This window comes from Tiliqua scincoides, chromosome 1 (assembly GCF_035046505.1).
Source record: "Tiliqua scincoides isolate rTilSci1 chromosome 1, rTilSci1.hap2, whole genome shotgun sequence".
Classification (NCBI taxonomy): domain Eukaryota; kingdom Metazoa; phylum Chordata; class Lepidosauria; order Squamata; family Scincidae; genus Tiliqua; species Tiliqua scincoides.
Window position 1 is genome coordinate 279,535,483 of NC_089821.1, and position 71,366 is coordinate 279,606,848.

Here is a 71,366-nt window from a genome sequence, read left to right on the forward strand (position 1 = left end):
AAATCAGGAGCCGGAGTCCCTGAGGCAGTTCATGGCTGTACACAGTCACGTTCTGGCAACTCCTGCGACGCCGCTGGAACCAACTGTATTGGCTTCTGCCTTTCCATTGGACCATTCCAGCGACCTGGAGAGGGGTGATTTGCTGCATGGGTAACAGCCTATCCTCCATACCTTCTTTACCCAGGCTTCGCGCACTGGAGAGGACACTCCAACTTCGCCATATGGCGTCGGCACAACATGGGAAGCAGCAGTTTACCGGTTATAAGTCTTTGCTCGATTGGCGTAGAGCATGCAAAGAGGCAAAGAAGGAAGGCCCATAGCCAGGGAGACAGACCAGAGACAGACTGCACTTGCTCCCAGTGTGGAAGGGATTGTCACTCCCGAATCGGCCTTTTCAGCCACACTAGACGCTGTTCCAGAACCACCATTCAGAGCGCGATACCATAGTCTTTTGAGACTGAAGGTTGCCAACATGAAAAGCAGCCATATTGGGGGTGGGGTAATGAATGAGGGCCAAATTCTATCCAGCTTTCCAGCCCTGGTGTAATTTTGCCAATGGGGTGTGCGCTGCATCTTGTGGTGGAGAGTAGTTATGGAGGCCTCCACAAGGTAAGGGAACAGTTGTTCCCTTGCGTCTGGGCTGCATTGCAGCTGCACCGGTGCTGGAAAGTTGGATAGCATTGAACCCCGAAGCAGCAGTGGGTAAGGGTGCAACCTTTTCTCCTCTCCCAATTCTTTGGCAGTACTGCTGAAGCTCCTGTTAACCAGGGAAGGGAGACTTCACTGTGGCTAATATGATTTAGGGGAGGGAGATTTGGAGTTGGGCCACAACATGGGGAAAAGACTTGTGTGTCCTCTCACCCTGTGCAATGGTCCCAGTCCAAATTGTCTCCCCACAGTTGCTTTTACAACAAGAAAATTATGCTGGGAGATCCAGTCACCCAAAGCTTGCCTTGAACATGCAGTTTGGCACATGGCTCTGTAATTTTAACTCAGTAATGTTAATATTTGATGAATAATCCCAAATTCCTCTTCCTCTTTTTGTTGCACAACTGTGTGAGAATAATGGTTTTTAAAAAAAGAAATTCTCAGTGACCTGCTGATTTGCAGAACCTATGTACCTGAAATTACTACAGAGCTTCCATGTGCTAGTCAAATCAAGATTGTTTATATTTGAGGTCAGGCTCATTTCCATCGTCCACAGATTTTGCCTATCATGAATTTATACTACTGTTCACCACAAAATTTGTTTAATCCATTTTTTAAAAAAAGGATAATTTAGATTGGTCATGGAAAGTATCAAATACACATTCAGATTATTTATCAGATTTTTATATTGCCCTTCCTTCAAGGAGCTAGTGACAGGTCCTAGGTCACTCAGGAAGCTTCATGGCTGAGCTTCCTGAACCTGGCTCTTCCAGATCTAAGTCCAATTCCAGAACAACTACACAAGTAGTTCCCAAACTTTTTTAGCATTGGGACCCACCTTAAAAAAAGTCCGTTTACCAACCACTCAGGCCTCTGTGACTATAATGGTGATTGGGCAGCAGTTTTCCCCCCAAGTAGCAAGTTGTTTAACAATTGTTGAACATAGCCTAATCTGCCTTGTCAGTTCCACAACCCACCAAAAATTGGGTTGTGACCCAGTATTGGGGCACAGACCCACTGTTTGGGAACCGCTATGCATAGAGGATGCTATAGTTTGGCAAACTTGTTTGTGACTTTAATCTTAAAACAGTTCATGTTGAACTCTCCATCATTCAATTCTAGGTAAATCTTACTGAAAGCAAGGTAACTGCAAAGAACTCTCTGTGTAGTAATATAGTACAGTAATGTGAATTATTGTTACTAAGATCTATAACTAGTATATGTTGTGTCTTGGGCAGACCCCAAGTTTAGTGATCAAAAAATGATTGTGTGTTTAAACAGCAGGCAATGCAAGTTGCATTTTCTGTCTCTGCAGCTGATCTTTGGGTGAATTGATGTGTTGCCCGCTCTAGGACTAGGAAAGAGCTTTCCATGTCTGGAGAGCTGCTTTCAATCAGATGGTCTTGATGACAGTGAGCTAGATAGACCAATGATCTCACTTGGTTTACAGCAGCTTCAGGTGGGCTCTGCCTGACTTTTTGAGGACCTGTTTCTGGTTAATGTTGATGCTGCTCAGTTGGGTAGATCAATGCTCTGAGTCAGTGAAGTAGTGTTGTCACTGCTTTTGGTTAAAAGCAGAAAGAGGGGAAAGATGTACATGACAGTTGTCACATCTAGCATGTACAAGAGTTCATGAAATAGTCACTTCCAGCACAAAATCTAGGAATGAAGAAAACAATCCCTTACAACAAAGGGGGAGTAATTAGGGAGGGGGGAAAGAAGCAAACCAGTGACATTTTTGTGGGAGTACCTTGCAATTACTTCAAAAGAGTAGCATGCAGATGTGCCCTAAGTCTGGGAACTCTTGTATAAAATAGATAAAACTAAGGTGCATATGAAGATGTTTGAATCTGTAATTAAGGCATTATTAAGTTATATAATATGGTGGTAATAAAATCTGCCCTGGATGGATATGTGCTGTTTTTCTTTTTTTTTCTTTTCCTTTTTTACTGCAGTTGTTTAAATTGTGGCTCATGTGTGTATGCATGCCTTAATTTTGTGAGAATCTGGTAGACTGCGAATTTCTCTTTTAAAATCTCTGTTGAAATGAACGAGGAGCACTTCTCTCCTTTCTTCACTCTAAATGGCAGTGGTCTGTGTACGCTGATGATGACCCAGGAATTAGTTGGTCATATTTGCAATAATAATAACAACAACAACAGTATTTATATTATCTCCAGATAATCTGGAGTATTATCTCCAGAGCTTTGGGTCATATATTGCAGTGAGCATCTCACCTCAAACGTGTTTTGAAGTCCCATGACTGGTATCACCAGGAAGACAATAGCTTTGACTAAAACCCTCCTGGATCCTGCTTGGTTAACTAACACTTGGTCATTGGTGCAATCAATCAGTGACATGACTTGGTGGTGAAAAATTAAAGGTCAGTTAATTTCAAACTGACTTGTCAGAGCTTGGGAGCAATAGTTTGCCTAAAATGGGTAAAGAGTGCTGAGTGGTGGAGTTGGTTGGTAAGGTGCCAGCCAATTGAGGAGGAGTACTGGTGCTGGTCCAGTTAGGGTTGCTCAGCTGTTGTTTTCCCTCTGGTCAAGGAGACAAGGATGCTCTAGGATGCTGGTTGTGACTGGATTGCTTTCCATCAAGTTGTTTGACTATAGGCCAGAGCAAGTGTCTGCTGGTTTGACACTCATCTGTAAAACTTTGTGTTTTTTTGGCATGACTTTCTCAGCCATTTCTACACATGCTCTTCTTCCCCAGAGCTCAAGGAAAAGCAGCGACCTATTTTGGGGACTTGTAAAGATACACCATGTATTATACCAGTAGTGGCCAAACTACGGGTTGAAACCCACATCAATGCAGGTACAAGATTGCTGGGGACCCTTGAGCAAAGCCCTATACTGGGCCCCCCATTCCCCCCTCCCATTCCCTGATGGTGCAATAGGTGCTACCACTGGTATGGAAGGTTCAGGGATTCGCTTGGTCTTGTGGACCCTCTCGTGAGTATGTACCCAACCTGGACCACACCTAATGCTTTCTTAACAGTTTGTCTGGAGGCTGCTCAGCCAAGCCTGATGAGATTTGGTCCAACTGATCACAGTTGGCTGATACTATTAATGAGGTATATATGAAGACTCTCCAGGGCAGGCTGGTGACTTGTGATAGTTTTTTTTGGGCAGTTGACAGTGGTTTGAATGAAGTGTTGCTGCTTATGGTTGCTAATTTACCCTGGTTTTGCAGGGTTTTGTATTGTTTTGTATTGTTTCAGGACCTGCAAAGTCTGACCAAAAGTGGGAAACAGAAATATGTAAGTACACCATGGGAAGAGATGCGTCTCTTAAACAATGTAGAAATGTAATAAAATCTTTTGTTGTGTCTGGCTAAGATAGGGTTAGTTCTTTACCTCTGCAGAGCAGAAGTTGGACAAACAGACTCTAAATTCTTGGTTCTAAACTGAAAGTTCAGCAGCAGTCCAACAAGGGAGCTGAGTTGGGAGAAGACAAGCCAGGGATAGGGAGATAGTGCTGAACAGGTCAGGAAGTCCTATTAGGGGGGCTTGCAAGAAGCCAAATCCCCACTCAGACTCCCATATCAGCACATCTAACAAATGTATTAGTTGGATGGCTCTATGTATGTTTTTTTACTCTGAGAATTAGTAATTTTCTCCTATTTATTCTCTTCATAGTACATACCTTCATTTCCCAATAAAGGTGTGAACGAAATAAGAAAGCTCCGAAGGCAATGTTACATCACCAATTACTACTGCTCTTGTGAATTACTGCTGGCCATGGTGCTTGTCTTGTATACACACAGACTACTTCTTGTGACCATTTCACCCCACTGTGTTCAATGTTTGTTTTTTTTCCTCTCTTCCCACGCATACCTGCCATCTGGGATAACAATGGCAGCAGCTGATGAAGTGGGCTTCACTCCACAAAAGCTTCTGCTACAATAAATGTGTGAACCTTTAGGGTTTCACAACTTGACTGCTTGTCATTTTTCCATAGTATCTCTAACCCTCACATCAGGAGTCCTGCTCCAGCTAAAATGAAAAAAAAAAATTGCCTTGAGTAGACATTTTCCCTTGGCATGTTTGAGTATTTAATGTGCTTCTTGTATATATGGTAATCACATTATTCTTCTTCCAGTACTCTTGTCAGATCAGTGTGATTATCCTCATGTGGCAGATTGGGAGAGAGGGTTGAGGCATGAAGAGCCCATTGCCTAAGAGCCCAATCCTATGTGCCAATGGGGTATGCACTGCTTCCTGTGTTGGGAAGGCAGTCACAGAGGCCTCCTCAAGGCACGGGAACATTTGTTCCCTTACCTCGGGGCTGCATTATAGCTGCACCAGTGCTGGAAAGTTGGATAGGATTGGGCCCTAAGACCTCTCAGGCCAGTTCATGGCAAGAGGTGAGATTCAAACTGGAGTGTTGCTTATTTACTGCTCTTAGATACTATGCTCCACCTGCTATGTAAAAAGCAGAGAACTTTAGAGCCTTGTTTTTACTTGTTTGCTTTTCTTTCATTCTCCAACTAAATGTGCTCAACAAGCGACTGACAAGGAATGACACAAAACATTGTACATTGATTGCTGGTGTGTTAATTGACATGAATTAACAGTTCTGTTCAGCAGCCTCAGGTGGATAACTGGCTGTTAGATAGTTAAGAAGGCTCTGACTCACCTGGAAGATATCCTTCAGATATATTTGGATGAAACATGAAGTGGAAAGGTTTCAGGCAGTAGTTGTGAGTTTTGAAACCAACAAAGGAAGTTAGTCAAAGGTAGCAACTAAATTAAGTTCCATTATTTTTAATGAGAGTCAAAATTAACTTTGAGGAATCGGGACTGCCTACTATAAAAGCTCCATCTACTTAAGGATTTCAGCATGATTGTTTTTAATTGTCCTGTTTTGTATCTTCTCTTTATCTTGTACAGTACATCCTTTTTGAGGGTGATTGGAACTGTGACTCTAAATGTGGGTTCCCAGCTGTTGTATGCAATAGAACACTGAAGCTTGCTTGCCTTGACCCTTTTCCTGACCATTCCTGTCTTTGTAACATCCCTGTTGAGCATTCCTGACAATATAGCTTTGTTCATTAATTTTCAGTGGCCAGATTCAAACATCCAGTCAAACTGGAATGGGCCATTGACTGTTGTGAGGGCCATCATCCTTCCCATACTCTTGCTGCCATGCCTTGTTATGATACTGCATTATGTTATGACACCTGTACATTGTGAACAGCAGATGCTTAGGTACCAGCACCTGTCACATGCAGAAGGTGTGGGGGCAGTAGCTATGATTGGGGAGAGAGAGGGGGGCTTAGTAGGCCTGGAAAAGCCCTGAAGGCTGCCTGGAGAAGCAGAATTTTAAGAATTAAGTCTGAATTTACATTTGCTACATTATGCACTTTAATTCTGGCAGTGGAATTCCCTCCCCTTAGTCGCTGTCATCCCTTAACTACTGCCCCTTTGCTGTTTCGAGTTTCCACAATTCAAAAGTAACTAGTCTTAAATGACCCTTCAGTGCTTGCAGGAGTTGACACTCCCCCACCTGCCTACCTCAGACGCCAGCCCATAATGCCCAGCAGCTAGAGGTAATCCTTTGAAACAGTGTACAATGAATGGGCGGATTTCTGCTTCCTTTTCTGCCCTTTGAGAATGGGAACCCGAACCCTCCCATAGTTCTTGTGTACATCCTCTTAGTAGATCTGTTGAGTTCTCACTTTTATTTTGTCATAATATTTGATTTGTATTTAGGACATGCAGCTTTTCTGCTTCCAGGACACACAGACTTCACAACATGTGAAATTTTGTCAGATTTTATTGATTTTAAAACATGTATCCTCTTCCTGTAAATTGCAGGGATTCACACTGGATAAATTCTGGCATTGTGTTCCTAATTTTAGCTGGGTAAGTGTCTTGATCCCTAAAGATAGGGCAGCCTAGAAAATTGAAATAAATACAGCTCATTCAAATGTGAAGCAGGGCTTGTGACATAAGAACATAAGAACAGCCCCACTGGATCAGGCCATAGGCCCATCTAGTCTAGCTTCCTGTATCTCACAGCGGCCCACCAAATGCCCCAGGGAGCACACCAGATAACAAGAGACCTCATCCTGGTGCCCTCCCCTACATCTGGCATTCTGACTTAACCCATTTCTAAAATCAGGAGGTTGCGCATACACATCATGGCTTGTACCCCGTAATGGATTTTTCCTCCAGAAACTTGTCCAATCCCCTTTTAAAGGTGTCTAGGCTAGACGCCAGCACCACATCCTGTGGCAAGGAGTTCCACAGACCGACCACACGCTGAGTAAAGAAATATTTTCTTTTGTCTGTCCTAACTCGCCCAACACCCAATTTTAGTGGATGTCCCCTGGTTCTGGTATTATGTGAGAGTGTAAAGAGCATCTCCCTATCCACTCTGTCCATTCCCTGCATAATTTTGTATGTCTCAATCATGTCCCCCCTCAAGCGTCTCTTTTCTAGGCTGAAGACGCCCAAATGCCGTAGCCTTTCCTCATAAGGAAGGTGCCCCAGCCCTGTAATCATCTTAGTTGCTCTCTTTTGCACCTTTTCCATTTCCACTATGTCTTTTTTGAGATGCGGCGACCAGAACTGGACACAATACTCCAGGTGTGGCCTTACCATCGATTTGTACAACGGCATTATAATACTAGCCGTTATGTTCTCAATACCCTTCCTAATGATCCCAAGCATAGAATTGGCCTTCTTCACTGCCGCCGCACATTGGGTCGACACTTTCATCGACCTGTCCACCACCACCCCAAGATCTCTCTCCTGATCTGTCACAGACAGCTCAGAACCCATCAGCCTATATCTAAAGTTTTGATTTTTTGCCCCAATGTGCATGACTTTACACTTACTGACATTGAAGCGCATCTGCCATTTTGCTGCCCATTCTGCCAGTCTGGAGAGGTCCTTCTGGAGCTCCTCACAATCACTTCTGGTCTTTACCACACGGAAAAGTTTGGTGTTGTCTGCAAACTTAGCCACTTCACTGCTCAACCCTGTCTCCAGGTCATTTATGAAGAGGTTGAAAAGCACCGATCCCAGGACAGATCCTTGGGGCACACCACTTTTCACCTCTCTCCATTGTGAAAATTGCCCATTGACACCCACTCTCTGCTTCCTGGCCTCCAACCAGTTCTCAATCCACGAGAGGACCTGTCCTCTAATTCCCTGATTGTGGAGTTTTTTCAGTAGCCTTTGGTGAGGGACCGTGTCAAACGCCTTCTGAAAGTCCAGATATATAATGTCCACGGGTTCTCCCGCATCCACATGCCTGTTGACCTTTTCAAAGAATTCTATAAGGTTTGTGAGGCAAGACTTGCCCTTACAGAAGCCATGCTGACTCTCCCTCAGCAAGGCATGTTCGTCTATGTGTTTTGAGATCCTATCTTTGATGAGGCATTCCACCATCTTACCCGGTATGGATGTTAGGCTGACCGGCCTGTAGTTTCCCGGGTCCCCCCTCTTTCCCTTTTTAAAAATAGGCGTGACATTTGCTATCCTCCAATCTTCTGGCACTGTGGCCGTTTTGAAGGACAAGTTGCATACCTTAGTCAAGAGATCTGCAACTTCATTCTTCAATTCCTTAATAACCCTTGGGTGGATGCCATCAGGGCCTGGTGACTTATTGATCTTTAATTTATCAATGAGGTCTGAAACATCTTCTCTTTTAACCTCTATCTGACTTAACTCCTCGGTTAGGAGGGGCCGTTCGGGCAGCGGTATCTGCCCGAGGTCTTCTGCCGTGAAGACAGATGCAAAGAACTCATTTAATTTCTCTGCCATCTCTAAGTCTCCTTTTATCTCCCCTTTCCCTCCCTCACCATCCAGAGGGCCAACCACTTCTCTGGCGGGTTTCCTGCTTCTAACATATTTGAAGAAGCTTTTATTATTCCCCTTAATGTTGCTGGCCATGCGTTCCTCATAGTCTCTCTTGGCCTCCCATATCAACTTCTTACATTTCTTTTGACAGGCTCCAAACATGAATATGTCCTGCTGCTCCCACCCTACCTGCCTTTCCCTTAAAGCTGAACAGAATCCAGGTACACTTTGAAAGAGTCCTTCTGAGTCAATGCAAGTTAGGAAGCTGTGGGTGCAATCCTAACTCCTTATGTTAGTAGTTTCCAGCACTGGCACAGTGGTGCCAATGGGACGTGTGCTGCATCCTGCAGTTGGGTGTCACTCACGGAGGCCTCCTCAAAGTTAGGGAATGTTTATTCCTTTACTTCAGAGCTGCATTGTCCTCACTGACATAAGGGGTTAGGATTGTGCCCTGTATGGAGGAACATCATGCATGAACAGCTGCCAAATGCCACCGCTTCTTCCTTGCCTTACTCTGTCTTCCTCTGTCCACTGCCCCCCTGGGCAGCCAGAGGCACATGGCTTCATGTACTCTTATGCCGGTAGAGCTGGCTTGGGTGGGCCCCAACCTGACACAGGCTGTCGGATGCAGGAAGGGTGTGTGTATGTGTGTGAATCAAGCTAAGCTGGAGCTCTCAGCCAATCCAGTGGACCATATGCCACCCTCAAGACCTAGCTGCAAAAATAAGAGACAGAAGCCTTGGAAGGATCTCTGCACATGAAGAATGCATCTAGCTCAACTTTCCACATATCCTGACAGCTCCGTTTCTCATTCTGTGCCTGCCTGCCCCAACTGTGAGCACTAGCAACAGACCAGCCTTTGTGCTGTATAGGTCATCAAACTATGCCTTGAATGTATGAAGCTGCTTTCTTCTGAATCAGGCCATTGGTTCATCTGGTCTACTATTTTCTGCGTTGAATGGCAGCCACTTCCCAAGGTTTCAGGCAAGGGTATTTCCTGTCCCTACCTGGAGACTGAAGGAGGAGGAGGCAACCTTCTGTAGGCAAAGTTTGTGCTGCTCCAATATGAGACAAATGCAGGCCTCTCAAATCAGTTTTTTGCCTGATCATGCAAATGTGATGAATTGGATGAATTCATTCTTCAGGGATGAATTGATGGATGGGAAAACCTTGTTACACTCTCCCCCACCTATCACTCTTTCCCATAGATGTTTTCCACCCAGTTGGCCTCTTAAACAGGAAATAAGGTGGGGGAGGGAGTGGAAATGGCGTGGAGAATAGAAGCTGCAAAGGGAAAGCTGCGGGTGGAAGAAAGTGGGTAGGACTGCAGGTGGAACCAATTCTCTCTGAATGCCTGTTGCTGCCTTATTATTATTATTATTATTAACAGTATTTATATACTGCTTTTCAACTAAAAGTTCACAAAGCGGTTTACAGAGAAAAATCAAATAACTAAATGGCTCCCTGTCCCAAAAGGGCTCACAATCTAAAAAGATGCAAATGAATACCAGCAGACAGCCACTAGAACAGACAGTGCTGGGGTGAGGTGGGCCAGTTACTCTCCCCCTGCTAAAAAAAGGAGCACCCACTTGAAAAAGTGCCTCTTACCCAATTAGCAGGGGTTCAAGCAAGGTATCTTAGTATTATCAGATAGACTTCATTCTGTTGTTTCCTCTGAGTTTCATGGGATAAAAGTGGGCAGCACCAATCTGACCTGGTGGGAATTGAACCATCTCAAACATTGCTGCTCAATATTCCTTCAATATACGGAACTCCCTAAGTCCAAACCTGCCCATTGCAATGATGAAGATTTTGTTCATAAATTATAAACAGACATTCTGGAGGGCTGCCTGACTGGGCTCTCCAAATGCCTTCTTCTATGCTCATTCTTTTGTGTAGCAATTAGCACAGTGTTTGGCACTAGATAAATGTGAAGTGATAGCAACATCTGGTGTGTTCCCTATATTGCCAGGACCCCCCCCCCCCACATGTGTGCACTGACATTTTAGTGCCCTGTGCAAAGGCTGGCTGGAGTGATTGAGTGGGAAGAGAAAGCATTGCTGTCTTTACTATTTCCACACACTTAGGCCACAAGCCAGTTTCAGTTAGGCATGCTTAAAACCATTGATACCTGGTGGGTTTATGCATGTTTAAGTAGATGCTGAGTGGAGCTGCTTTAGGGCCCAGTCCTATCCAATTTTCCATCACTGATGCAGCCACAGTGCAGCTCCAAGGTAAAGGAACAAATATTCCCTTACTTTGAGGAGCCCACCCTGACTGCCCCCAAACTGCAGGATGCATCCTATGCCCCATTGTGCATTAGGGTTGGAAAGTTGGATAGGATTTAGTCCTTAGGCTGCAATCCTATACACACTTTCCTAGGAGTAAGCCCTACTGAATTCAATCAGAGTTACTTTTGAGTAGACATGCCTAGGATTGCTCTGTTACAGCATCGCTCTGAGAAAGGCATGCGACTGCAACCAAGACTGGCTGTGGCTGCTGCAGCCAATCTCCACATGGTCACTCCGAGCAACCTGAAAGTGATATCATCACGTCACCACAATCACTGTGCTTCCAGGCTGATGGGGGGGGGGCATGCTGGTCAACTATGCAGTTACCCTGAGGAACAAATATTCTCTTACCTTGAGGAAGCCTCTGCGACTGGCCCCCAATAGGATGCAGTGCATGTTCCTTTTGGCACAGCTACATCTGCATTGGCAATTTAGTTAGGATTGGGCTGTCAGTCTGTTGTAGCCAGGGAGCCTAAACAAACAAAAAACAAACAGAAACCAGCTGAGAGAAGTTTTTCTGTGAATTGGAACTGAACCTGATTCTAAAATCTCTTGGTTGCCTTGAACCATTACCAGAACCAAACCCCTAAACACAAAAAAGTGTTAACTGGTTTAAAATTAAATGACTCCACCATTGGATATTCAACTTTCAATTGCATGATTAATGTTTTTGGTTCCTGGGGTGTGTGTGTTTAGTCCTGTTGTATGTACATTGCATGTTTAAAAAAAACTAAAAAATAATTATTTTTCTCAAGTTAAACACTTACTGCATTTTATAGAATCACACTGCAAACAAAAGAGTTTAATATTATTCTGCATAAAATACATCTGAGCCAGTTCAAAGTGTCTGCACTGACTGCCAAACAGCTTTTTAAATTTAGGATCTGAACTGAAAAGTAAAAACAGATACTGTACTGGTGAATCTTAACAAAGACTGAACTCAAGTGTTTAGTTAGTGGCTTGATTCCCAGGTCATAGCAAACATGTGATACTTCTAAAAGACTGAGGGCTCAAACCTATCTAACTCTTGAGTGCTGATGCAGCGGTGCCTATGGCACATGTGCTGCATCCTGTGGTGCAGGGAAAGTCACTAAGGCATCTCCAAGGTAAGGGAATTTGTTCCCTTACCCTGGGGCTGCATGGCAGCTGCATCAGCACTGGTAAATTCGATAGGATTGGGCCCTCACAGTGCAATCCTATGCTCCAGGTGGTGTACAGGATAGCTTCTGTTCTCACAACAACCCTGTGAGGTAGGTTGGGCTGAGAGATGGTGACTAGCCCAAGGTCTAAGATGATTACTGGGCTGGGGCACTTTCCCTATGAGGAAAGGCTAGAAAAGATTTTGGGCTTCTTCAGCCTAATTTTGGGCCACTTCAGCCTAGAAAAGAGACGCCTGAAGGGGGACATAATTGAGACATACAAAATTATGCATGGGAAGGATACAGTGGATAGAGAGATGCTCTTAACACTCTCACATAACACCAGAACCAGGGGACATCCACTAAAATTGAGTGTTGGGACGGTTATAACAGACAAAATAAAGTATTTCTTTACTCAGCGTGTATTTGGTCTGTGGAACTCCTTGCCACAGAATGTGGTTACGACATCTGGCCTGGACGCCTTTAAAAGGGGATTGGACAAGTTTCTGGAGAAAAAATCCATTACGGGGTACAAGCCATGATGTGTATGCGCAAACCTCCTGATTTTAGAAATGGGTTATGTCACAATGCCAGATGCAAGGGAGGGCACCAGGATGCAGGTCTCTTGTTATCTGGTGTGCTCCCTGGGGCATTTGGTGGGCTGCTGTGAGATACAGGAAGCTGAAGTAGATGGGCTTATGGCCTGATCCAGTGGGGTTGTTCTTATGTCACTCGGAAAGCTTCATAGCTGAGCTGGGATTTGAACATGGATCTTCCAGGTGTAAGTCTAGATCCCAACTTACTATGCCACCCTGGCTCCTGTGTCTTCTCATTTTGCAGAGGGAGACCCTCATGTGCTCAGGCCAGAGGGGGAATTGGAACCTGCCACGTCCCAGCAAGTGGTGTAGCTGGAGCCTCCCCACAGTGTGCAAGCGACCCCTCCCCTGGGAGGCATTGCAGGATGGGCGGCGCAAAACAGAGCTTGCACGCTTGGGCTGAGAAACTTGGAGCCCAATCCTATGCATGTCTGCTCAGAAGTGCCATCATAGTCAATGGGGCTTACACCCAGAAAAGCGTGGCTAGGATTGTAGTCTCAAGTGCAAAGCACCCCTCTAGCCATGCCACTGGTACCAGCTCCCCCTTGTCCCCATCCCAGCGCTCGGGCTCCTGCCTGCCCTAAGTAGTACGCCTGGGCTCTTCAGGCAGCCTTGCGGGCTCTGAGCGCAGGCGGAGAAGGCAGCTTCTGCACAACAACAGTGCTCCTCTTCTTCGCTACCCCTCTTCACTTGGAGGGTGGGCATCCTGCACAGGCTGCAGGGGGGAGATGGGGGTTTGCAGCAGCACTTGCGCTGACTGGCTGTGCAATGGCAACAGTGCCTTGGAAGGGGAAGCCAAGGGGCGGCGGCGGGAGCCGAGCGCGTCTCGTGGGCGGCTGCAGCGCTGGCTCGGGTGTTTATTTTTTGCAGCGCTCCGGCTGGGGGCGTGTATTTAAATGGCGGGGCGCAGCCAATGCGCTCCGAGGGGCCGGGCCATGTGGGCAGCTTGTTTACAACAGACCTTCCCGAGGAGCTTTAACCCGGCCGGCGAGCAAGAGGCGAGACGCAAAGCCCGGTGCCCGGAGCACGTGCAAGCGCCTTGCCCGGGAGCCCGGGCGGGGGAGAAGCAGCGACCCAGTGGAAGGCCTCGTGGAAAAGCCCCCTGCAGAGGCTGCAGCTGGAGAAGGGGAAAAGATTGCGGGGCGAGTTGCAGGGAGAGTTGGTCTTGCATCATCAGGACCCGCGAGGAGCCTGGCTGGGCTGCATCAGTCCAAAGTGCATAAAGGAGGACATGAAGGCAGTAGCCCTCTCCTCCCCCCTACCCCAGCAACTGGCATTCAGAGGCATAGAGCCTTGCCATGGAGAGCCCTGCCTGATCCTTTCCAACATCCACCTGAGAAGGCTGTCCATGGCTTGTGGCAGTCAACCCTGTGGGCTCATCATGTGCTGCTGTGTGGCTCACATACCATAGTAGCATCAAGTCTTATATATTAAAAATAAAATATCAAAACGAATGGGGACCCACCTGAAATTGGCTTGCGACCCACCTAGTGGGTCCCAACCCATAGTTTGAGAAACACTGATCTAGCTGAACCATGGCAATCCTCTGCTTTCCTTGTTCCCGGAAGAGTTTCAATCATATGGCATTTCAACTCTCTCCACACAACTTCATAGCTGCAGCCTTATTTGTGATGTAGGTGTGTCACCACTAGCAAATGTCTGCAAACTCCTAATGCAAACAACAGAGTACTTGTTTCAACTGGGTCACATCTCCATCGTTATCAGGTGTGATAGTGCAGGTGTGCATATATATGAAGCTGCCAACAGTTGTACCATATAGGCATGTCCATCACTTAACAACTACACTCTTCAGGTTCACTGAACATATTGTTTTCCTGTACAGATACAAGACTTTTCCTCATACAGATACAGACATTTCCTCGTACAATGTCTGTGTAGGAAAAACCATGTACTGTATCCTGTCATTTGTGAAGTGCTGCATAAGTGTTTACTGCAAACATGCAAGAAGCATTTCACCAGAGGAAAGTGAACGGCAATGGGGAAATGGTATGGGGTTTAGTATTAGTACTGTATGAAGAAAGACAGACATTTCTGTAGGTAACTGAGAGCCCAATCCTATGCAGGTCTACTCAGAAGTAAGTCCCATTAAAGTCAATGGGGCATACTCCCAGGAAAGGGTGGATAGCATTGGGCTTTCATTTAAGAACATAAGAACAACCCCACTGGATCAGGCCATAGGCCCATCTAATCCAGCTTCCTGTATCTCACAGCGGCCCACCAAATGCCCCAGGGAGCACACCAGATAACAAGAGACCTCATCCTGGTGCCCTCCCTTGCATCTGGCATGCTGACATAGCCCAATTCTAAAATCAGGAGGTTGTACATACACATCATGGCTTGTAACCCATAATGGATTTTTCCTCCAGAAACTTGTCCAATCCCTTTTTAAAGGCATCCAGGCCAGATGCCGTCACCACATCCTGCGGCAAGGAGTTCCACAGACCGACCACACGCTGAGTAAAGAAATATTTTCTTTTGTCTGTCCTAACCCTCCCAGCACTCAATTTTTGTGGATGTCCCCTGGTTCTGGTGTTATGTGAGAGTGTTAAGAGCATCTCATTATCCACTCTGTCTATCCCCTGCATAATTTTGTTTGTCTCAATCATGTCCCCCCTCAGGCGTCTCTTTTCTAGGCTGAAGAGGCCCAAAATTAGGCTGAAGAGGCCCAAAATCTTTTCTAGCCTTTCCTCATAAGGAAAGTGCCCCAGCCCAGTAATCATCTTAGTTGCTCTCGTTTGCACCTTTTCCATTTCAGACCAGGGACACACTACACTTGCTCCCAGTGTGGAAGGGATTGTCACTCCCGAATCGGCCTTTTCAGCCACACTAGACGCTGTGCCAGAACCACCATCCAGAGCGTGATACCATAGTCTTCCGAGACTGAAAGTTGCCAACAACATGTCCTTTTTGAGATGTGGTAACCAGAACTGAACTCAATACTCTAGGTGTGGCCTTACCATCGATTTGTACATCAGCATTATAATATTAGCCGTTTTGTTCCCAATACCTTTTCTAATGATCCCAAGCATAGAATTGGCCTTCTTTACTGCTGCCGCACATTGGGTCGACACTTTCATCGACCTGTCCACCACCACCCCAAGATCTCGCCCCTCATCTGTTACAGACAGCTCAGAACCCATTAGCCTGTATGTGAAGATTTGATTTTTTGCCCCAGTGTGGTTGACTTTACACTTACTTACATTGAAACGCATCTGCAATTTTGCTGCCCATTCTGCCAGTTTGGAGAGATCCTTCTGGAGCTCTGCACAATCATGTCTGGTCTTCACCACTCGGAAAAGTAAGATGTCGTCTGCAAACTTAGCCATCTCACTGCTCACCCCTGTCTCCAGGTCATTTATGAAGAGGTTGAAAAGCACACTGCTTTTCAACCTTTCTCCATTGTGAAAATTGCCCATTGACACCCACTCTCTGTTTCCTAGTCTTCAACCAGTTCTCAATCCAGGAGAGGACCTGCCCTCTAATTCCCTGACTGTGGAGTTTTCTCAGTAGCCTTTGGTGAGGGACCGTGTCGAACGCCTTCTGAAAGTCTAGATATATAAAGTCCACGGTTTCTCCCGCATCCACATTCCTGTTGACCTTTTCAAAGAATTCTGTAAGGTTTGTGAGGCAAGACTTACCCTTACAGAAGCCATGCTGATTCTCCCTCAGCAAGGTTTGTTTGTCTATGTGTTTTGAGATTCTATCTTTGATGAGGCATTCCACCATCTTACCCTGTATAGGTGTTAGGCTGACTGGCCTATAGTTTCCCAGGTCCCCACTCTTTCCCTTTTTAAAGATCAGTATGGCATTTGCTATCCTCCAATCCTCTGGCACGGTGGCCGTTTTAAGGGACAAGTTGCATATTTTAGACAAGAGATCAGCCACTTCATTCTTCAATTCCTTAATAACTATTGGGTGGATTCCATCAGGGCCTGGTGACTTACTGATCTTTAATTTATCAATGAGGTCTGAAACATCTTCTCTTTCAACCTCTATCTGACTTAATTCCTTGGTCAGGAGGGGCCTTTCGGGCAGCGGTCTTCTGCCCGAGGTCTTCTGCTGTGAAGACAGATGCAAAGAACTCATTTAATTTATCTGCCATCTCTAAGTTTCCTTTTACCTCCCCCTCCAAGAAAAATGCCTCCAAATCAATGCATGTGCTCAAAGAACAGTTACTGATGAATTTTTTCCACACCTTCCAAAGAACCCACAACCTTGTGTGGCAGTATCACAATGATTCTGCACCATAGTTGGGTGATGAATTGAGAGCTTCTAGTTATTTCCAATTTTTTCTTAACTTGGCAATTTTCATAAGACCGCTCTGTCAGTGTGTGCACAGACCTTGTGCTACTGGCTCTGCCTATCTGTCTTTGTATATTTTGGCCCCCTCTCTGGTGTCTGTTTGTGTTGGCTCTCACATGTGGTCATCTTGTCATGGTCCCACTTTGTGCATAAAACTATCTGGTCCTTTCCCAATCTATTTGGCTGCATATTTAAGAACCTTGGAACAGTCCTACCAGAGCAGACCAAAGTCTGGCATGGTGTCGCCAACGCTGTTCCATTATAGATGTTGTTGAGAAGCTCTCAAACAGGTTACAGATGAATTTTTTCCCTGTGTTTTGGCCAAAACCCTGTGTTTTGGCCAAGCCTCTTGAATTTGGAAGGACACTGCTCCTCTGTTGAAACAATGTTGAGGTAAATATTTCTTTACCCAGTATGTAATTAGTCTGTGGAACTCCTTGCCACAGGATGCGGTGATGGCATCTGGCCTAGATGCTTTAAAAAGGGGATTGGACAAATTTCTGGAGGAAAAGTTCATCGCAGGTTACAAGCCGTGATGGGTATGTGCAATGTCCTGGTTTTAGAAGCAGGCTACCTCAGAATGCCAAGTGCAAGACAGGGCACCAGGATGCAGGTGTCTTGTGTGCTCCCTGATGCATCTGGTGAGCCAGTGTGAGATACAGGAAGATGGACTAGATGGACCTTTGGCCTGATCCAGCGGGGCTCTTCTTATGTTAGGTACCCTGGCCACCTGTGGCCAAAGCAGGGCTGAAGAGAAGGTCCCTCTTCTCTCCCGCAGCTGGGGCTGAGTGGTAGCCTGTGTCTGGCCAGGGAGACTTCCTCCATGTCAGGGAGGTGGGGTGGGTGGGGAGGCAGCTGAGGCAGAGCCTCCCACCTGGAGTCCTTCGAAAAGCACCATGCGGTGTGAGGTGCACTCTGCTTGGGCACCTCGGTGGCGGTGCTTTTCGAAGAACTCCAGCGGGGAGGCTCTGCCTCACCTGCCTCCCCACCCTGCGCCTCACAGCTGGCAGCCCTTTTCGAAGCACTCTAGTGGGGAGGCTCTGCCTCACCTGCCTCCCCTCCACCCCACGTCCCTGCTCCACGTGCCACCTCAGAGCCACGCGGCCCAGCCCTCCTCCAGCCAGGCGCCTCTGGGCCGCCCTCCTCCTCAGCCCGGCCGCGCTTCCCTTCCGCACCGCACTCCAGGCCGGAGGCTGCCTGCAGCCGCGTACGTGAGGCAGCCTGTGCCGGGGACAGCCGAGGGGAGGGGCTGCCGAGGGGCGGGCGGCCGGGGGGAGGTGGCGAGCCCGCGCGGGGCGGAGGGAGGAGGGAGCTGAAGGGGAATTTCAAAACAAGCTTCGGAGGGAAGGAGGGAGCGAGCGGAGCGCCGCGTTGAGCGGGCGAGCGAGAGGTAAGCCGAGGCGCGCTGCACGAGGGGAAGTCGAGGGGGGCGTGGAGGCGGTGCAGCCCCGGCTCGTGCTGCACCCGGACCCCCCAGCGCCGGTTCTGCACGGCGGGGTCGCCTCCCTCGGACGCAGCTCAGGCCCCCCCCGCCGCGCGGCTTCTCCCCCCTCCGCGCAGACGGAGGCTGCAACCCTGCAGAGACCCTTCTTGGGAGTAAGCCCCATTCAAACAAACGGGGCTTACTTCCGAGTAGACGCGCACACCGGAGCAGGCGCTCGTTCTGTGCCACGAGTCCCCCTCCCAGCGCCTCTCCCCCTGCCGTTGCGGCCGCTCCTGCGAGCGCCGCCGTCACACCCTCTCCTGGCGCCCGTCCCGGGCCCCGCGCCTGCCGGCCGGCCGGCCAACCCACCCTCCTCCTCCCCCTCGCGCTCCGCTCCTGCCACGCCCCTCCCCGGGCCAAGGCCACGCCCCCTCAGTCCCTCACCCCCCCACCCGTTTCAGCTGACAGGCCCGCCTTGCTGACAGAACCGCCGCGCGCGCACCTGGGCACGTTTCGGTTACTCACCTGTGGAAGCCCCTCAGCTGCGCCTAGCGCCCTTTCCTTGCTGACAGGAGGAGTTTGCCCCGCTCAGGCTGCGAGCCTGTGCACCCCTCCCTGGGGTTGAGCAGGAATGTGTGGGGCAGGTGAGGCCCCCGCTTGCTGGGGGCAGGAATGTGTGGGGCAGGTGAGGCAGAGCCTCCCCACTGGAGTCCTTTGAAAAGCGCCCAAGCACCCACAGCATGTGGGTTGTGGAGTGCTTGCACCCAAGCACAGTGCATGGGTTGTCTCACATGGTGGCCGCACTTTTCAAAGGACAACACTGGGGAGGCTCTGGCCCACCTGCCACCCCACCTGGCACCTCACAGGTAGCAGCGCTTGAAGGACTCCAGTGGGGAGGCTCTGCCTCACCTGCCTCCCCACACACCACACATCCCTGCCAGGGATTAAGCCCCATTGACTCCAGTGGGGCTTGCTTCTGAGCTGATGTGCATAGGATTGGGCTCTAAGCCCCATTGATCCCCAATGGGGCTTGCTTCTGAGTTGACATGTATAGGATTGGGCTCTCAGCCATTTCCGAACAGTTGATTACCCATCTTTAGCGCTATCTTCTGTGGGGTTTTTCCAGCAACCAACAACCAACCAGCAAATGGATCTCATTCTTGAGGTTCCTTGATGGTATCTGTTAACAGATCCCTATCAATGAGGCTAGCAGTCATTTGGACAGTTATTGCCACTGCCTGTGCCCAGATCTCCTGGATGTGGGAGGGGGAGTTAAGGCTGGCCCTCCACTTGGGCCTGGTGGGCCCTATAAGCCAGGCAGCACTTGGGGAGCATGGCCCCCCTTCCCCCATGTCTACATCTGCCCCTGCTGCCAGCCACTCCTCCTGCAGCTGCCACTCTAGGAGTGGGGATGGCCGGCTGTGACAGGAGATAGAGGTGGCATTTGCAGCAAATGAACCTCTGCTGGGGAAGGTCAGCAAAGGGTTAGACCTGGTTGGTTCCAGATGTTGGGGGGGGAGGCTGTGTGGGGCACTGAGAAGGCAGCCTTTGGGTTGGATGCTGCAACTCTCCAGGGCAAAGTATCAAGCAAGCATCTTTTCCTCCCCTAGACTTAGCCCAATATGCTGGGGATTGAACCAGGGACCCTCTGTGTGCACAGCAGATGCTATGCAGCAAATGCTTCCAGCTGAACTGTATTGTCAGAGTGGTGTCCTTTTGCAAAACAGATGTGAGGTGGCCCCCAACCATTATACTGAAGTATGAAATGTAGGGGGCAGTTGAAGCTTAGTGGTGGAACACAGGCTGTGCGTGCAGGAGAGCCCCAGCATTGTCTTCCTTTCAAAGAACAGGCCTGGGTTGGCCAGGCGGTGCAGATGATACTGACCTGAAAGGATCAGGAACCCCTCTTGGTCTGAGGCAGGGTCATGGGTTCCCAACACCAGTGTGCAGCTACCTTCCACTGGGAGGTCTTCCCAGAAGGGTCTCTTTTGACTGACTGGCAGCGGATTTCCTCGTTCTCCCTTGGTTAGGTCTCTTTCTCTGCCCTGCTGCCTGAAATTCCTGTAACTGGAGATGCTGGCAGGGATTGAACCTGAAATATTCTGCAGGTGCAGAAAGCAGATGATCTAGTCACTGACCTCTCATCCTTCCCCATGTTACATTTTCATTTTGAAGTCAAGAGTTTTTTTTCCTTGTACACTTCTGAAGTGTGTCATCCTGCAACAATATTTTGTTCCTCTTGGATGCGTGTCCAGGGTGGCCATGTTCCCCTATGTTGCCAGCACCTTTTTTTTTCCACTGCACATTGTAGATTTATTCTGCTGTAAGTCCTGCTGAGCTCAGTGGAACTTACTCTCTCAGGTAAGAGTAGCTAGGATTTCAACCTAAGCCTTGTTGCTTGCTTTCTACTCGGGCTGTATAGGATGCACATGTAAAACTCAATTTATAGCAGCAAAGCAGATGGTTACTTACAAGTCTGGGTTATGGATCCTGAGCTCCAGACTGACTTGAGCCTGGCCACATCTCTCATTTTAGAGGCACTGAAAAGGGTTTCTTGTAGAAATTTTGTTTGAGGGTTAGTGGGCACTGCCTTGGTAAAAGGAGGGCCACATCATCTCTCTGACACTGTGTTGGAGGCCGGGGAAATAAAAGAAGTAATTTACATTTCAAATTTGAATAAATTTACATAAACAAATATATTAGAGATGGAACTTATATGAATTAATGAAGGTCTTGCAATAAAGGCCTATAAAAGGCCTTGCACAAAACAAGGCTGGCCTTCTCTGCCGCTGCTGCATCACAGACATGAAACAACAAGCAGTGGAGAAAGCTCTTGTCCTATGGCTCACGTTGGAGGTTGAACAGTCACCCTCGCACTGAGAGCAGTTGTGTTGGGCCAACAGCAAGTCTCTGGAGGACCAGCGTCTCATTGGAGACTGAGGGCTCCCTGTGGGCCAGATTGGGAGGCCTCGAGGGCTGCAAGTGGCCCCTGAGTCAGGGTTTGGGCACCCCTGATCTAAAGCAAACTTGGCTGATGCCTGTTCAGGCTTTTAATTAGAGGTTGTCCCATGTGTTGGGAGCAGCATGTCCACTCCCCCCACCCTTTTGATGTTGCATCTATTTTTCATGCTCCTTGGTGGTCCAGCTCCACTGCTGTGAATTGCAGTTTCTTTGTGCTTGGCTTCTGGTATATGCGCATTGCTTTGGTTTTTGATGTTATTGCCACATCCCCTCTCATTGACTCTCAGCTCCCTGTCCCATGAACCCTCCTGCACAGTCCTGGATTGGGTTGTCTGTTCATGTGGGAGCTGCATCTCCCTCTCACTGAATTGTCTCCCATGCCTTGCAACACATGATACAACGGCTTGCTTGCTTGCTTGTTGAATAAGCAGGTAATATACTTGGCTACATCCCCTGTGCAATCATCTGTGCTGCTGTTCCTTGCCTGTACAACTTTGCCTGAGCTAGTTCTCCATGGTGTGTTTTGATGACTGTCATTGCCCAGTTTTAGAAGTAGCTTGTGGCAAGTCAGTCACCTTTTAGGAAACTTTTCCAAAGGTGATTCCATTTTTTTTCTTAATCCACAATTGACTGACATAAGCACATCATGAGAGTTAGTTAAAATTTCTTGTGGAGTTTAAATGGTGGTAGAATTGCATTCTGCTTCTCTCTCTGGATTGTACTTGACAGTGCAGAAATCTTGTATTTGGAAGCTCCTTGCTTCAGGAGGAAAAGAAACCCTCCCTGCACATAGTTAGCATGTCATGAAGAAGGCTAGCCTAGACACTTCACCCCTGTGACATGCTAGTTTTTTTTTAAATCTTCTGGAAGATACTTTTTATTCTATAGCAGAGCATTTTGTCACAGAGTGGTACAGTACAGGAAGAAAAGTACAGGAAGTGAATTTGTTACATGCATTTGGTTAGTTTGCATTAATTTGGCAGTGGCTGCTGCCACTGTCAGTGTATTTTCAGTGCTTGTGATTTGATACATCTACCACTTAGTCCAGGGCACCATTTTCCCTATGCTTGCACTGTTTTCTAGGAAAATGAACTAGTGGTGAACTATGACAGTTCACCCGAATGATGGACACTGCTTAAGAAGTGCCTTGCATTTGAACTTTCTTCAGGTAAAAATTCTGCTGGTGCAAATATAATTTGTATCCACAAATTGGTGCATGTAATTTTGAGCATTGGGACTGCTGTGGAAGTGTACCTGCTGCAATTGGTTTGGACGTACAGTGTTCTCTTCAGGTTTGAACTTGGACGAAACCAGTCCAGCCAGTTTGCAGAAGAACCTGGTTGTGTGCAGAACAGATAGGCTTGCCCATGTGACAGCAGAAACCTGTCATTCCCCACCTATTTCCCAGGACAGTGATTGGGCTGGCACTTAATCGATGTTTAAATGGATAAGCAGACCAACGGGGTTTTAAATGGTGGAAAACCCACTTGAACCTTGGGAAGGGGGGCAAATACTGAAATCTAGGGTTTGATTTGGAGGCACACATGCCTATCATTTCATAGTGCAAAGGTGCAAGAAAGCCAGGCTGATTGCAGGGGAGGAAAAGACCTGCACTAACTCTTCATTTTAGGTACTTCTGTACTTGCCCTGTGTATGCTTTGGGCAAAGCACTCAGTTTTGCCCTCAGTTTCTTCAGCTCTAAAATGGACATAGCAGATCTCCCTTGCAGCCCTGTTGCTGGAATGAAAAAGTGAAAGGAAGTGTAAAACATTTTTTAAAGTGTTTTAGAAGTGATAGAGGAGTGACATGTTGGTACTTGCTCCTATGAAGATATGGGCTTACAGGAATGAGGAATGATCCCACCACTGCTGCCTCTGTAGGCCATGCTTTGCAAGCATTTCTCTTTCTCTCATTTTCCCTGTTGCATTCTCCGAGCCCTTCTCTGCCCGCCCTTTGCAGGCTCAGTTCTGCCTTTGGGCAGGATTGCCTCCCCCCTTGTAACAGTCTTCTCCCTGGTTCTTTGCAGGAATATGCTGAGGATATCAGATCTAAGTTTACAAGCTGCAGTCTTTCCTTAGAGAAGGTTTGTAATCCTTGCCTTTTCCTTCCTGGAGACTCCAGTGTTAACCCTTTCATGTTGCTGCTTCTTGCCTTGTTTCTCTAATGCTGGGAATAGGAAGGCCCTGCTCTAACTTTCTTGGGCAGTGATTTTCAACCTTCTTCATCTCATGGCACACTGACAAGGCACTAAAATAATAAAGGCACACCATTAGTTTTTTTACAATTGACAAGGCATACCATGCTGCTGATGGGTAGCTCACATCCCCTTGCTGGTCCTACATATAAACGATCACCCCCACCCAAATTCTCACAGCACCCCTGCGGACCATTTGCGGCACACCACAGCTGGTCTTGAGTGACTTGAGGTGTGATCCATCTCTGTTAAGTCATAGGTTGCTGACTGACTGGCTCTTGGAAGTCAGGATAGCCAAAGTTGTGTCAAGGCATCAAACACAACCACAATGTGTATTGTGTTGTCCATACTCTTTTTGCAAATCTATATATAGGGTAGGGGCTAAGGGTATAGTCCTCTGCACGCTTACCTGGAGGTAAACCCAACTGAACTATATGGGTTTTACTTCTGAGTAAATACTCATAGGATTCCACTGGATGCCTGCAATCCTATGCACACTTACAGGGGAATAAGTTTCATTGCACTTAATGGGGCTTACAAAGTCTGATGACTAGGATATTTCTGTAAGGGTGCAACAGAAGTCCCTGGCTGAAATTTCTCCTCAAGCATGAATTCACTTGGTGACAATCATCACTCAGCCTTGGCAGCAGTGTAGCTAAGGGGAGCAAAATGCTGTCTTTCATGGTGCCCGGTTATATGGACCATGGCCTCCAACCATGTGGAGGCACCGGATCTTGCATGTTTGTGCCTCCTCGAGAGTTGGCTGGGCTGGCACAGGGACGCATGCTGGCCTGCAGTGGCTGAATCCAGCCTCCACTCTGGCTGGGAGGGTTGTGTTGACCAATGCAATGGTCTGGGGTGGGTGGGGATGAGGCGGGAGGGAGGTGTTCCGGGGCGGGGGAGGGCAGGCCGTGAGCGGAAGGTGGGGCTGGGACCCGGCAGTTATGCCCAATCCCAACCCCATTCCCTGAGCAGCACAGAGCATCTTCAAGCCCTCTGCTCTCCTCTGACTTATGCCACCTCCTAAAGTGGCGCAAGTCCAAGCAGACCCATTAGGGCTGCAGTGGCTTACCTGGGGGTAAGGGGAAGAGTTTCCCCTTACCTCCAGCTGACCCACTTTGGGCCCCTATCTTGTGCTGGATATAGCCTCCTGGCCTGCCTACTGGATACATCTGTGCTGTATCTTGTGCTGGATACATCTGTACTGCTGTACATCTGCTATACTGTACTGTACTGCTGATACATCTGTACTGCTGTACATCTGCTGTACTGGATACATCTTGTGCTGTATCTTGTATCTTGTGCTGGATACAGCCTCCTGGCCTGCCTACTTCAGCACAAGGTAGGGTTGTGCAGTTAGTGTTTTGCACCCCCTAGCTATGCCGCTGAGCCTTGGTCTCTCCATCTGCAGTATGGGAGTAATGAGCTGCCTTGCAGGGTTAGTGTAAGGATTTCTGAGATATGTGTACATGTCTTGCTTTCAACACCCAGTCAGTTTTTACTGTTTTTATTATTGTAACAATAATAGTCTAGTTTGGAGAAAAAACAAAACATTGTATATAGACCTTCATCCCTGGACTTGACTCAAGAGAAAGTGGGTAAAACATACCTTGGCATTGAGCAATTGCCTCTCAGTGGCCTTTTAGCAGTTAAAAAAACAACAACGCTAAAGACATTTGAAAAGCAATGGGCAGGAGGTCTGGTCTAGAGGGTTGAGCCTCCGTTTGCCTGAAGATAACATCCGAAGGTTGCCAGTTCCAGGCCACCGACACCGTGAATGGCGAGACCTTGAAGCAGCTGACAAGCCCAGCCGAGTTATTCCACCTGCTCTTGGAGAGATGGGAGGAATCTGGAGTCCAGAAAGCGATAACAGACCATAAAAGACCCATCTGAAAGGTTCTATCTTCAAGAACCACAACATTTCTTCAATTGTGTAAAAATCCCTACGGGGATTTAGAACAGCCTGCCCATGTAAACCGCCTTGAATTAAAGTCTGAGGAGAAATCTGACGACCAAGAAAGGTGGTATATCAATGCCTGTATTATTATTATTATTATTATTATTATTATTATTATTATTATTAAAGTTTGAAATGACAAACCTGAATTTCTGCATGGTGAAGTCCAGAAGGGATTGTGAAGAGCTCCAAAAGGATCTTGCTAAATGGGGGTTTGGGTGGCAAAATGGCAGATGTACTTCTGCGTAAGTAAATGTAAATGGATGAACATTGGGGCAAGAAATCAAAACTTCACATATATGCTGATGGGTTCTGTGCTGCCTGTGACAGATGAGGAGAGAGATCTTGGAGTGCTGGTGGACAGCTCGATGAAAATGTCAACCCAGTGTGTGGTGGCAGTGGAGAAGGCCAATTCCATGCTCAGGACCATTAATTGAAAAAGAGATTGAGAATAAAACAGCCAATATTATTATGACATACAAATCAACTGTGAGGCCACAGTTCTGCATACATGGTGCATAGTGATTGCATACAGTTCTGGCCATCACATGTCAAAAAGGACATAGTAGAACTGGTAAAGGTGTAGAAGAGGGCAACCAAAATGATTAGTGGGCAGGGACACCTCCCTTTCAAGGAACAGTAAGTTCAAATAGAGTGTATGGGGCTGTTTAGGCTACAAAGAAGGTGCCTGGTGCGGGACATAATAGAGACATAAAATTACACAGGCCTACATACATTTTGTTGTCTTGAAAGGTAAACCTATTCTTGGTGCTGAATCAAAAAAATGGCATTGGTTTTGCCTGATTGGTTCAAGGAAGCCATGATGTCAGCTTCCTCACAAGGAAGCGGCTTGAATCGGCATATAAGGTGTCTATACTGTAGCCCAAAACCTGAATGAATTGGGTAAAACTAATGCAATTTTTTGATACATCACCCCAAAAATATCATAAATTTGTTCAAACATCCTTGACAACTTAAAAAAAATACATTTTTTATAAGCCTGTGTTATGCATGGGATTGATATAAGTTCCCCACCCCCTCACACAACACCAGAACCAAGGGACATCCACCAAAATGATGGGAGTGATGGGGGAGTTAGAAAAGACAAAATAAAATATTTTTTGTCCAGCAAGTACTTAATCTGTAGAACTCCTTGCCACAGGATGTGGTGATGGTACCTGATTTAGAAGACTCTAATGGAATTGGACAGATTTATGAAGGAAAAGTCCATCTTAGGTTACAAGCCATGATGGCTGTATGCAGCTTTTGGGTTTTAAAGTTAATTATCTCTGAATACCAAATGCAAGGGAGTGGCAACAGGATGCAGGTATCTTCTTGCCCTGTGTGCTCCCAGAGCTGCCTGGTGGGCCACTGTGTCATACAGGAAGCTGGACTAGATTGACCTGTGGCCTGATTCAGCAGGGATATTACAATCTCTGAAGCTCTGTAGTTTTGCAGTGATAAAGGGTTTTTTCATACTTATTTAGGTTTTAAATACCATGGCATTTTGTCTGAGAGATATATCCTTGAAATGGTTTTTACAGTTGCCTCTGAAGGTTAATTTTCATTTGTAATTCATTGGGCATATCACACTTTTGGGAATGCTTCAATAAATGGCCTTTTTTGCACCTTTTGCAATTCACCTCATTTGGTTTCCTAAGATGTTCCTTACCCAGTGGCTAGTCACTTAAGATGCAATTTAGAGCATAAGCTCCCCAGTGGAAGCTGTCCTCTGGTGGTTTGTGATGCACAGTACTTTGTACTGATCACATTGCACAGCTAAGAACAACCCTGTTGTCTCTCTGTGGAGGCTGGATGCAGAAGCCTGTTGTTCCTGAGATATGGCATGGCAGTCTTTGGCCTTCACCCACTGATGCAACGAGCAACTCAGGACTGTTAGTGGTATCCTGTTGCCAAGGAATTAATTGTGTGGACGGCTCTCTGTTGCTTGGTGCCTGAGGAGAAGTGGAAGCCAAGTGCCTATGGGGAGAATGAGGCACAGAGTAAGAGATTAGGCTGGTTAGCCTCTCTCCTTGCTTTGCAAGGTTGATGCAAGCTGGTTTGACGCACGCGCAAGGAGGTGATAGACAGGACTATCTTCCAAGTGCCAGTTGGGTGTGCCACTTCAGAATACTCTTCTGTATCAAAACAGCAGCAGCAGTGTTCCCTGCAAGTAGGGAAGTGGCAAATTGAAAAGACAGGTTCTGGCCCACCTCGCTCCTTCCTGCCATCTGAAGTGGTTCAGTCTGTTCTGTTGCCTTGTTCTGTCCAGCTTTGGGAATGGCAACCTGTCTGTCTGCCCATAGCCATCCCTGAGCAGCAAGTTGGCTCAACTTGTTGCTTCCTCCCTGTCCCCTCACTTGCTGCACCTTCCTCCGTGCATGGGTCTCCTTGGCCAACTTTGTATGGTGTGGGTGTGTGTTTTATTTGGGTGGGGGGCAGTGAGCAGGACTGCAACCCATAGCAAGTAAAAATTGGGTCCTGGAACCTTCAAGGATAACAAATGGAAGCTTTGTTGGTTGCCTCATGGTGTTGATTTGTTGGTGAGTTGGTGAGTAGCTTGACATTGTGTTGGATGTTTTTCCTGTTTAAAAAGACACTTATCTTACCGCCTTTCTGTTCAGCAGCCTGCACTTATTTTCAAAGATTTTAGCCTTGCTGTGTCTGAATGTGCAAAGCAAGCAAGAACAGTACCTTACTTTGTTCATCAAGGCAATTGCTCCAGGAGGTGGGTCTCTCCTGTGGCCAAGAGAAGAGGACTTGCTCAAAGATACTGAGCTAAGATCTGCACCTGGTTCTATCAATCATGACCCAGTAAAGCGTTCTGCAGGTTGTCCTGGCTCTCACATTGGCTGCTTCCTCTAGCAATCTCAGCTCCTGAGCTTCCTTGTGATTGCTACTTGCCAGGCTGCGTGCATTGAGTTGGGACAGACGCAGAGCTATGCAGAATGAAGATGCATTTGATCTCCCCGAAAAGACAATTGAACAGAATGATTCCCAGGGCAAGTTGGAGGATACAGCTGGGCTGCCAGGGATTCTGTGTGAAGTACTGTGGATGGTGAAGTTCTGTGTTCCTTTAGTCCTGGTGATTGTGGAGTTGCATTTAAAGTTTTTGCAACCAATGGCCCCAGCTTTCTATTGGCTAAAAGTAGCATATGGTTAAGTGTGTGAGCCTACAGTCCCTTGCTGAATACCAGCTCAGCTAAACTAAGTGGATGGCTTAAGGCAAGTATCTTTGCCTCAGTTTTCACACCTGTCATATAGGGATAATAATATATATCTAGTTATTATGTTTAAATCTTTTCCTTTCTCCAAGTTGCTCAGGGTGGCATATACATCCCCCCATTTTTTCCTCACAACATTTTGTGGCATGATTATATGTGTGTGAGCATATGATAGTTCATCTTCTTCCAACGCACCTTCTGGGAGGAGGGCATACTGCACGTGCTCAGAAGTATGGGGGTATTACTCTACACATTTCAGAGTTTACCCCTGATTAGAACATGCTTGCCCAGTGATGATTTGCAGAACTTTTTGCTTTTAACAGGTAGGACTGCATGCTGACTTTTTGAATTAGAAGTGAGACTTCTCTTTACCCAGCAGTGGCTTATCCTGTCTCAGAAAGGCATCTCTCAGCTTTGTGACTAGTTTCCTGCCAGCGCTGCCCCTTGGGGACTGCGTGGGCATCAGTTTTGCTTGTCTTGCCATCCTCTTAGACAACATTAGTTTAAAAAAGACCCATTGGTTAATGCAGAATAAATGACTCTTACTGTACTGTAGAAAATAGCATCCCTTGAGTAATGCAGTCCTTGCTTGAAGCCACCCACATTTGGGTCTTGAGCAGGGGGTCTCCAAACCCTGACCCGGGGGCCAGATGCGGCCTGCAGCAAGCCTCTTTCCGGCCCACGACCAACCTCTTATCCCCTGAAAGCCTCTGGCCCACACAACTGAACATGACCAGAACTGTGCTCTGATTGTGTCTGGAGGGTGTTCTGAGGGCCAGAGAGGTTGAATGAATGAGCCCATTCATTCATTTATTCACTCATCTAAGTTCCATCTCTAATTTATTTAAATTTTATATTTAAATTCTTTCCGGCCCTCCACACCACGCCAGATATTTGATGCGGCCCTCTGGCCAAAAAGTTTGGAGATCCCTGGTCTTGAGAACTGGACTTTCCTTTGACAAAGTGTATTCCTAGACTGACTTCATCCCCAACACTTCTCTTTTTTTCCTAAAACTAGACGCAACTGCCAACATTTATGGGACTGTTTGTCAGGGATGAGGGTTTTCTGGAAAATTTTAATTGGAAAGTTTTCTAATAACTTAAATTCGACACATTGCCTAATACCCCACATTGTCTACATATTTCAATGTTTTTCTAACACCTCAGAGTATTTGAACTGAAATTTGATTACTGGAAAAATATTCAGTAAAATGCACATAGTGTGATTTTAATGTTCTGTTCAAACCTATCCAAAACGTTCCTTTATGTTTTATGGGAATATGTGTAAATAGTTAAGATGCAGCACATTGGAAATTCTGGTATATCCAAAAAGCAATTGCATTTACATTTTTTTAATGGTATGCTTTCTAGGGAGCGCCATCTAAAGCATTAATTGCAACATTGGAATCGTTCTTTTTACCTGGTATAGTATCTGCTCATTAGGTTACCACTCAATTTTAAGAAACATTTTGAGAATTAGAAAATGGTCAATTCCCGCAATGGAAAGTCTTCTGCCCTACATAATGGCTGCTTGTTATGGGTCTTTTGCCTTTTCTAAAATAAATCCCAGAGATTATTCTACCTGAGTCAAGAGGAAGTGGCTGCCCTTGGGTGGCTTTTTGGGGGGGGGGGGGCTCTTTGGATGGTAGTGGTGTGGTGAAACAGAGCTGACAGACGGTGAGGCACAATCACTCAGGAAGTCCTTGTGAACAGTGTTTGAGGCATCTAGGGTGTATCTTCTAAGAGCTAACAGTTAGACCTCATGCTTGGAGACATACCTGAGCAGGGCAGACCTGGAAGAAACTTTACTGGGCGTCTGTGATGGCTGTTGGCCGGTTTGGATGATGCTTGCTCTTTCTGACGGGCCTTGTAGGCTTAATGATCTGTGTGCTCAAAACACACGCACCTCCTGTCGATTCCCCGGTTTTCCTCATAATAAGTCTTCCTAATTATCTGGGTGGAGGTGGTTTATACACCCCCCTCCCATGAGAGTAGGAAGATTTGCAGAAAAAGCAAAGGGAGAGGCCAGGAGGTGCATGTGCTGTGAGTATCACCATCATTAAATATATGGGGCCAGTTAGATGGGGTAGGTATTGTGTGAACAGGCCTTGTGATGTTCAGATTGGTCACCTGACCTGGATAAAGGGGCAAGAGGCTAACTTGTAGCTTTTGCTCTCAGAATAGCTGATAGGTATTTATTACGTTGCCCCTTCTTGAGACTGGATTATTTAAAGGACCATTTCCTCACCTGTGATCCTGCCTGGTCACACTGGGGGAGGTCTTGATTTGTATCCCACCACCAGCATAGTTGCAGTGAGGGAGCCTGGTGGCACCCAGGCTGTAGAACTTCCTACCTTGGGAGAGCCACCTGGCCCCCTCCTTGACGATATGTAGACTCCACGTAAAGGCTGTTTTATTCCTGCATGCTTTGTATTTCAGCAGTTTGGGATTTAAAAAAAATCCTGGCCTTTTAAATCAATTTTATTTTATAAATTTAATATATAATTCTTACCAGGTATTCAAAACAATAAAAATGAGAACAGACAAAAGCAGTCAGATAAAATAGCAGCAATTAAACAGTTGTTTAAAAAACTAATTAAGAATTAAAATCTTGGAACAATTTTTAAAATCCTTGTGCAGAAAAGATGTGCCAAAGACATCTTATGTAAGTGCTGGACAAGTTTCGTTGGGATGAGAATTCCCAGCTGGGACATTACCACAGAGAAGACCCTGTGCTCCCTGGTTGCCACTCACCTGACCTCATGTTGTTGGAACTGCTGGGGAAGGGCCTTTGAAGATGCTCTAAGTACACAGGCGAGAGTCATGTGGGCATCAGGTACCCTGAAGTAGTGCATTATTGGCATTACTTTCTGTGTGTTTTCTTTTTGAAATTGTACTTCAGTGTTGAAAACTTTTTTTGTACACTCTGCCTTAGGCATGGGATAGAAATACATGGAATAGAAATATCTTCATTAACGGTCATTGCCTCTCTTCTCTTTTCTGTCCCTGGCAGGGAGTCTGAGATGGCGAGCGTGCTGTCCAGGAGACTTGGGAAGCGGTCCCTGCTGGGTGCTCGCATTTCTGCACCTCCCTTGCTGGAGGATGGGGTGCTTGTAACAGCCCAGGTCCCTCCCCTGCAGGCTTTGGAGCACAGCAAGGGGCTTTGTCACCTCACATCATACAGCTGCTTCAAGGAGCATCTGGAAGAGGCTGGCAATCGGAGCCAAAACTGGCTGGTGCTGCACCGGGGTCAAAAGGTATTTTTCTCTACAGTTGTTGTGTGGTCTTGAGCTAATGCAGTCCAAGGGATGCAAGCTTCATAATACTCACTGGTTTTTAATGTGTAGAGGAGGGGCTATAGTCCAGTACCTGTGCCCTGCTTTGCATGTAGAAAGTTCCAGGGTTACTTGGCAGCACTTCCAGAGAGGAGGAGAACCCTTGGAGAGCTGCTATCGCTCCCAGTCATGTTGATAATACTGATCTTGAGAGACTGAGAATCTGACTCATAATAAGCTGGCTTCATATTTAGGAGCCTGGCCTCTTCTTGTATCATGTTGTGCTTGTGTCCGTTGCTGTGCAAAATCATCCACATAATGCTGAAAGAAAAGTGGAAGTGAAAAATGGAAAAATATGCTGTTGTGCAGATTATTCTTAGGGGTTTTTTCCAAATGTATATTTTGATTTACAAGAACAACTCTCAAGGAATGTTTCAGGTGTGAAGATATTTGGGACACAATTCAGCTACAGATACTGTATCAGGGAGGGACAGGGTGTTGGGAAAGCTGCAGGAGCTGCCTTGCTGGGCAGTCTGCCTTAGACCTATTTGGTTCTTGAGTCTTTAGCTGGAGCTGGCAACTCACAAAAACAATCCACTCAAAAACTTTCCACCATAAACTCAGAATTACCAATGGTATTTGGATGGTGTACAAAATAGACATAACTCCTGAAAACCTGGCCATATGAAAGTGGTTTCCTCTCTGCCCTCTTTCTAGATCATCATTGGAGACCCTTCTCTGTGTGCCTCCACCTTCAGAGGTGAGGCAGGTGGTTGGCTGGGGAAAGGGCTGTCTTTGTGGTGGAGCCTTGCCTTCAGGCTGGAGACCTGCCTGCTCTTCTCCAGGGAAGCTCTTATGGTGCTTCCTCTGATGCCCTTTCAGTGCCAGATGAAGGCCTTTTTATTTTCACAAGCTGTTTAATCAGTGACTGGGTTTTTGTGTTCTTTCTTTTATGCTTCTGTTGTGGTTTTACATTTTGAATTGCTTGCTAGTTTTCCTGAGATGTGTTAGGAGATTACTTTGATTTTTGTTACAATTAAAAAAAAAGGCGTTGCCATCCCGAAATGAGCAGTACCATCAGTTTATTAAACTGTACATCATCTTACACTTAAGACTAATTGCCTCCTTCTTTTGGAATCTTTAAAAAGCTATCGCCACTGAGATCTTGCATTACAGAAATGTAATGGGTCAACCAGTTGGTTCAGAGCCATCTCATCAATCAACCAAACAAATCATGGTAACAAAACACAGAGCAAGCAATTAACCCATTGTTTCAGTGGCACTTTTTCCATGCGCAGTCTGCTTGGGAATCATTTGCTTATGCGTCACCACAACTACCCTCATAGGGGAGCTGTTACAGCATCCCATATTATAGGCAGGAGAGGGGATAGCTTGGGCCAGTCCACTTAGAGCTTCTGTTCCCATGCAGGGTTTTGAATGTTGGTTTCCCCACTCAAGTCAAACACTCGCCATCCGTGGCCTAAATCTCACTGAGGCAGTGAGGTGTTTGGCCTGTACCACCTCAGACAGTCATTGGGGGCTTGTGTGATAATTAGTTTGTGGAATTTGATGCCACAAGATGTGGTGATGGTCTTAGGGTGAGATGGCTTTAAAATGCAATTGACACATTTATGAGAGGACAGGTTTATCAATAGTCATTGGTCGCAATAGCTAAGTGGAACCTCCAGAGTTGGAGATGGTACACCTCCGAGTTTTCCTGAGCAGATCACATGGAGGGGGTGCTCCTTGGGCCCAGCAGGAAGAAAAGCAAAGTCCTGAACAATTTTAGGCAGTGACCTCAGCTTCTGCTGACTGCTTATGTTCCTTTTGGAAGGTGCCTCTTCTAGGAAGAGGCCAGTAGGAGGACCTTTGTGCAGGTGCTTGTTTTGCCCCATCTGCTGCCAGGTTAAGGGGCAGATATCCCTCACTCTTGCTTTTTCTAATAAGATGTTCAACTGCAAAATTATTAGAATAGAAAAGCTGCCACCTATATAATAGGACTCTGGAATATTTGACCGTGGCATATGACTGTGATTTTTGACCAGGAACCAGTTACTGAGGCAGTTGTTAATCTTTGACTGGTCAGTAGATTGGCATGCTAACCCTAGTCTATGACCATCAGTAAAGGGTGCAGTGCCTCTTATTTTCTACATCCTTCTACACCAGCTGGTCGACATCCCTCATCTTTCCATACAGTAATTAGAGTTCCCCTAAAAATAGCCTTCAGGAATAGCTAACACAAGTGTGCCTGTCTCAGCAGAGATACAGTTACGTTCATAAAAATAGCCTTTGGGAAGTTAGGCAATAGCCATGTCCAATTAGGTCATAATGGAGAGGGAAGACCCAGGTGGAGCTTGCATACTGCCAGTCCATCAAGGAGGAGGCTGACTGTGCTGCAAATGCATCCTTTCCTAGTCAAATGTGCAGTACTGTCTTGCAAGACTCTATAATTGTTTGTACAATACCTAGTCCAAACCAGCCTGAAGAAACAGCTAGAAGTCAGCGGTTTCTTACTTAAATAACCCTTTTTGCTTGGGTACTGTACCAGAGTACAAACCAGATGCATCACCAGTTTTTGAAAGGTGCGTATATGTAGAGACTGCCATCATCCTGTGAATGTGCCCTGTGAATGAGAATCTGATCCTTTCCAAGCTTTGGGAAATATGATGTTTATGAAACCATCCTTTGCAAACAATAAAACTGTTAAATTAAGGTGCTGAGAACTGCCTGGCTGGATGAGGCAAATGAGGCTTCGAGTCTTAACCACCCGTATATCTCTAAACATGAAGGTTCCACTTAACTCTTAGGGCTCCTAGCCATTGGTAGTAGACCTAGCCACCATGAATTTGGCCTCTTCCCTCGCAAAGATAGTCCCTTAGAAAATGACATCTGAGTTGAATTCTGACCTGGCAGCTGTGTATTTCAGTGGTTGTTTTTTTCTCTCTCTCTCTCTCAGGTTTATGTCTTCCACAATGGGCAAGAGAATGTTGGTTTGGTGGAACACCATGACCTCGCAAATAATGAAGTGAAGGTACTGCTCTTGGAGCAGGGGTTTCATGTCTGCAGGAAAGCCAAGGAAGTAAGGCTTGCTGAGGTTCAGATGTCACCTCTCCTAGCCTCAGAGATGGACTGTGGGACATCCACCATGATGGGCTACAGCACTGTCCCAGTGGAGGTGGAGCACTGTCCAGCCGTGGGGGCAGTGACTGCCACTGCATCTGCTCCAAGATCGGTTTCGAGGAATATTGATGTACCAAAAAGGTCTGTTTAAGGGTTGCCTATGCCACAGTTAAATTAATTTACTGACCAGTTCCTTATATTCCTCTTTACTGTAAAAGAGTGTTCTCAAAGTGGTTTACAATAAAAATTTAAATTAATAAGTTAATAAGAATTAAAATTAAAAAATAGCAGAACAAAAAATGAAACCAGTGAGAGCTTCTTTAGAAGCGTAATCTCCCAAAGGTCTAACATAATAACAGTGTCTTCACCTGCTTTCAAAAAATAGAAAGAGAAGAAGACCTCCTAGGGAAGAGTGTTCTGGGCCCTCTACTGAAAAAGACCTACTTCGTTAGTAATTTAATGTCCCAGGAAGATGGAACCTGTAGTTACAGCATCCAGCTGGGCTGGTATAATAGTTGGTGGGTAGATCTTCCTTGTTTTGTGAGGAGCTGAACACGAAACCTTTTGCTCTGTCATTGAGCTGTGGCCACTTCAGGTTAAAGTGGATAACTGTGTCACACTAAACAAACTTAGATACGTTTCTTAGCTCCCTGATGTCTCTAATGCTTGATCCCTAAAATTGATGGTGATCAATTTTGGGGATCAAGCATTAGAGACATCAGGGAGCTAAGAAACTTGTCTAAGTTTGTATAGTGTGACCTAGTTATCCACTTTAGCCTGAAGTGGCCACAGTGGCCTGGTATTTTGTCTGCTGACTTCCAGATACTCCATATTCCAAAGCGCTGCTCTCAGGGGTTGTTTGGACTAGCTCTTTAAATAATTCAGTATGTTGAAAGTGCCTTTTATAGATCTCTTCCTTGGAGAAGCAAGAGAACAGAATTCTGAGCCAAGTGCAGGTCTAGCCTGCAACATTTTCTGAACAGATCTTGGAAAGAGGCCTGGACTTAGTTTGACTTGGTTTATTTCAAAGCTGTCGTCTTAATGCTTATTACTGGTAGCAGAGGCTGTAATCAAAATGCTTTATCGGGAGACTGCTGGATTTTAATGATGAATTCCTGCTTGGGGAGTGGGGTGTGGTAGGGAACTGCTGTAACAGTCTTGTGGCACAATGCACGTGGATCAATTCCCAGGCAAACCCACTGAAGCAAATGTGAGCTGTGCAAAGCATCATGGGTGACACTGGAATCTAGGTCTCCCACACCCAACCCTAGTGATGTGTCTCCAAGGGCATGGTGGCCTCACAAGGACGTAGCTGACTGCATGGGGGCTTATGATCTTTCTCCCCTCTGCCTCCCACTGCAGGAAATCGGACACTGCTGTAGACATGGATGAGATGATGGCAGCAATGGTCTTGACCAGTTTGTCCTGTAGCCCTGTGGTGCAGAGTCCTCCAAGCAGTGATGCCAGCATACCAAGTGAGTTTGTGACTAGAGCTCTGCAATGTCCATTCAACAGTCCATCCTGTACTCAGTGTGAACAATGCAGAGGAATACATACTAGAGACCTCAAGACATTTTTGATTGGTGAATTAAATCTAATTTGGAAAATGCAAAGTCTGGACCCAACTCTGTAAATATTCAGCACCACCAGTTCCACCCTGTCAACATCTTGCAGTGCCTCCTGCCCCTGCATGAAGGTTTGTTAGGGCTAGGCTCTGTCCATATCAGTATCTGGGGTGGGCTTTATTCCAAGCCAGAGTCCATGATGTTAATTGCTGGAGCCAACACTGCAGCAAGCAGAAGGACCTGCCCCATCAAGGGGAGGCAAGTTTGTACCAGGCCTGGTGAACTTCCACTGCCCTTCAGCTGTAGGGGCTGACATTGCACACTTCTGTTTGGTCCCTGAGTACGTGTGGCTCACTAGCCCAGTTTCTTTCTCAGTCCCTTTGGGATCCCAGTTCAAGTTTGGAGTCTATGATAGATTCCCCCTCTGACTGCCTTCATTTCCTTCAACCCCCTGCCTCTCCTGCCCTCCTTTGGATGCTGCCTTTCAGCCCAATGGCTGCTCAGCTTTTACTTACTTAAATGACCATGCCACCTAGGTTTTTCTTGTCCTGCTCAGTTTCCCAGCTTCTACATTCCCCTTCGTCTTTTCCTGTGCTGACTTTCTGCAGTAATGCCCTTTGAGGTAGTGAAGCAGTTGCTTCTGGTGGCAGTTTGCGTACCATTTAAGGGTGGTCGGTAGTTAGAGTTGACCAATGGGTCCTATCTACCAGAATGTTCTCCTGCAGAAGTTTGGCTGAAATGGACTGGAGCTATGCAGAAACTTGATGTTAGTGGGAGGGGCCTCCATTTGGATTTCCTGTCTTGAACATCAAAATGTCTGGTTCTCTTGCCCCAACTTACTTACTTGCTTATTTTCACACCCTCCTTCTTAAGAATTCAAGGCAGCATATGTGTCACAGCTGGTGGTGTAGGTTAGGCCAAAATATACAGACTCAAGATCAAGATAACCCAGTGAAGTTTGTGGCTGGGCAGAGATTTGAACCCAGGTCTTCCCAGCTCAAGTCATACCAGCCAAGTTATGCTGACCTACAAGTTATGCTGATGTTGCAGTAGTGTGCGTGTGCTTAACCTGTCTCCTTTGGCTCCTCTCCTGACCAGACTTGCTTCTGGCCTTGCAGTCTTTTGAGGGAACAAGTCGGTAAGGTGGGGGGGGGGGAATGCAAGGGGAGAATTGAGAGATAAAGAAAGGGTTAATGACCCCCTTACTTACTCTCAGTTCTTCTCTGTAAGGACCTTTTCACCCTCCTTCCCATTGGGAACCTTACCTTTCACTTGTATTGTCTAATATCATCTTAACTGGAAACCTGGAAAGGGAATTTTCCTTAGAAAACCATCTGCAAGAAGCCTGTGAATTGAATCTCTGGGGGCTGCTTTTTTGTAGCAATCTACTCTGTTCCCTCTGCCCACCACAGGCCACCAGGCAGCTGCTTGGAAGGCAGCTGCTGAGTTGGGGACGACTCCTGAGTTCCCAAAGAAAGCCAGCGAGCGAGCAAGGGTCACCACATGTAACCTGACTCTCTGCTGCCGTTTCCCGTCAGATGCTCAGACCTATTACGGCAGGAGTCAGCACGGGAGCACTGTAGAGCTGGTGTCTTTTTTTAGAGGTGCTTCCCATTTCCCAAGAGTCAAGTTCGACCTAGGCGCACACACATGCTAAAAATAGAACTCTGCTAGCGTGGGAAATGCAGGATAAGTGACTGGTAGTCAGGCCACAGATCAGCTGCAAGCCAGGTTGGCAGTGAAGGTGTGGAAGAGTGTGTGGGGGGAAGAGAGTGAGTTTTGCTTGCTTTAATTACAGCAATTAATTGACTAAAAGAAGTCACTTTTAGTTCAGCTCAGTCACAATTCCAAAGCATGGTAAAGGAAAATTAATTGTGGTTTGATGCGCTGTCTGAATTGACAAAGAATGGTTTTTGAATAGTGAACAAATCAGAATAGGAAATTGTGGTTTGAAGTAGGTTTGCAAACCATGGTTTGTGCTAACTATGGTCTGGTGGGATGTTTGACAAACCATAGTTAACAGTCACTGCATGCGTGGTGCATGTCTGTGCCACACAAAGCAGGCACAACATTAGAGGAAGCATGTAAAGCTTTCTACTGACATGCCCCCACAAGTTTAGTTCAATCTTCACAGTGAGTTTTTTTTAGCTGGTGGTGTCTGCCTGATTCCGTGTGCCTCTGCATAGGACTTGTAAGGACTATGGCTGCAGAGTGCTGGTGTCTATAGCGGCTGGACTTGAGTGCTTGTGATACAGCAGTTCACATGTTGTTCCTCTCTCTGTTTGATTCCTTAGCATCTCAGGGGGCATGTGATATGTGGAAGGAGAGTGGCGATATGTCAGATGGTGGTAGCAGCACCACCAGTGGGCACTGGAGTGGTGGCAGTGGCATCTCCACCCCTTCACCACCCCATTCTGAGGCCAGCCCCAAGTACTCAAGCGAGGCTTTCAGTTCCCCTCGAGCAGATGATGGCTTTGAGACAGACTCTGATCCACTTCTCTTTGATGAACCTGCTCCACGGAAAAGAAAGGTATGAAATGCAGGCCAAGAAGGGGACTATGATGACTTACTCCTGTGAATGCTGTTTTCCCCCCTTGTGGAAAGGAAAATGTCTCCTGTGGAAAAGGAAAGGAAGAGGCCTCCTGTGGGGGATGTGTGCCTTTGAAAGTGCCTCAGTTTCTCCCCTGTTCCCTCACATCTAAGGGTGATGATTTGTGTATCATTGATTTGGAAGGTAAAAACTGTCAGTGCACAGAGCACAACTTTCGTTCTGCTGCAGCACCAAGGCAGATTCCTGGAAAAATCCACTGGGTGCTGTCTTTTCATACCTGCTGGCAGGTGGCCTATAAAGGTGTTTAAGTTTCATTGTGCGGCTTGCATTTTTCATGGGATTCTGATTTTTGACTGGCAGCGTTCTATTGCTGCAGTTGTGGGGATTACTTTATTCAACAATTGTCAACAAATGATTAATTTGTAATTGTTCATTATGAAAAGAGGTTAGTTTTCAAAGTGAATATGTTTTGTTGAATTGATCTTTTGGAATGGTGTGGTTTTGTGCTTTTGCCTCCAAATTTTAGTTTCCCTAGGAATGCATGCATCAGAAGAGAGTGTGCCTGACATGCATTAACCTTGCAGTGTGCAAGGGTCAGGTTCTGGGCAGTCAAACTCTGGGAACCAGGAGGCTGGCTGTTGGTCCAAGAGGTCCAAAAGCAGCTGAACAGTCTAAGCCAGGCAGGGGTCAAGATCCAAGGGAGCAACACTTAAGCAGTGTCATAAGAACATAAGAACAGCCCCGCTGGATCAGGCCGTAGGCCCATCTAGTCCAGCTTCCTGTATCTCACAGTGGCCCACCAAATCGGTGCAGTGTCCTTGCACCAAAGAGAAGTTACTCAGGCTAGGGCTATGGAATCAGTACGCAAAATCTCCAGCTCTGGTTCTGACTCCACCCAAAATTGCTTTCAACTCCATGACTGTGACTCCATCTCCACAGCCCTGCTCAGCTGGAGCTGGAAAGTCCAAATCAGAAGCAATTTTGGGTGGAGTTGGGGGTTTTTTTGTACCGACTCCACAGCCCTGGCTCTGAATGCCAGTGCTTGGTAGGGCCTGGTGGGCCAGGATTGGCCCTTGGACGTTGGCTGCCTGTGTGCTCGTGCTGTGGAGCACTGAGCTAGACTTGCAGTGGAAATAGCCTGGTGGTGCAGGAGCCTGAATTGAGCCCCCACTGTGGTGTACCTGTGGGACAAAGGGATGACATGGAACTGTGACGTCCCACATGCAGTTCATGATTCCCAGAGATGTGTCTTTGGATAGCTTGGTTCTAGGCACCAACCGACCCAAGTCTGTGTCTCTCCTAGAATTCGGTGAAGGTGGTGTACAAGTGCTTGTGGCCCAGCTGTGGCAAAGTACTTCGCTCCATTGTCGGCATCAAGAGGCATGTGAAAACCCAACACTTGGGGTAAGGCTCAAATTCTGGGGAAGCCACATCCAGTTGTATGAGGACAAACTGCACCAGGTAACTTCTGCAGCAGTGACAGTTCAGGAGAATGGGACTTGGACACAGTTCAGGCTGTGACCTCTAATAATAATGATGATAATAATAATGCATGTATTTATATACCACCTTTCTTGGTCGTCAGATTTCTCCTCAGACTTTATTTAAGGCGGTTTACAGGCTACCTCTAGTTAGCTGAACCTTAATTCAGACCTGAAGTGTGAGTGTTCTCCAACCCAGGCTCTCAACAGGTTGCTTGAGCTAGAGCTCAGAATGCAGTTGGCAGATTTCCCAGGTGAGCAGTCCAGACCTCAATATGTGTATCATGTCTGGGCAATCTGGAGGCTTCATGCTGCATGCTGTTTGCAGGGGCCCATCTTGCAAACCCTTGCTCTATTAAGAGTCTGTGGCCTGAACATCCCCAGTGCCATCCTGGGTAGCTGAGCAGGCTAAGATTCTGGTTTCAGGATATGAGTGCCCTGGCCAAACACTCTGTACAGGAGACAACTTTCCTCCCTTTTTCCTCACATGGAAGATCTTGATCAATGAAGCAATACGAAGATATTCCAGATTTCTCCTCTGTTGTACTTGCTGCAATGGAAATGGTCCTCTTGCTCACCTGGTAAACAGAAGCTGTGAGTCTCGCCCTGTGAGCATGTGGGTTGGCGGACACAGATTTTCAATCTGGATTTGGGTATAGCTGCCACGCCCCCTGGTTTGGATCCTGGGTGAACTGCAGCCTCTGTAGTCTGGTTTGCTGCAACTTGAATCTGCTGGGTTTCTGGTATGATGTTGAGGGGCCCTCTGGTGGTGAGAATTGATTTCTGCAAGATGCAAACCAGCAGGTCTGCTTTGATGGAATTCCCTGTTGCTAGACCCCTCCTCTCCCCAGTTGACTGGGTTCTCTTTATTCCTTAAATGCTTCTTCCTTCAACCCTGCAGAGATGGTGCCAACTCAGATCAGAGAAAAAGGGAAGAAGACTTCTACTACACTGAGATGCAGGTGAAGGAGGAGCCACCTCCCGAGTCTACAGGGCCCACTGCCAGCCCCACTGCGGGCTCCGCTCCCATTGTCATCCAGCAGGCTCCAGTCAAGCCAGATGCCCTCATTCTGGACAAGGCTACTCCTTTGGAACCACATTTGTCCAGCAGTGCCCTCAGCCAGTCTGCTCCCAGTTCTTTCTGGCATATCCAGGCTGACCATGCATACCAGGTAGGTAGTGCCCATCTATGCACAGACAGCAGCATCTGATGAAGTCATGTGACATGAAAACCAGGATGGGCCACTCCATAAACTATGTGCTGTATTTAAAGTCCAATTCAGATATGTTCCCAACAAGAAAATGAAAATTGCATTGCTATTATGCCTATTTTGATGTTGATTGTGTTCTGTGTGATGTAGAGAAGGTCAGGTATGATTCTCTGAATGCCCTATAAAAGCACAGAAATTGGTACCCAGTGTAGAATTGGGTAGCCTGAGAACTTTTGCTCACAGTTTTTAAAGAAAGTTTCTAACAGCCCAGTGCTGTCCTGGGCTGGCTGACACTGTCCTGCCCTTGAGATTCCCCTGGTCAGCTCCCAATCCCTGCCCTGATCTTCCCCCAAGTCATATATCAGCTCCAGCAAGGGCTGGGTGCTCTGTGAGTGCATGCCTGGGGTTGCCAGCCATTTGTGCCTGGGGCCCTGGTCTGTGCGCAGTAGCTGTTGGTCACAGCAGCGGCCCAGGCATTGTGCGGATGAAACCTGAGCACGAGATCTGGATAGGATTGTGTCATAATTCATATAATTGAGAAAATAAATCTGGAAACATATGGGTAATGCCTGAGAGAGACAGAATCGAATTTTCCAAATGGTTTTGTGGGCCAGTCTTAAGTATGTGCACTTAGGAGTAAGAAATCAAAATATCAGAGATATGCTAATGGGTTCTGAGGCGTCTGTGACATATTAGGAGAGAGATCTTGGGATGCTGGTGGACAGTTTGCTGAAAGTGTCAAGCCAGTGTGCAGCAGAGGTGAAGAAGGCCAATTCCACACTAGAGATAATTAAAAAAGGAATTGAGAATAAAAATTGCCAATATTGTTATGTCATTGTACAAACTGATGGTAAGGCCACATCTGCGTATTGTGTATGGTTCTGCTTGCCACATCTCAAAAAGGACACAGTGGAAATGGAAAAGGTACAGAAGAGAGCAACTAAAATGATTAGCGGCTAGGGCACCTCCCTTATGAGGAAAGGCCACAGCATGTAGTACTCTTCAGTCTGTGCGCCTGAGGGGGGACATGACTGAGACGTAAAATTATGCATGGGATTTATAGAGTGAACAGAGATAATTTCTTTTCCCTCTTGCACAATACCAAAACCAGGAGACATCCATTAAAAATGAACGAATAAAGAGTTAGAACAGGTAAAAGCAGTGGTTCCCAATCTGTGCATCGTGATGCCCTGGGGTGTTCTAAGGCACTTGCCAGGCCATAATAGGCTGCCCTAGTAGGGAGACCGTGGCGTGAGCCTCCAAAAAGCAGCAGGAGGCTCAGGGCAGTGGGCAGAGCTGCAGTGTGTGAAAACCATGCACTGCGAAAACCTCTCCTGCCAGCCCTAATCCTCTTACCACTGTTTAGAGAGGCTCATACTAGGCCTCGGAACCAGGAACTGAATGATAGTGATGTCACCGTATGATGCGTTTCGTGCCATCGTTCTTCACTTCCTGGGTCCGGGAAGTGCTGGGAACTACTGGATAAAAGGAAGTATTTGTTTACCTAGTGAGTAGTCTGTGCTACAGGACATTGTGATAACACCTGACCGAGATGCTTTTAAAAGGGGATTGCACAGAATGATGGACAAAAAGTCCATCACAGGTTACTAGCCATGACTATATGCAACCTCTGGGGTAGTGGTAGCTTGTCTCCAAATGCCACCTGCAAGAAAGCGGAAGAGGATAAAGGTTATCTTGTTGTCTTGAGTGTTCCTTGAGGCTTCTGGTGGGCCACTGTGAGATACAGGAAGTTGGACTAGATGGGCCCCTGGCCTGATCCAACGGGGTCTTCTTATGTTCTAACTTTGCTTAATGCATTGCAGAAACTGAATAAAGTAAGTGTGTTTTTAAGAACCCTAGGAGGCTGTCTGATAAGACCCAGTCTTTTGGAGGGCATGCACGCTTCCCAAACAATGTCTCTAATCCTCACGCCTTTCCAAGGAGAAAGCAAGCAGGGTCAATGCAGCTTGTTCTAGTAACAAGGTTACCCACTGGGCTTTGTGGTCAAAGCAGGGTTTTGAATTTGATTTCCCTGGTCCAAGTCTAAAACTCCCACAACAACATCAAATCTATAGTAGTTTGGAAATGCACTGAATGCACCTGTTGTTTCCTCTTCTCAGGCATTGCCATCCATTCAGATTCCTGTATCACCGCACATATTCACCAGCATCAGTTGGGCTGCTGCCACGTCCACCATCCCTACCCTCTCACCGGTGAGTCTGGGGTTTTGATTATGCCAAAGGCAGAAATTCTGACCAAGTACAGAGAACTGCTGTCTTCAGAAATGCATCAGGGTGGTTGGTGAAGAGTGACTGACTGATTTGCATGTTTTGGTGACATGGAGAAAGGGTTGACCACTAATGTCGCACAAAGGTTCGTAAATGATGTAATTTGCTACCACAGGATCGCTAAGTGAGATCTTTAAAAGATTTCTTTAAAAAGGAATAAAATGCGTTTATCTATATTGGGACCTCTGTTTATTTTAAAAGATCCGTATTCTGCCTTTCTTTGATGATCCAAGGCAGTTTGCAGTCCTAAAAGCACAATTGAAAAGTCAATCAAAAATTACAAAAAAGGCAAAATGCTGGAACCAAGAGAATAAGACAATCAAATAAAATTGGAGGCGGCCACCTGCAAAAGGAGTGTCTAGAGCCTGCTCCCACTGGAGGAATTCCAAAAGGGGGCCAGCACAAAGAAGGTTCTCTTGCATGTCCCCACAAACCATGCCTGTGATGACATGGGGAGAGTATTGGTGTCTTCTGCCCTTTAGGACCCACTAGTGGACTTTTCAAAGGCATCTACCTGGCCACTGTGAGAGGTAGCAGAATGTGAGACTGGGTGGAGTTTTGATCTGATCCAGCAGCCAGACTCTTGCATTCTTCTGCTAAGTTTCTAGTGACAACAGTTGAGAATGGTTTCTTCTGCTTTGTGTTAATTTAGGACATGCATTTATTAATTAATTATAATATTTAATATTATTATATTATATATTATTAATATAATAATAATTAATAATATTAATAAATAGATTATTTATAATCTAATTCCTGGCCCAAAGTAGTTTCTATATAGGCTAACATACAGGTGCAATGATTAAGCAGAGTCATGATCATTTGGTAATCCTTACTTGCAGGTTCGAAGCCGGTCCCTGAGTTTCAGCGAGCAGCCGCCTCCGCCGCTACAGCCACCCCCTGTCCTGAAATCCCATCTGATCGTTGCATCTCCTCCTCGTGTATCCACTGGCACTAGGTAAAAAAACTGCAGGGCTGTGAAAAAGGAGATCACAGAGATTGGTTTTGATGCTAGAGAAAGTGACACTGAATCTTTTAATCTTGCTTTGATGTTTTGGGTGGGTCTAACTAGTGTTAAACTTCGTTTTTACTATCTCATTAATGGGAGAGAAGGGAAGGAGTGTAACTTGGCAACAGAGCAGCTGCTTTGCTTGTTGAAGGTCCTTGGAACTATCCCACTTATCTCTACTTGGAGACAGGAAAAGGTCCCTCTCGATCCTGTGGCGGCATTCCCAGTTTGGCTAAACAGGTCTAAGGCAGTTTCAGCAATGCAGCAGAAAGATGTTTAGGGACAGTTACTGCTTTGTTTGCAAGGACTTCCCACTCCCTGACTTCAAAGGGGCTTTAATGTTACTGTAGTTGCATTCTTAGCACCCTGTGTGTAACTGCAGCTCAGCAGGCACTCGGGCAACTGCAGCTCAGCTGGCGCTTTCCTGGGTTCCATTAGAATGATTTCCCAAGCAGGGTTGGGAAGAGTCTGCTTGGAGAGCTGTTGCTGGTGAGAGGAAGTAATATTGGGCAGGGGGGGGATCAAAGATTTGGCTTGGTATAAGGCAGCTTTGAATGTGCTGATTCTGTAATATGCAAAGTATTCCCCGAGAGTAGTCCAATTGCAAGCTTCAAGATCAATTGAGAGCCCCTTTTGGGGGGGGGGGTGAAGGGCAGGGAAACCTTACCATATGACATGCAAGCAGAAGCTTCTCAGGGCTGGAAATGACCCCTGAGCTTCACCTGCTAGAATAGTAGTAGAGGAGTTAGCAGCACTAAGTTTATGACTGAGGTAGCTTCATGTCTTTGTTCATCTTCTGTTTGTCGCTATCCTTCAGGAAAGTCCGTGGTGAAGCCAAGAAGTGCCGCAAAGTGTATGGCATTGAGCACCGGGACCAGTGGTGCACAGCTTGCCGGTGGAAAAAAGCATGCCAGCGATTTCTGGACTGAGAGCACACTCCCACTTTGAAGCGGGCAGATGTTGAGTTCTCCCTCTTGCCATGGGACAAGAGCATGTGGCCAGACTGCCGTGATTTTGCCACATCATGGGCTTGGTGTCCTTGGCAGCAATGCCCAGTGTTGTGAAGATTTTGAGAGCCACATGGTCATCCTGAGCTCTGTATAGTCTCCATCTGCCAGGTTCTCTAATTTTCAATGTTTTGTGGGGAAGTTTTTTTTTACATATTGTTCCTTTTTCAAAAAATACAAAGCCTCCCTTTCTATTTGTAAATAAGAGGAGGGAACAGTGAAAGCTGTTGGTTTTGATATGTCTCATAGACTTTTTTTTCATGGTGGGTCCAGGGACCAAAGAACTTTGAACTGTTCCCCCAATATGTGGATAAGGTTGGCTGGGTTATTGGACCAGCGGCTGTAATATGGAGCATAGGAGTGCCCTGTCCAGCTCTTCCCACATCACTTGGCTATCTATTTTCAACTGGTGTGCTGCAAAAGGTGTGCAGGTGTGCTGCGGGAATTTGGAGCATAGTGGTTGAAAATGCTGAGAGTCTCTTCCGGGTTCTGTGGCTCTGTTTCTAGTAGTGAATTGTCTGTTACTCTGCTGGCAGAGTGGAAGAAGAGCCAGTGGAGGAAGAGGGACAGGCAATTTGTTGATTCAGACAGTTGCCCTAGAAACAGAGCCACAGAACCCAGAAGAGTCTCCAGGAAGCTGGAAGTGACATCGCAAGAGACAAAGACCATAGAGGTCAGTGTGCTGTGTGGAGAAAAACATTGAAAATAGTTGCAAAGTACAAATGTGGCCCAAGGGGAGTTGAGGGCATCAGCTGGCAGTGGATAGCTTGTGCATGTACAGTAGTGCACTGTACTCTCTTCTGGTGCCTGTGCAGGGATTAGTAGATTAAGCATGTGGTGTTACTGTTTTTCATTAAATAGATGCTGTCAGAAAAACAATCATAATTGCATTAAATTACAATCAAACAAATGCTTATCGATTTAAAACCAACACAATGAATTGGAAGGAATTTAAAAATATTTTGTTACCTTTTTTAAACTGATACTGTTTGGAAAAGAAGGAAAAAGGAAAACCAGAACCACTTGGCTTGGTTTGAAAGAGGACTTCAGTAGGGTGCTTCTGCACAGAGCAGTTGGCGGGGGGATCAGATGTACTCTCTTGGTGTACCAGGTTGCCACAAGAAATGTGGCGTATTGGTGAGTGCAGGCAATATGACTTGCATCACTTGAGGTGCAGCTGGAACATGGAGTTTTCCTTCTTCTGCGCTGTGGCTACTGAGGCTTGGTTCCTGTGCTTCTGGTTTAACAGTGGGACCTTACACACACTATGTGACAGCGAACTGGAGTTTGCTACTGAGGGCATATTTGACAGGCTACTGTAACCCATTCTAGCTTCCTGATGAGTGTATCACTAGGATACTCAACTCTTAGGATATTTTGAGTATGCCTAAAATATAATGTGTGGAAGAGAAAAGTGCTGGACCAGGAATGTAGACCGTTAGGCATTTCTGTGCCTTCTGCTCCAATCACAATTAAAAAAAGAAAAAGGAAAAAGAACAAACCCCCAGAACAATAGGAGCAAGCAAATCATGGGTGCCAAAGCATAAAGTCATTGTAATGTTTCTATTCCCTTTCCTTCCTCTTCAGGGTCAGCTCAATTGTGCAAGTGATTCGAGCAGCTGGGTATCAGCATATGGTAAAGCCACATATTATCCAAGACTTGCATCCCAGAATCTCTTGCTGTTTTGCAAAGCATACTGGGGCACAACTCTGGGATCATATAGTGAAGTTTATTGAAGTGTCACAGTTTTGTTTAGGTCTGCTCTTTTGTGAACTAGTTTAGTCTAGAGTTTTTTGGGCATGGGTAAGTGGCTCTGTGGAGTTACCAAGAGTGTGTTCCATAATACACCTGATGCACTGGGAAGAGTAATGTGCAAAGCTGCCCAAAGTTGCTTAAACACCAGTTTGACTTGAGATGTAAACTTTCCAGAAGTCCGGGGGGGGGGGAGGGGGAGGAACCATGATGATTTACTTCTCAGAAAAAAGCCAGATCTTTTTTTTTTGGGGGGGGGGGGGGGATGAAATTATCTGCACCATTCATATCAAACTTAAGTTTATTTTATTATGCATAATGTCCACAAATTTTGATTCTGAACTTCCACTTAGAGGTTCACGAACTTCATAAAATGGACTGCAAAAGTTTTTCTGCTTCTGCATGCCAGTTTGTTGCTTGATTTTTTGTGCATATTTTAAAAAAGAAAATCCTCTAGTTTCTTTCACTTGATGCAGAAGATCGAAGCCAGTGAGAAGCGTGAGGAGTTGAGACTTGGGCCTTGCCACTGTGTTGCTGCAGCAATATACTCAGCAGTCTCCTACTCTGGGCCAAATGCCTGAAGGAGGTTCTGTGTTCTGCATCATTTGAAAGGATTTTTCCAGCATCAAGTCCTGCAAGCACTCACTTGTTCAGCAGTCTAGGCTGAGGCAGTAGAATCTCTGCCATCACTAACTTTACTGCCTTTAAATCCTGAATAGGTAAGACTTGCAGCTGTGTGAATTGATTGGAACAATATTCTTTGAAGACCCTAAGAACTATTTTCAAAGAGAAAATATTTCATAATTCCCCCCCATTTATCCCATGATGTCAAATTTTTCCATTTTCAGACTTTGAAAAAAAAAAATGGGGGGGGGGTGGGTTCTCTCTCTCCCTGCCCCCGGTTTATTTTCTGGGCATTTACATCTCTAGTTCAGGTGGTCTGTAATTATGATGTGGCCTACATGCAGTGAAACAGGTTGGACTTGTTTGTCCTGCTTATAGGGCACATCTTTCCTGTGTCTGCGCCAACTAGATGTTCATTCTTCAGCCATGACATTTGTGTAGGGCTTATGTGTGTAACTTCTCAGGTGTACATTGTGTAGACATAGCCTGGATTGTCTATGTTTAACAATCAAGCAGTTTGGCACATGGAAATTTACTAAGACTTCAGTGTTCAATCAATTAATTGGCAACATGAATCTCTTTTCAAACTTTTGAGCAACTAAAACATGCCCTTGCTTATTTGGAAAGTAGCTTAAAAAAATTAGTGCTGATTCTGCTTCCACAAGGAGGCAGGAGTAATTTTTGCCAGTCTTTCCTTCCCACTACAGCCCCCTCTGCCCCCTTGAAATTTTTTTCCTGAGGGTTGGGGGACACCCAGAATTCTGAGGGTGCAGGGGGCTGCAGTGAAAGGGAGAGCAGCAAAAATTGCACAGGCAGCACTTCTTCCACCATCGAAAGTAGCCCTCTAGGATCTAACCCACTATTTTCAGTGCAAGTACTCGTATTTATAAAAACTAGACATATGAAGAATCCTCTTGGAGGAGGCATTCCCTCTTTCACCCATGAGAGAATGCTGTTTCTAAAAGGTACTTGTTACAGCATATGTGCCTTATCAACAAATGACAACCCCAGAATTACTTCCACAGTGTTCTTCAATGTGTGGCAATCTAGTGGTCCAGAAGTGGGATAGGCATGCTCTGTTGGTGGGGCAGATGTAAACTCCTGCATACTTGGCACATACCACAAACTAGCCCTTGAAGCATAGTGGCTAAAGTTAATACTCGGAATTGGCAAACCCAAAACTGCACTGCCACCTGTGGTAGCTGGCAACGCTGTTGTGGTGGTGCAAAGCTGCTCAAGCAGAGAACCTAGCTGTTGTCATTAAATTTTGTGGCTGTCATCATGATGCACCCAGCAGCAGTTATTAATGAGCCATAGTAAATCTATATATGGGGAAGTGGTTTCCTCCAACCCTAATACCATGCTGCATGACTGGCTTTAGTTTTGCAAATATAAAATGGCAGCTGCAGTGATCATGTGATCTGTACAGTTCAGAGCACAATAGCAGCTGTGGTGGTGGTAGTAGGCCGGGAGGCAATTTAGGGAAAGTTTAGACCATTTGTGGGTCTTCTCTCCCCCACCCCCCGTTTTGATAATCATGAGCCATAAACTAAAGACCCAAATCTCTCCTTGTGAAATAGCAGCTGAATCATGTGACTTGGAGCATTAGGGTTTCTTTATAGAAAAAATGTGAGTCCTGTTTGCTTTATGGGTACTGGAATGGGGTTGAGTGGGACAGTTTAAAGGAGTTATGTACATTATTGGTGCTTGTTGAAATGTGTGTGTTTGTGCATAATATACATAGTATGTTGGGATTTAATTTTTTTCTAGCCCGGACTTCTGTTCAGTTTTAAACTGGTAGATGCCAAAACTAGCCTGGTTCTTTAACAGAAGGTTGATTGAATTGGAATTCCATTGATCATAGATTTATAGGATTGAAGTTTTGAACATGGAATTTTGGGATCTGTGAATTTCAGACAAGGCTAATGAATATTGCTTTTGAAATCTGAAATTGAAACTTCACAATCATGATGAGGAAACTTGTATTGTCTAGGAAATGTAAGGTTTTGATCATGGCATTCATTGAAAGAGCCTGGCTGCTGGATCAGGCCAAATTCCCTTCTTATGGTGGACTACCAAATTGTAATGTTTGCATTTTGGTGGCAGTACAGAATTTGGTTTTAAAAATCTTTTTCCCCCTTCTTCAGAATTTATCCTTTGGCTATTGGAAGTTTGGGGAGAATCACCAGATTTCCAGCTAAGATAAAAGCGTTTGTTTCAATTCTGGCAAGGTTATCCTGTCTTTTTCTTCCAGTTTCCAAAATTCAAGGGATGTTCCTCTCTTCTAGAGGTTCATTTTAGTGGGCTCTTATGGGATGCTGAGACTGGTACATTTGGAGAGAAATCTGAATCCTCAGATCTTGCATGTTGTCAATATGAAGGAATAGTGGTGACTGCCTAGACTTCACTGCTCTTGCCACAAATGCAAAATTCAAGTGGTTCTAAATCCTAGAATGTAGTAGGAGTCAGCAACAGAAGGCTTCAGGGTCAGATCTGGCCCCCTGAGTATTGCCATTTGACCTCTCCATGAGACAGTCTCCTGTAGGCAAGGGAAGTATGTGTTGGAACTGATTACATATTGGCATTCTGCCTCCATTCCTTCCTCAGTGCAGGTAGCCCTCATAGAAGACCTGTTGGTGGCCAGAGGATAACTGTCACTGGTTCAGTCTCATTCAGCAGTGCCTATGTGTCCAGCTGCCACCACCAGGCAAAGGCTAGCAATGGGAAGAAAGCCTCTACTTTCCAAGCCTGGCTTCTCTACTGTAGCCCTCTGGTGGGCGTAAACAAAAAATGCCATGGGGCCTGCTGGAGGGTTTGAATAGACTGCATAAAGGGAACCATCCTCTCTGCCCAACTTTTTGGCATAAACTCTTCCTAAATAAGCATTTGAGTGTTGGCTTCTGCTCCCCAGTCCTCTAGGGGTAGATGGAGAGAAGGGTCTTTGCTAAGGGCATAGCTGGCTCTGCTTGAGGTGTGTGCTGCAATGCTTAGCTGGAAGCAGCATCCCAGAAAACACATTTTCCTTCTCCTAGGCTCCCTTCTGGAGTCCAGCAGTGTAGACTCTTTACACAGACAGATGGGGGCTATGAGGGCCGAAACAATTGGAGTGCAGTGGTAGGATGCCAAGAAAGACTTGTATAGATCTGCCCACCTAAGCCTGGGGTGAGGGAGGAGAAACGAAGGTCTCTGCCATTTTCAAAGCTGTTGCTCAGATTTGTCATCAGAATGTCCTGATTAAAAATAAATCCTGCCTCCCCGAATTCCATCCCAAAAGTCAATCTTCAAACATTGAAATGAAGATTTTTTTTGCTGTTGGAATTTCTGCATTTCAGATAGCTTATTTGGCTCATTTTGTGTCCCATCAACAGCCACAGAAAGCCTCCTGATACAAATTGCCTCTGATGGTTTTCTGGTCCCATCAAACCCCTCCCTCCCCTTTAGCAATGTTTTCATTCCTGTTTCAAAACAACCATGGGCAATACATGACTTTTGGTTTCTCCTCTTGCTGTGAAAAGGAGGGGAGTCCTGAAAGAGCACCCTTCCCCCATTGGGTTGTTTTGCAACCTGCAAAGGAGAATTTCCCAGTGGCACAAGCTCAGTAAGTCTGTGATTTGAGAATCAGTTTCTTCACTGGCAGAAGGCTGGGCCTTTGTGCTTAAATAGAGAATGTTTAAATTCTGCTTTGTTGTTACAACATGATTAGAGGAAAGAAAAATTGTAAGGACGACTTTGGAATAAGCAGTCAGATGTCGAAGGGTGTGGTGAATGGCATGGCCTTCCAAAGCCCACACGGACTCTTGGGTGTCTTGGATTTCTGCTTTTATCAAGGGTCATTTGCTGGTCAACCTCAGAGACAAACTACAGCCGCAGCACACAGGTGCTGTCCAGCCTTCTCTAATGCCTCCTTCCAAAATCAATAGCACTTAATTTTGGAGAGTGAAAAGGCGTGCTAATCTTCCATAGGAATATATTTATCAGTATTTTTTTTAATTTTTAAAAATGGGATAAGGTTTTTTCTTTTTCACACTTTATTTTGTGGGCTGTGCGGTACAGATTAGACTGGACAATATATGTCAGTGGTTCTATGTACAGTTTGTCTGGAGTTTTATATACATTTTTTAAATCTCTCTGTGATGGTCTGGAAAAAGAAGCTTTTGAGACAATACCTGGAAAAATTAAGGAATCCTTGTTAAAATAGTAAAGAAACTGTTCTAGGAAATATATACCTAAAGGACTGGATTGAAACCCTGACTGAGAGCTGCCCACCCATATGGCTAGTTCTCAGTGAGGGACAAATGAGGGTGCAGAGAGAAGCAAGCTGATCCAGTGTATTACCTCCTGGCCTGCCATATGCTGTTTACCAGACATCCTGTTCCCTACTTCTGCTCTCCTCCACGAAGTAATGAGTGGCCCTACTTGTGGATTCTGTTGATAACACAAGTAGCCTGGGTCTCTGGTTGCTCGCCTAAAGGGAGAGGGAAATTCCCTGGGTTGCCAGGCTTCAGCCTAGTACTCTGCTTTGTGTTGGATGTCGCAGAACCTCAGTGGCTCCATCTATATAAGGAAAGAGGATTGCACCCTCTTTGGTTGTGGGGATGCTGTTAACGCAATGTTAAGTCAGTACTAACTTGGAGAAGTCGGAATCTGTGAGTTCTAGCAGTCTTTCTCAAAAAGCTTCAGTTTCCTGTATCTTTGTAACGTCAAGGGAGGTCTGTTTTTTTTAACCAGTTATTTTGGAGCCCTCTCCCCAACATAGCCAGATATGATTAATAAGAAGTGAGCCACTCTTGCGCAGATTACTATTTTCCCCCTTGTAGAAAATTAACCCAATTATCATTTTTACCAGTACTTTTAGAACTCTGAGTTTTCTTTTGTGGAAGGAGAGGGGAATGGCCCTGTGAATGCTTTGGCTGTTTCTCACCCCAGTTTTTCTGTTCCCTTTCAATGAGGTGGTTACTCCAGTTTCCACTGGTCTTGATTAGAACGTGAGCCTCTCTGTAGTAGGGCTCTTCCCATGTTCCTCTTTTGAGCTTGGTATGTTAGGTAGTAGCCACCTGCTCTCCCAATTGAATGCTGCACCAAAAGCTCCCTTTGCAACATTTTGAAGAGACAGACACATCTTTTGCTTCTGGAGGTGATTTCTAGAACAGTTTCACAGGTGCAAATGGGTATTCTTGCTTCCTGATTTCTGTTTATCTTGGGATAAAAGGGTGACTTGGAGTCTGTGCCTGTTTCTTGAAAATGCAACTTGAGTTGAAGACTCGAGAGAGGTTTTCTGCACACACCCCAATTTTTGGTTGTTGTGGTTTGTTTTTTTCTTTTTTGGAGTGAGGGGAAGAGGTGTCTTGTGCACATGTATATTATAAGAATCTTACTAAGCACTAAGTGGGGACTGCTTTTCTATCCCTTCTATGCACTGTGAACCTTTGTTTTTGCTGGGAGACTAGAATCCCAAACAAGAAAGATGCAACTATATTGTGCCGCAAAGCAGCACTTGTGACACCCATCAGTGTGTCTGGTAACTATGAGACAATGTATGGCTCACTGTACAACCCAGCTAAGCCCCCACAAGGCAGCAAATTTGACACAAAGCAGTTCCCCTTTTTAAAGGGATTTGACTTATGGATGCACACAGATGCATGTGTTGCAGTTGAATGTGGGCACGCATGAGTTTCATGCACTGTTGTGTGCACATATGCACTCTGCCGACTTGGTTTCTCTAGGATCACCACATTTCTACCCACCCAGATGCAAGTTTCTCACTCTGGCATTTGGGATAAATATGTAGTCTGGTGCAAGATGGGGGAGGAAGGAAATCAGACTGATCACCAGCATTTTTTGCTTCAAAAGAGCAACCAAGGGATATGGTGGAAGAGAGAGCCATAACACCTTATCCTCCTACCTGGTGCAGTACTAGCAAAGGACAGTCACACTAACCAGCCCTGAAGATCAAGCTACTAGTCCTCTTTAATGACAGTGTGGCAAGATCTCCCTGCATCTAGTAAATGTGTCTGATGCCTTGTGGGCTTAGTTGCTGTGGAGAGAGATGGGAGACGGCGAGCCTTTGACTTTTCTCCCCCTAGTTATGAGGCAGGATGGGATTTTGTAATCTGCTAACAGCTGGTCTTTGGGTGGTGAAATGTTATCAAGCCTAAGCAAGGTGAGGGGGAGATCTAGCATACTGGTGAATTACTGTCTAATTGGAGCTTTTCTTTTTGATTGTCTTCCAAGTATTATTTTTTATTGTAAACAAAAAAATGTGAAATGTAATTTTTACAACAGCAATATGAAATATATTTTATAATAAAATGATATGGCCTGATAGCCTGCCCGTGTTTCTGGATTTTTTCCCTCCCTCCCTTTTTATAGAAAAAGGAAGAACAGAACAGTTGCTGAAATGGAGCTCCTTGATGGAAGCACCAATATTTTGGGCTCCTCTTTCCTGATATGACCGCTGTTGTTTTTGGGCATGTGCAAATCCATTCAGGTACTCTGGCTCCTGCTCTGCACAGCTCTTGCCCTTGAAAAGCCTGGGGGGGGGGGGCTGCCATTGACTTGGGGCTGATGAACTCCATGTGTGAGTGGAATATTGCCTGCTCTGCTCTGGATCCTGCCCAAGTGGATTTTGAGTGCAAGTTCCTCAACTGAAAAACTACCCTAGAAGGATACAAGAATCAGGAGATGTCTTCATTTGCAAAATCCTGCCTAGCCAATTCTGCTTGGGTTTTCCTTATTTTTACACAAGTCATACCAACAAGCCTGTGGGGAATCTGGGAGAACCAGTTCCACACTCTCATACACCAAAGCTCAAAAAGCTGCCAGCACAAAATGTGCTCAGGTGCGCCATTTGGTAACATTCCTTGAACTCCTGGGCAAGCATTGGGAAGGCCAAGAAAAATTGATTTAAAGCTCATTTGAATGAGGTGGAGCTGGGTGGGGCATCTGCTGGATGTTCTTCTAATGGAATTTTCCAGCTTCTTTTCAGTTGCTGTGAATGAGAAGTTGCTTCACAGGAATCTAAATCTTGCATGCTGTAGTTTTCACCATATAAAGGTGAAGCACCTGTGTTTGATTCTCCCTCCCCCCCCAAATTCCAAGGAAACTACAGTTGAGTCTCATTATTCCTGAGGGTTCAGTTCCCAGAACTCAGTGGATGGCCAAAAACACACTAAAGCATATCAATTTAAAACACAAAGTTCCTTTGCTCCAGTGATTGAAAACATAAGAACATAAGAACAGCCCCACTGGATCAGGCCATAGGCCTATCTAGTTCAGCTTCCTGTATCTCACAGCGGCCCACCAAATGCCCCAGGGAGCACTCCAGATAACAAGAGACCTCATCCTGGTGCCCTCCCTTGCATCTGGCATGCTGACATAACCCATTTCTAAAATCAGGAGGTTGCGCATACACATCATGGCTTGTACCCCGTAATGGATTTTTCCTCCAGAAACTTGTCCAATCCCCTTTTAAAGGCGTCCAGGCCAGTCACCATCACCACATCCTGTGGCAAGGAGTTCCACAGACCAACCACACGCTGAGTAAAGAAATATTTTCTTTTGTCTGTTCTAACTCTCCCAACACTCAATTTTAGTGGATGTCCCCTGGTTCTGGTGTTATGTGAGAGTGTAAAGAGCATCTCCCTATCCACTTTGTCCATCCCCTGCATAATTTTGTATGTCTCAATCATGTCCCCCCTCAGGCATCTCTTTTCTAGGCTGAAGAGGCCCAAACGCTGTAGCCTTTCCTCGTAAGGAAGGTGCCCCAGCCCCGTAATCATCTTAGTCGCTCTCTTTTGCACCTTTTCCATTTCCACTATGTCTTTTTTGAGATGTGGTGACCAGAACTGGACACAATACTCCAGGTGTGGCCTTACCATAGATTTGTACAACGGCATTATAATATTAGCCGTTTTGTTCCCAATACCTTTCCTAATGATCCCAAGCATAGAATTGGCCTTCTTCACTGCCGCCGCACATAGGGTCGACACTTTCATCGTCCTGTCCACCACCACCCCAAGATCTCTCTCCTGATCTGTCACAGACAGCTCAGAACCCATCAGCCTATATCTGAAGTTTTGATATTTTGCCCCAATGTGCATAACCTTACACTTACTGACATTGAAGCACATCTGCCATTTTGCTGCCCATTCTGCCAGTCTGGAGAGATCCTTCTGGAGCGTCTCACAATCACTTCTGGTCTTCACCACTCGGAAAAGTTTGGTGTCGTCCGCAAACTTAGCCACCTCACTGCTCAACCCTGTCTCCAGGTCATTTATGAAGAGGTTGTGAAAAACAGCTGTGCTGACCTTTGTGATGTAATAAGAGTGATTAAGTAGGCAATTCTTCAATCAGTCTCTCTCATGGTGCTTAGAAAGCTCAGTCTCTCCAATGGTGCTCTCTCATCAGTCTCTCTCATGGTGCTTAGAAAGCTTCACTCCGACCCCTCCCTTCACCAATGCAAAGTATCTTTCTTTCTTTCAAGTGCTTTCTTTCAAGTGCTCAGGGGAAGGGAGGGGTCTTGGGCTGAAGCTGCCTGAAGAGAGAATGACTGATGGTTTGTCAGCCCTCTCTTGCATTGTTAAAGGACTGTTTCCTTTAATTTAAAGGGTCCTTCTCATTGGATTGAGAAAAATCTATGGATGATTAGGTTATTTAATGCCACCTGTAACCCTGCACATGCCCGATCTTGTCTGATCTCGGAAGCTAAGCAGCGTCAGGCCTGGTTAGTACTTGGATGGGAGACCGCCTGGGAATACTGGGTGCTGTAGGCTTATACCATAGTCTTTTGAGACTGAAGGTTGCCAACCAATGGCTTGTATGACTGTCTCTCTACAACCATAAGAAAAGTGGTTTTTTTAAAAACTGATTTTAAAGGGATGCATTTTTCCCCTTCTCCAGGGATCAGCACATTTGCAGTGGCCATTCGTGTTGACTCAAATCCTTGTATAAAAAATTGATGTATAACAAGGCTGGACCTGTAATTAAAACCAAGTGGGATGCTCACCCTGTGAACTCTTGTAAGGTGAAGCTGTCTGAACAAAAAGTTCCTTCCCTGGTGGAGGTGGGGGCACTCCTCACCAATGGGATTGTCCCTCGCTGCTGCTGGAGGCAGGGCCAACGAAAAGGCAGGCGGAGCTTCACAAGCACAGGGATCCAGTCCCCAGACCGTCCCTGCCTCCCTGGAGTTCGGTCATCTCCTTTGGAGCTCCTCCTCAGCGATTTCAAAGCGAAGGGAAAACGGTTCTCTTCAACCTGTCTCAACTCCCCTCCTCAGTTAGGTCACGTCAGTCGAGTTTAGGAGAGGAAGGAGCGTTTTTGCCTGACAGATGCAGTGGAGATCCCAGCTCTCTCCACCGCAGAAATATTAACTGCCGCTTTTTTCACCCGTTGGGAAGGTGGCGCTTGTGCTGGCTTCTCCCACTGTAAGGGAAATTGCTGCTTGGGCTGGCAGTGCCTGGTCTGCGCCTCTCTGAGGTGGCAGCAGGTTTGGGGGTCAGCGGCAGACCCCTTGATCGACCTGGCACCATGGCAGTGTTCGAGGGTGATCAGGCAGGACTCTCCATGAGCACCCAGAGCCTGCCCAACGCTCACAAGCATCAGCAATGCTTTCTACCTCAGCGGGTGCCATTTTTTACCTCAGCAGTTGGGGCTGACAGTGCCTGGTCTGCACTTCTCTGAGGTGGCAGCAGGTGTGAGGAACAGAGGGAGACCAGGCACTATTGCAGTGTTAGGGGCAAATGGGCAGGACTCTCCATCAGCGTGCCCAGAGCCTGCCTAATGCTCACAAACATCGGCTGTTTTTTACCTCAGCAGGCGCCATTTTGTATTTCAGCTGTTTGGGCTGACAGTGCCTGGTCTGCACTTCTCTGAGGTGGCGGCAGGTTTGAGGAACAGAGGCGCACCCGTCAATCAAGGCACTATTGCAGTGTCAGGAGCAATCAGGCAGGACTCTCCATCAGTGTGCCCAGAGCCTGTTCAACGCTCACAAGCACTGGCTGTTTTTTACCTCAGCGGGTGCCATTTTGTATCTGAGTGGGCAACATTTTCCTCACATACAGTGAGTGACCCAGTAAGGCAGTGGTATTCAAACCGGGGCGTCGTGACGCCCCAGCCTGTGGGTCCTGGCCTTTGCCCCCTTAAGGGGCGGGGGCAGCTAGGAGATGGGGAAGGCAGCGGTGCGATCTGCAGGGTCGCGCCGCTCAGGGGGGCTGCAGAGGCTTGGGTGCACTTGCCCAAGCCTCCTGCAGCCTCCCAGGGGTGTGAGGAGCCCTGTGCAACTTTCGGAAGGGCTCCCCAGGTCAGGAAATGTGAAAGCGGAGTTAGCGTGCCCTGCTCTGCAAAACCGGAAGCGGAGCACGATCACTCCGCTTTCCCTTCTGATGGGGCTGCAGGGACTGGGGTGCACCCTCCAGTCCCTGCAGCAGCCGTCCCTGTGTGTGGGGAGCCCTGCGTGAGCGCCTGCAGGGCGCTCCAGGTCAGGGAAAGGGAGAGTGGGGCGATTACGCTCCGCTTCCACTTTTGCTCCAGTGATCTGCTCACTCTCCCAAAACTATCTACCACTTGCTTTTGACTTCCCATCTTAAAGGGAGGGCAACTGCATCTTCCTTTGCTTCTGGTCACTCTGCAAGGGGCCTGCCCACCTGGTGGCCTGCCAAGCCACATGCATGCCCATCAGTGGCTTGATTAAACGGCACGAGGGGGGAGGGTTGTTGAGTATGATGCTGGTAGGCCAGCGTGCAGCTGAATGGGGCATAAGTTATGCAGTTCTACTCTCCCTTGCTCAAAAAACAGTGTGAGGAATCCACTTCAACCAATTGTGCAACAGAGTTGAATTCCAGACTTATTTTTGAAGCATTTGAGACAGTCAAGCATCCCTTTATGTTAACAAGTTGCCTTGGATGTTTTGGGTGTTTTAAACCAAACGGAGGAACAGTATTTCAATTGAACACATGCCATATGTGGACTGGTCCAGAGCTCCAAAGAGCAGAGATGGTGTATAGTCTCTCCTCACAATTGCTCTGCTAAAATCCCCAAGAGACCACCTGTTCCCCTTGCAACAGAATTCAACAAGGAATAATTCTGGAATCAGAGCTGTCCTAGTATCCAATTCTCCCCTCCAGCATGACCTGCTTTTTTGCACCTTTATGATGGAATGATATAAAGTAGCAGATGAATGTGTGCAGAAGCAGGCTTCCTCTTAAGATGCACTGTTTGGAAAGCTTGGCTAACAACTTCCCACTTATTTTAAACATGATGTAGCAAAACCCATCTCTTCTTTAGGGACCGTCATAGTGGATGAGCTCCCTTGCTACAGGGTTTCTTACTTTGTATATCCCTCCTTCCCATTCGGTGTTAACTACTTTCCTCCTGCCTCTGACAACCTTCTCCTTGCTGCTCTTTCACTTGTGCTCCCCCCCTTCCTCCTGAGAATGCCTCTGCTAAACTCTCCCATAACCTATGAGTCCCCTTAAGCCCTTTATGCTGGCTGTCATGCCCTTAATTCACTTCAAGTTTCTAGTTCTTGATATTAAAGCCCTCCCTACCCTCATCACCATGCCTCGCTCACTGCACTTACCTTCTCCTCCAGTTCATGTTTCCTACTTTTCCATTTGACGCTGCCTGACATTTCCATAACATCTAATAAGACAGCAGCTGTCACTGCTCTCTTGGGGCAGAAGTTACATTTGCCCGTTTCCTCCCATGCGGATTCTTTCACATTAATTCAGAGGTGCTCCAACTGGAGCACTTCTCACACTCCAAGCAATCCCAGAATTTTGTAAGTTTATATACTTTATGACTCCCTGGCCTTTGATCCAGAAAGATTCTCTAGGCAGGTTACAATAAAAAGAGTTTAACTACTGAAACCAATCAAACAAAACCTGAAATTAAACAGGGTATTCTGCAGAGAAAAGATGGAACCACAGAACAAGCCCTGTTTCATGGGACAAACTTTTTAAGCCTCAAAATTTCAAGACTCTCCAGGGGGGTGGGATGGGCCTCCATTTACCTCATCTAGGAGGATGATCATATTAGAGATTCCTCTGCGTGGATCCTTTAATGCAAATGAAGCTTTGTCATCTGACTGAAGCTCTTTCCACAAGCAATATATTTGTATGGTTTCCCCTTGTGTGGATTGTCTTATGTTAATTGATGACTAAAGGTGTTAGTGTCTGAGCAGCTGTACAGTCTGTCTCTGACAGATTCTGGCCCCACAATCACATCCCAGTCTCTGGTTCTAAGAGTGGCTGCACTGCCACTATATGTCCACTAGGGGGAAATGTCTACCAATATTTCCTCTTCTTTTCCCATCTAAGACCCTTAATATTAAGTCACCAGATGGCAGTGCTTGTAAAGTGTGATGGGACATGTTTTGGGCATCAAAACCTGAGACTTTGATCTTGTTAAGGGAGCAAAAGGCAGCTCGCATCTGTGGTGTGGTGGCAAGAGTGTTTGGTTGACAGCAGGAGGACCTGGGTTTAATCCCTGCTCCTCCGTGGAGCTCCTAGGTGACTCGTCGTTCCTGCCATCACTGCCGTGTGGCTCCTCACAAGTCCCACCTTGCTAGCCAGCAGATCTGAGAGAAATGGCCTCACCAGAGAACTGGTGCTGTCCACCAAGAAGTAAGAGCTGATCCAGACGAGGCATTCACAATTGCAAGGCATCCACCGAGTGCCTTTGTGGCAGTTGCGGCTCCTTCTGCTGCTCCACACCCTTCCTGGATCAGTCCTGGCCTGCCCCTCTTCCTGAGAAGCCTCTTGTCATCAAGATGAGAAGCCTCCTCTTGATTTGGGCTTCAGGGCCCAATCCTATCCAATTTTCCAGCACCGGTGCAGCTGCAATGCAGCCCTGAGGAAAGGGAACAAATGTTCCCATACTTTAAGGAGGCCTCTGTGGCTGCCTTCCCACCATAGGATTCAGTGTATGCCCCATTGGCACAGCTGCACCGGCACAAATTGGATAATTTGTCCCTGGTCTGGGCCTTTTTTTGGACCTACAGCAGTTTCTATGGACTCAGGGATGACTTGGGAGAGCCTGGAGCTGGGGCAAGTCAGGCTGCAGTGAGCTCCCTGTGTTAGCACTGGACCTTCCTGGACAGTGGTCTTCCCCTCTCTCTCTCTCTCTCTCTCTCTCTCTCTCTCTCTCTCTCTCTCTCATATGAATTCCATATTCATTTCCTTGGTGAGCCTTGGCTACTATCTGGCTACCCAGCTAGGACAAGTGACTAGGGAGTCAGGAGGTTTTATAAGGATGGGTACCTGCTCTTTTAGCTACTGCTCTCTTTTTAAGGAAATAGACTCTGTGTCCTTAACAGCTTCAATAACAGGCAGAAATCAACAGGTGAAGTTTTTTCTCTCACTGCATACCTGTGTTGATTAAACCTCCCACCATCTGTGCAGGGTTTATGTATTTTTCACATTTTTATTCCACACTTCCTCCAAGGAGCTCAGGGTGATGTACATTGTTCTCCCCCCCTCCATTTTAGGCTCACAACAACCCTGTGAGCTGCTCTGATGTCATAGCTGAGCGTTCCACTGCCACCCCCACACAGCCTTGGTAGGGCTCCCTTTGATCTGGGGGAAAATTAGAGGGAATGTTGCCCATGAGGTGAGCCAGCCTGAGAAAGAGTGCCTGACCTAAAGTTGCCCAGTGTTGCATGGCTGAGCAGAGTTTTGAACAGAGGTTGTGGTCCCTAGAACACCCCCACTAGTCACCACACCACAAAAGGCCCAGATAAACATGGCAACCTTCACTGTGCAGAGTATGGATGGATATTTTTTTTTCTATGACCAACGTGGAACACAAAATAATGAGAATTTCTGCTCAAATCGCGATATAAAGTAATATTAAGAAACATGAAAAATCACTCATTTCACTAAATAACACCACTTTTGCTTACTTTTGAGGAATTCACAAATAGTTTTCACTTAGGCAGCAAGCTCCTGAAATGTTTCCAGTGGTGGAGCGGCTGAGTAAAAGTATCTGCTAGAGGGTGTGTGCATGTGTGGCAGCTGGGGTGGGGGGGAAGAGATGTGAGTGGGTGGGATGCCCAGGTAGGATACCAGCACTGTACTGTAATCTGAAGATGAGGCTATTGAGTTTGAAACTGTGATCAGGTGAATGTGCTCAGATCTGGATCTCCCCTCTGTTCCAAGCCACTCTCTATAAACACCTTTCCTAGGGCTTGTCTGTGCAGTGCTGCACTTTTGAGAAGCTTGGAAAACCAAGCAAGGCTCAGTGAAGACTTTCTCTGATTTTATTTTTTCTGTATTGTACTGTACCTTGACCTGATCACTTTCTGTGGTTTTTATGCACATTTTATGCCACTGAGGTATGGTATGCAGAGGGAGGATACTGTGATTTAAAAAAAAAAAAAAAATTCTGCCTGTCTGTGTGGTGCTGGAATTTTGAGAAGCTTGGAAAACCAATGAATATGTACATACCTGTGTTTGGTAACAATCTAAAACTATACCATATTCACAGTTGAAATGCTTACTATGCTTTACTGTGCTGTTTGTACCATTTTGAATAAGAATTTGGATAAAAACACGTAACACCACAATTTGCTATTTTAATCAAGACATTTTGGAAAAAAATCACCAAAAACTCCACCCCTACTCATTGCTAGAGGTGTTTGTTTCCAGGAAGATAGGGTTACACCCTAAGTGTGGGCTTACTTCTGAGTAAAATAGATAACACCATTTTCAAACACCCCTGCTCACAGCAGTGGCCTAACCACATCAGCTAAAATCATCCTATGGGACCATTAACTGCATTGTTTCAGTCAGATGCACCGATGTTCATCTCCAAGGCACTGAAGGGCATGAAAACCCATCGTCCTTGAGTGTCTCCTCTGAGCCTCACTTTGTCCCCTTTGAAATGGGAATAATGTGAGTCTAACTCTCCTAGCGGTGCTGTAAAAAGTAATGAGCTCATGATTGCAAAATGATCTCATGTGTTAAGAGAGAAGCAGGATTGCTGGTGAGTGAAAGCTGCTCTGTTTCCCTCCCCTGATCCATCACAATAGTCTTGGGTCTCTCTCCCACTAGAGCTTTTCACATTTGTGAAAATTGTTTCTTGCATCAGAATGCCATCCTCATTTCCTCCCATGCCTGATGGAAACAGACTACTTTCCAGCCAAGTTAACTGGGCTAAGATGAGTGGTGTAGCTAGAGGGGAGCAAAACTCTAAGTTTTGCAGGTAGCCTCACCGTTGTGTGCAAGGGACTCCTCCCGCTCCCCTTTGAATTGGGGGAAAACATGCCACCTCCCCCAAGCAGCTCATCACCCACTCGCTCTGCCACCTACCACCAGCCAGTGGCATAGTTAAGGCATCTATCTGCTACCTAGGGTCAAAGAAAATTTTGTAGTCCCCCTCCATGACAAAATCAAATTTAATTAATTAAGTAAATAAAAAGTGTGTCCCTTATTGGTTAGAGACACTGTGCTGGGGTGAAGAGGGATGGTTGTTCTCCCCCGCCTAAATATAAGGGGAGCACCACTTGGAAAAAGTGCCTCTTTACCAAGTTAGCAGGGATAACTGTATACATGGGAATGAGAGCTGACTCATATTGACCTTATTGGTTCCATGCTGTATGATAACAACATCTCATTGGCTCTCAGAACAATCAGTCTCATAGGTCAGTTTTGAATTATATAAATTCACTTTTTTGTTCCATAAGGCAGTCGTGTTTTCATTTTCTGGTTAATTGACCATAACTTTTGATAGAATACAGATATTCCAGTGCAGTTTTTCATTGCATTCTGCATTAAATTACCTTTCCAATGATATATAACATGATGGTATTATTCATACATATCAAGGTTTTCACAATTTTGGCCACGAGTGTCAAGCTCAGCTGGTTGCCCCCCTAATGCTTGCTGCCCAGTGCAATTGCTAACCCCTTAGCTACACCACTGGAAGATTCAGTGAAATCTCCATTGGCAGGTTCCACTGTCCTTGGTGACAAGATCGTAACCTATTAGAAGTTGTTCTTCCACAGAGGACGTGCATACTCTTCTGAGGTACTTTTCCAGATCGTAGGGGTCTGCATTTGCCCATTTGGTACCCATTCATAATGAAACAAATATGATGGGGCACGAATGGTAAAAAATAGGTGCTAATGTGGTTCATTTTTAGAGCCCCATTTGTTGCCCGTTCCATTTTCGTTTTTAAAAAAAATGTTTTTACTTGAGGTGACCTTTTCACTATTGCTTGTGTTGTCAGTGGTAAGACTAGCAATCGGCAGTTACCTCTTGGTAGGCATGTTGTGCCCTAAGACTCATTCAGCATCATCCTGGGGCAGTATGGTTAAAACATGGCTGCCACAAGAAAAGTATCTGTTTCGAAGGGTTCAAAAACAAAGATAATAGCCCCCAAATTGATTGGAACTCTGAAATGAATTTAGTTTGCCTACACTTTCCACCAGATCTATGCCTTTGGCCATTTTAGAAGATTAGTTTAAAAAATGCCTGGCTTTTAAAAAGGGTTCATTGGCTCTTGGATGGTTGCGTCCTGTTTGTTTTGTTTTATTGCAGTAAGAATTGATTGGTTTATTTATGCATATTGTTTTGAGAACTGGATGGTGGGAAAGCAACTTATAAATAGGAATAATAAATAAAAATTTTCAGTGCCTCTGAACCTGTGCTGGGTGTTTTGCTTTCACTCTTTCACTTCTCCACATCACCACCACAAGTCCTGCATTTAGGCAGGAAAGGATTCCTGTATCACGCAGTGCAATTTAGAAGTACTCTTGGGCTCTGAAATGAAGTGTCATGGCTGCTGCTTTTCTGTTTAAAATAGGTTTTGCTCAGTTAAATAAATAAAAATGAATATTGTTATGGAAAACAATTTAGCCTCCAACCTGGCAGCTGCAGACTCATCTCGCACCCTGCATAAAAGCATTAATTTTCCCCAAACCACAATGAAATGTCACCATTTCCATGTCTCTCCCTCTGCTAATTTTCTATGGCATTGAGTTTTATGAGAGTCCCTTTTCCTCTTCAGTGCAGTTTGACAAAGAGCTAGCATGTCATTTAGTGCGCTAAGCACTTCCCAGAGCTTGTTTTATGAGCGCCAGCACAGGAAGATTCCAGTTCGGGACAATCAACCTGTTCTGGCCCACTGAGCCCTTCTGATTATAGGGAACTCATCTCTCCTGTCAGCTTTGCTTACTGGTGGCCCTATATGTTCCTTTCAGCAAATGCAGCAGGAAATAATTTTTCTCCTTAAAAGGCGTCAGGATAGGATCACAGGCTGTCAATGTATTTGTGACACTGGAACACTAACAAATAATATACAACCCTTGTCCCTGAGTACATTTTACACACACACCACATTATAAATTTATTTGGGATAAATATTAATCCCAATTTTTAATGTTTGTAAGTTTGTTGCAGTATAATTTTTAACACATTCCAAGAGTCTGAGTTGAAATGAGTTAGATCTTTAAATGAATTATGAGTTTCAAAGTAGGAATAAATGGCTTCATGGGATGTAGCTGGGGGGTGGGGAATGTCAGGACCAACTCTTGCACTTTAAGATGTATAAGGGCAGATCCAGATCCCTGTGTTGGGCTCTGTGTGGGCTACATAGCCAGCGCAGAGTTGAGTAGCCCCACTGTGGGGCTACTTTCCTTACACAGAGGAAGGAGCTGCCAGCAGCAGCCCGGCATGCTCAGGATTCCGCTGCAGCCCTGCACATCAGGCAGCTCAGGAATGGGCTACAAGTACACTTCTGCTCCTGATAATTTTGGTTGATCTTGCCTGCACTGTTTCCAGCTTTGGAATACCATTTTTCAAATGGGTCAACTAGAAGTGTACGTGGTATTGCAAATGTGACTGCACCATAGGTTTGTACAAGGGTATCATGAGACAGTACTGAAAAGTTTAATTTTCTAGCTCTTTCCAATCCATAGCATGGAATTCACCTTTTTCACTTTTTAATATACTGGGCTGATTTCACAGGCCAGTTCAGACCCCATCAGGGCATTATGTGATGTTGGGGAATTTTTTCTTCAGAGTTATTATTTTACACTTAATCTCGTTTGCCAATTCAGCCCAGAGAGATCATCAGGAAGCTTGAGTTTTTCAGCATCCTGAATAAGTTGAGTCACTCAGAACCTCAAACTTGGCGAGCTCTCACTCTAGATCATTTATGAACAAGCCAAAAGTGCCAGTCCCTTGACATATCTTTGCTGGACTCCACGTCTTACATTCCTCCACTGTGAGATGTTAAATTCAGTGTGTCCTAAAAGAAAAATACTTCCTGCGGAGAAAGTCAAGTTTGAGTTATAGTCATTAGCCTCATCCATTTGAGCCACCATCCCAAGAAAGATTTTCCGAAAGGTAACAGTGCAAGGTTTGGTGATGAGCTTTAGGACTTTTCTAGGAATGGCTAAATATGATTGACAGAATAATGGAAGCAAACAGCCACTGCTTAATTCCAGCATTTGCCAGTGAATGCTGAATGGGCAGAAATATTAATTGAAGGAATTCTCCATTCTGGGAGTTGATGACCCCCCAGGCTAATCTTGCAAATGCAATAGGCTGCAGACCTGTCAGGTTTTCTCTTTATGCTCAATGTGCTGGTAAATGCAAGCAGGCTTCTTTCCCCAAAATTAAAGGATGGCTCAATTACCTATTGGCTTCATTGTTAATGAGGTTATAAAGGAGGTAACTGGCAGCTCAGAGGTGGAAACTGGGTTAAGTGAATCAGGACTTTTAAAGCACTGTGAGGAGAGGTACCTGATGCCTCCGGCAGACCTGGCCTCAGACAGGGACGATGTGTGCTTTAGTTAGCTGAGTGCAGACTTGCAACAGAGTGTTGTGGTATTTCCCCAGCTCCTGATAGGTGCACTCCTTCAAACTTGAACCAGTCTGGAATAGGTGGTTTGTGGGGATGGGGGAAGTAGCCTCCCCACCAGCATGGCTCCCAAAGCATCTCTGCTTCTCAAAAAGCAACAATGGGGGATTTAGATCAGGAGCAACAGCATGGGCAACAGTAACCCATGCCAGATGCAAGGGAGTGGCAGCGGGGATATGGGTATACTGTTGCCTTGAGTGCTTCCTGAAGCATCTGTTGGGGCATTATGAGATACAGGAAGTTGAACTACAGTAGATGGGCCCCACTGTCATGAATAAGTCCATGATAGGCCTAAGTTGGCATGAGAAGCCTGAACCAAACTAAGAAAGTGTAACTGAGAAGTTGCTAGCAGTTCCCAGCCACAGGAATGTGGGTAAATAAATGAAGAGGAAGGAATGTGTTGTCTCTCCTTTGATGGCCAGGAAGGACAGATAACATGAATTACGACCAATTGGAATGCTAGCACCTTAGCAGACAGGGTGATTGAGTGCAGCTGTGGATCTTCAGTTGGGAGGGGTAAGAACTGTGAGGGGTTAGCAAGAAGACCAACTTCAGGAAGGTTCTGTTCATCAAGGCTTCTGATTGGACAGTCTAATAATTATGAAGTCACCTCAGTACTATTAGCATAGAAGGTATAATAATGAGTGCCCAAGGGGTTAGCGAGTTCCCTCTTGGACAGAGAGTCTCTGGTGCGAAGATCTGCATGCCTGTAAGCTCCTTTGTCCATCATGGGCACCTGCCCCATAGGTAGCCCTGGAGCTAAGAGATCTACAAGAGTAACTGACCCAGGTGAGAGATAGGTATGAATAGAGATAGTCAGCTAGCTTTATTATTTTATTGCTGATATGTTTCCTAGATGTTTATGCCTCTAGCATTTGCTGCCTTATTGTAGAGTGTGTAACCTTATGTACTTAATAAACTAAAATATCTTTTACTAAGTTGTTTCATTGTCTGTTGGGAACAAAGCTTTAGAATCCTGCCTGGCCGTTCAGCAAGCTACCAAGTGCTCGTTGAGGTCTAGTAACTTGAGGACTGAGGCTTTAATTGGAGAAAGAGCTCAGTGCCTGCAAGGGATAGCATTAAGCCTAGAGGATCTCAGTGTTCCTGGACGGAGGCACTGGCATGTACAGGGTGGTGGTAGTACTACTGGGCAAGGGGCCTTGAAGGTGTTAAGGTTCAAAAACCAAGAACCCTAAGTCCCCAACCCCCCTTTGTTTATGACACCCACCCTCTCATCCACACATTGAGATCCCTGAACCCTGCCTGCCTAGCTGACCTTGTGCACGAAACAGGTAGTACTTCTGAGAATGCTACCTTTGGGGTCCTGGCTTAGAGCTTTCTACTTGGCAGCCTAAATTTGGTTTTAATGACCATCTGGCTACATTTCCCCATGTCATTGGTGCCAACACAAACCACAATTGCTACCTTTCCCCCTGCACTCTCCACTAGCCTATCTAGATGAGATGTGATGCCTGCAACCTTTGCACCAGGCAGGAAAGTGGCCATGTGGTCCTCACATCCATCTCAGACCCCCCTCTCTATGGTCCTGAATCACCCACTATAAGATTCCCCCAACCCCCCTTCCACAGAGGAGTATCGTCAGTGTGACTGGATACAGGCCCTTCATAAGAAGAAGGGGTCCCCATTAGGGACTGTTTCCCTCTTTTCCAGAATGATGTCCTCCAGCCCTGAGACTTCCTTCCCTGGCAGCTGAGAAGCTGCCCATCTGAGGGTGGTACCAAAGTTTCATGTCCCTGGCAGTCTCACTGTGATCCCTCTCTGCCTTTCTCTGCTTCTCCAGGTCAGCAATCAAGATTTAAGGGAGCAAACCCATTCCCTGAGAGCCAGAGCCCTTTGGATGCACCCACAACCTATGCCCAGGAGGCATATAATCATGCATATCTGTGCAATACACTAGATAGCCCCACCCCTGCTGCTGGCTTTCTGACTGCATAAGTTTGTGTGTGTTTTGGGTGCGTCAAAGAAAGTTTGATGTCTCTGGAATCCTCCTCTTCTCGAAGGAAGGGGAATGTCTGGGGCCCTGGCTCTATTGCTCTATTTGCAGAGATGCTTAACTCACAGTGTTTTCTCTTACCCAGGACTTTGTCCAAATGAGACCCTGTGTGCCAAAATACACACCAGTGACATGCAGTGAGGTCCAGACCTGGGGAGGTAATACACACTCACTTTCCCCCTCCCTCCCTTAAGCTCAGTCTCTGAAACACTCACCCCTCCTCTCCAAAATAAATAAAGATCAGTCTCTGGAACACACTCTCTGTCTCTTCTCCCCACACCCCCCACAAAGTAAATAAAAAACAACTCACCTCTTCTTCCCTCACTCAGATCTAAGGAGAGCTCAGATAGGTCCCCTGAAGTAACCAAAAAGTTGCCTCTCCTGGTGCTATACAGGATGATTGTTGTGAGGTTTCCCTGCTTTTTCATTACTTTATATATATATATATATATATATATATATATATATATATATATATATATATATATATATATATATATATATAAACTGAGAGAAGCTAGTCTTCCCACTGCTTCCCCGATGCAGGAATTCTGCTATTTTTTGATTGGAAGACAGCCACCCTGCTTAAAAAAAAACTGGAAGACACTCATGATTACAGCCTAAGCCACTGGAGGCAGTTCTTCCTGATGTCTCCCCAGAGACTGATGACACTAGTGTTGACACAAAAAAGACATAGTGGAAATGGAAAAGGTGCCAAAGAGAGCGACTAAGATGATTATGGGGCTGGGGCACCTTCCTTATGAGGAAAGGCTACGGCGTTTGGGCCTCTTCAGCCTAGAAAAGAGACGCCTGAGGGGGGACATGATTGAGACATACAAAATTATGCAGGGGATGGACAGAGTGGATAGGGAGATGCTCTTTACATCTCACATAATACCAGAACCAGGGGACATCCACTAAAATTGAGTGTTCGGCGGGTTAGGACAGACAAAAGAAAATATTTCTTTACTCAGCGTGTGGTCGGTCTGTGGAACTCCTTGCCACAGGATGTGGTGCTGGCGTCTAGCCTAGACGCCTTTAAAAGGGGATTGGACGAGTTTCTGGAGGAAAAATCCATTATGGGGTACAAGCCATGATGTGTATGCGCAACCTCCTGATTTTAGAAATGGGTTAAGTCAGAATGCCAGATGCAAGGGAGGGCACCAGGATGAGGTCTCTTGTTATCTGGTGTGCTCCTTGGGGCATTTGGTGGGCCGCTGTGAGATACAGGAAGCCGGACTAGATGGGCCTATGGCCTGATCCAGTGGGGCTGTTCTTACGTTCTTATGTAGTGTTGTCTTTTTTTATTATTGGGCAAACAGAGGTGGCTCCCCCTGGTGGCTATAATTACACAGGTATCCCTGCCTGTGCAATTGCATGGTGACTTGCAAGTCACTATAGCAACTGAGCTGATTGGCAGCTCTCCTTGTTCCCTCTGTGTTAGTTTGTGTGCTGCTTTAAATGGATAGAACTGGAGCAGAAAGGGGCAACTTGGGAAAGGCAATAAGGTATGGTGCTTTTTGGGGGGGGGAGCAGGGTCCTTTACTCTTCTTAAAAAATTTGCTGGGTTAGGTGAGGCTCTGCCTACCCAGCTGAAGTCACTGATACACACTTGCTACTTGTGGAAAGAGCAGTTGTATGAAGACCCTAGTTTTATATCATTATCTAGCTCCTGTCCCTACCCTTCTGGCTGATTGAAAAGGCTGACCTCCAAGGGTGTGATCTGCAAGAATTAGCAAGGCAATAGATGCCAGTTACAGCCTAGGAGCTATAAGACTGCTGCTCTCTGCTAGCTGGTTGGGAATTTACCCTTCTTCTAATTCAGGGGTGCCCAAACCCCGGCCCTGGGGCTACTTGTGGCCCTCGAGGCCTCTCAAGGCGGCCCTCAGGGAGCCCCCAGTCTCCAATGAGCCTCTGGCCCTCCGGAGACTTGCTGGAGCCCACACTGGCCCAACGCAACTGCTCTCAGCGTGAAGGCGACTGTTTGACCTCTCGCATGAGCAGTGGAACGAGGGCTTCCTCAACTGCTTGT

The 71,366-nt window shown here is 46.1% G+C and overlaps 1 protein-coding gene across 2 annotated transcripts; it reads left to right on the forward strand.

Moving 5' to 3' along the window:
* Window positions 1-18,140: 18,140 nt before the first annotated feature.
* Window positions 18,141-48,007, forward strand: ZNF395 (zinc finger protein 395). Of its 2 annotated transcripts, XM_066611976.1 has the most exons (11): window positions 18,141-18,203; window positions 23,224-23,280; window positions 31,586-31,829; window positions 34,804-35,108; window positions 36,330-36,442; window positions 38,827-39,062; window positions 40,387-40,487; window positions 41,466-41,736; window positions 43,896-43,988; window positions 44,909-45,024; window positions 45,893-48,007. In XM_066611976.1, exons 3-11 carry the CDS (start codon window positions 31,596-31,598, stop codon window positions 46,002-46,004), a joined length of 1,581 nt encoding a protein of 526 aa, XP_066468073.1. In that variant the 5' UTR covers window positions 18,141-18,203; window positions 23,224-23,280; window positions 31,586-31,595; the 3' UTR covers window positions 46,005-48,007. The 2 variants fall into 2 exon arrangements, with proteins under 2 accessions (XP_066468073.1, XP_066468072.1); XM_066611975.1 differs by lacking the exon at window positions 23,224-23,280 and having other exon boundaries at window positions 18,159-18,203.
* Window positions 48,008-71,366: the final 23,359 nt, after the last annotated feature.

Bases quoted from the DNA above. Each gene is read 5' to 3' on its own strand.
- ZNF395 (XM_066611976.1), top strand. From the start codon at position 31,596: ATGGCGAGCGTGCTGTCCAGGAGACTTGGGAAGCGGTCCCTGCTGGGT. The intron at 40,488-41,465 runs GTAAGGCTCAAA...TCAACCCTGCAG, and splicing joins GTGAAAACCCAACACTTGGG to AGATGGTGCCAACTCAGATC. The intron at 43,989-44,908 runs GTGAGTCTGGGG...CCTTACTTGCAG, and splicing joins CCATCCCTACCCTCTCACCG to GTTCGAAGCCGGTCCCTGAG.